At 35.7% G+C, this 72089-nt stretch overlaps 5 protein-coding genes across 5 annotated transcripts; all 5 read left to right on the top strand.

Annotated features, from left to right (window-relative positions):
* The first annotated feature begins 30589 nt into the window (after positions 1-30589).
* On the top strand, positions 30590-33154 carry LOC110943525. Its single transcript, XM_035989936.1, has 5 exons — positions 30590-30647; positions 30731-31169; positions 31285-32031; positions 32098-32162; positions 32280-33154. Exons 1-5 carry the CDS (start codon positions 30590-30592, stop codon positions 33152-33154), a joined length of 2184 nt encoding a protein of 727 aa, XP_035845829.1.
* A 5084-nt stretch (positions 33155-38238) lies between these two features.
* Positions 38239-40804, top strand: LOC118492136. Its single transcript, XM_035989935.1, has 6 exons — positions 38239-38296; positions 38380-38818; positions 38934-39494; positions 39747-39811; positions 39930-40145; positions 40212-40804. The coding sequence occupies exons 1-6, from the start codon at positions 38239-38241 to the stop codon at positions 40802-40804; spliced, it is 1932 nt and encodes a 643-aa protein (XP_035845828.1).
* Positions 40805-44775: 3971 nt separating this feature from the next.
* LOC110943524 (ATP-dependent DNA helicase RRM3-like) lies at positions 44776-46289 on the top strand. The gene is made up of 3 exons (XM_022185268.1): positions 44776-45097; positions 45142-45383; positions 45768-46289. The coding sequence occupies exons 1-3, from the start codon at positions 44776-44778 to the stop codon at positions 46287-46289; spliced, it is 1086 nt and encodes a 361-aa protein (XP_022040960.1).
* A 22311-nt stretch (positions 46290-68600) lies between these two features.
* On the top strand, positions 68601-69275 carry LOC110943523. Its single transcript, XM_022185267.1, has 2 exons — positions 68601-68852; positions 69057-69275. Exons 1-2 carry the CDS (start codon positions 68601-68603, stop codon positions 69273-69275), a joined length of 471 nt encoding a protein of 156 aa, XP_022040959.1.
* A 51-nt stretch (positions 69276-69326) lies between these two features.
* LOC118492135 lies at positions 69327-69847 on the top strand. The gene is made up of 2 exons (XM_035989934.1): positions 69327-69380; positions 69452-69847. The coding sequence occupies exons 1-2, from the start codon at positions 69327-69329 to the stop codon at positions 69845-69847; spliced, it is 450 nt and encodes a 149-aa protein (XP_035845827.1).
* Positions 69848-72089: the final 2242 nt, after the last annotated feature.

Raw genomic sequence — 72089 nt, 5'->3', positions numbered from 1 at the left:
TTCCTTGGAACGCATGCACCTTTTGCGTGACAAACTTCGTCAATTAACCAAGCGATCCTCTGTGGCTGAGTTTGGTCGCAAATTCAAAGTAATTTGTGATCAACTTTCGGCTATTGGACATCCGGTGAGCGACATGGATAAAACTCATTGGTTTCTCTGTGGTCTTGGTGCCATGTTTGAGAGTTGGTCCACCGCTATTCGCACCACTCGTGGTCCTCTTTGCTTTCGTGACCTACTCACCAAGGCGGAGAGTCAAGAACAATTCTTGCGTACCCTTCATCCGCCTATTCCTGCTCCCATGGCCTTTGTTTCACACCAAAACCGATCACATGGTCCCTCCAACAACCGATCCAGATATGGCTCCTCTGGATCTGGATCGTTCTCTCGAAATCAGTCCCAACCCAACACCTCAAAAAACCCACTTAGGCCTCCTCACTGCCAACTTTGTCGCACGAATAGCCATTACGCAAACAAGTGTCCCAAACTCTCCTCTTTTGTAACCGCTGCTTCGGGACATGAGGATCTTGCTAGAGCTTTTCCTGCTCAATGTCGTTTTTCTGGTGAGGAACCTGACTGGACTGCGGACACTGGCACAGATCTTCATATGACAGAAGACACCGGTAACCTTCAATCCCTTTCTCCTTACACTGGTTCCTCTTCCGTTTTCTTTGGTAATGGGCATTCGCTTCCTATCACTCATAAAGGACATGTTAAAATCAATGATTGCGTCTCCTTAATGACGTTTTGGTTGTTCCTAAAATAACCAGAAATTTACTTTCCGTTAGCAAGTTGACTAAAGATTATCCTGTTGATGTACTTTTCTCAGACACATTTTTTCTTATTCAGGACCAGAAAACAAGCCAACCTCTCACTCAAGGTCGGTGTGCAAACGGTCTCTACATACTTCGGGATAAATCTTCGGCTTTTTTTGCTTCCATTTCTTTGAATAAAACTTTGTTTGAGTTGTGGCACAATTATTTGGGTCATGTTGCTTTTGATGTTATTTCTATTTTAAAGAAACATGGTTGTTTAACATTTACTTCTGTTTTGCTGAAACCTAATTTGTGTTCGCCTTGTCAACTTACTAAAGCCCGAATATTACCATTTGATCTAAATGAAAAACATGCTTCTTACCTCCTTGATCTTATTCATTGTGACTTATGGAGTCCATCTCCCATCCTAAGCTCGGATGGATATAAATATTATGTTGTGTTTGTAGACGATTTATTCACGATTCTCGTGGTTATATCCGCTTAAATTGAAAACGAATTTTACTCTACATTGCAAACTTTTTTGCGGCTTGTACAAACACAATTTTCACGAAAGGTAAAAGTCTTTCAAAGTGACGGTGGGACGGAATTTGTTAACCAGTATGTCCAAAAAAATTTGAGGACAATGGCACATTTCATCGTTTTTCTTGCTCGTACACCGCTCCGCAAAATGGTCATGCCGAACGAAAGCATCGCCATATAGTGGAAACGGGTTTAGCTATGTTATTCCATGCTCACGTCCCTGCCGTTCATTGGGTTGATGCATTTAGTACGGCTACATATATAATAAATCGGTTACCAACCAAAGTACTAAATGATAAATCTCCCTTTGAAATGCTTTTCTCTACTAAACCCGCTTACCACAAGCTTCGGGTTTTTGGATGTTGTGTTTATCCGTACCTACGTGATTATGCTCCTCACAAACTTGCACCCCGTAGCATCCCTTGTATTTTTATTGGGTATTCCTCGCAATACAAAGGCTACAAATGTTTTGACCCGGCATCTTCTCGTATGTACATAACATGCCATGCTCGTTTTGACGAGACCTTTTTCCCTTACACAAATAATTCTTCTTCTACAAACCTATCTGACCTTTTTCTATCCACTTTTCATGAACCTATCACCTTTAAAAACACTACCACCACCCCACCCAATCCTGCTCCTCCAATAAAACCTCCCAATACACCTATCCCACCATGTTCCTTATGCAAATCAACTCCTACTTCAAATCCACCAATCCATATTCATCCATCGCCCACCGTCCCTTCCTCCCCAACTTCACCTATTGAACCATCTTCACCTTCTGACCAAACTTTACCACCCTCACCTACTGAACCTGCTTAACATTCATCAGCCAACTCTCCTCCTCCTATATTCAATCCTACAACTTCAACATCCGCCCATCACATGGTTACCCGATCTAAAGTTGGCACATTTAAACCAAATCCTAAACGTTCGGCCTATCTTGCTCAAGCCATGCATTCATGCCTTCATACGGCTTTGTTATCTTCGGTTGATCCGAAAGGTTTCAAAAGCACATCCAAACATCCTCATTGGATGGATGCCATGACCACGGAGCTTCAAGCTCTTCAACGAAACCGAACGTGGTCTCTTATGCCGCGTCTCGCTGCCACTAATGTGGTTGGTTCGAAATAGGTGTATCGAACCAAGTACCATTCAGACGGCTCCTTAGACCGTTACAAGGCCCGTCTTGTTGCTCAAGGTTTCACTCAAATACCGAGCCTCGACTTTACTCATACCTTCAGCCCCGTTGTTAAAGCCTCCATCATACGCGTTGTTCTCTCTCTAGCCATTATTCATGGTTGGCCGCTACATCAACTTGATGTCAACAATGCCTTCAAAATGGTTCGCTCTCCGAAACAGTCTACATGGAGCAACCTTCGGGGTTCATTGATCCGAAATTACCGACTCATGTTTGTAAACTCAACAAAGCTCTATACGGTCTCAAACAAGCTCCCCGAGCTTGGTTTCAGCGTCTCAATTCTTTTCTCGTGTCATACGGTTTCTCTTGTAGGCGCGCGGATCCGTCACTCTTTGTTTTTCATCATGGTGACTCTCTAATGTACCTTCTTGTATACGTCGATGATCTCATTCTTACGGGTAACAAATCATCTCTTCTTACTATGTTTACAAGTCGATTACATCAAGAGTTTGCCATTAAGGATCTTCTCTCTTTGAACTATTTCCTTGGTCTCGAAGTTGTTCAATCCAACTCCACTCTTTTCCTCACACAAACCAAATACACCAACAACATTCTCACTCAAGCTAGTTTGAACCATGCTAAACCTGTCCCAACTCCTTTGTCGACCACTAACACCTTCACTTCTGATGGTCCTCCCTACTCCGATCCTACCCATTACCGTTCCTTAGTCGGCGCTCTTCAATACCTCACAATCACTAGATCGGACCTCGCATATGCCGTAAACCAAGCTTGTCAACACCTTCATGCTCCGACCAAACATCATTTCCAATTGGCTAAACGGATCTTTCGCTTTGTTAAGGGCACTATTTCTCATGGTCTTCTGTTCACTCGTCCTAAGTCATCAACTATATTGGGGTATTCTGATGCGGATTGGGCGCGATGCATTGAAACTCGGAGGTGAACATACGGTTATTCTATTTTTTTAGGCGGCAACCTTGTATCATGGAGTGTAAAGAAACAACCAAAGGTTTCCAGAACGAGCTGTGAGTCAGAGTATCGTGCAATGGCTAATGTCACGGCTGAGATTGTTTGGATAACTCATCTTTTGAAGGAACTTCATGCTTTACCTGCTTCACGTCCAACTCGCTTATGTGACAATCGAAGTGCATTATTCAGGTCTTAAAATCCGGTGTCTCATAAAAGAGCAAAGCATATTGATTTAGACTACCATTTTGTTCGAGAGCTAGTTCTGTCAGGGAAGCTACACACTAAGCTCGTTCCTACCAAGCTTCAAGTCGCGGACATTTTCACTAAGAGTTTACCACGTCCACGGTTCGAACATTTTCGAGACCTGCTTCGTGTATGTCCACTGCATGTGCGCTTGCGGGGGAATAAAAGCTAATATTAGAATTACAACTATCATGCCTATAATATCTCCCTCATTTATGTATAGTCAAAATATTGTTATTAGCTTTCCTATTTATTGTAATGTAATTTGGTATATATAATCAATACATTCCTCTCTCAATATTCAAGAGAGAGTTTTTTTTTTTTTTTTCATTGTTACAATAAGTTAATTCTATTCTATAAATTAATATAAGAAAATCATTGTATTAGTTGTGTGATTCAATTAATATGAGTCGCTTTTACAAAAGAGAAAAAGGCTAAAAAGAACAAGGAGCGTTCAACATCAATTCACCGACTGCAGAAATTGTTGGACCGAGAATGAACAAATTACCACCACATAAGATGAAAGATCCATTTGCTATTAATAAATAATATCGTGTGGCCATATAATGGTCAAGGAATATCAACATATCATGATTATATAACTTGGTATGCAATCATATATGGGTTTTTATGACCCTTGCGTAAAATGTATGGGTCGTATTTTGGTGCCTTCCTACAAATCACACGAAAACAAGACTTTGTATAGAAGCCACCCTTACGTGTGTGTAGAGTTTTATTATATGACATTAAATTATTGCAAGAATAAATATGATAAACATGAAACGTTTAAATTTCTTTTATCAATTAAATTATTGCAAGAATAAATATGATAAACATGAAACGTTTAAATTTCTTTTATCAATGATTATTTTTTAAATTGTGTACTTGTATACAAATATAAATGTGTGTGTTTACGTATATAAAACCTATCACACCAATTTCTTCATATGTTTATAAATTTATAAATGGTTACCTACACATGCATTAGTTATCTTTAGGTAATAGGTTATATACATAAATGGAAGTTGTTCATGTTTGTTTTTCTTAGAATAGGCAAATAAACATTGCATTGCGTTTCATTCATTTTTCTTTTATAAAGAACCTTTAGACTAAAAAAATTAAATAATTTATTTTTATTATACGTGTTCTCACAATATTTAGTGTTATGTATAAATGTAATCATGAGGGTGGAAGGGGTGTTGGCTAATTCGCTAATAAAAGGGTTGAAAGGCGTTGGAATGAGTTAGCAATATATAATTGGTTGGGTTTAATGGGTTCAAGCGGGGGTGCCCCCTTCGACCCTTATATGTGTGTGTATATATATATATATATATATAACTATTATTTACATTAAAAAATAAAAAACCTAGGTTACACGTGACGTCATTTTAGATCCCTTCCATTTATATGTTCTCGCCTAAACCATTCTAACCCATTATTTTAGACAACTAAATTAATTCTATAATTCAATATCATAATAAATGTATGTTTCATAATTATTTAATATTTGATTAATATCAAGATAAAACATAAATATTTCTTATGTTTTTTAAATCATAAATGAACTTTAGATTCAAATTGAAATTTTCTTTCACAAAATTTAATAAAATTAAGTCATCTGTTAAATGTGGTCTCTAAAATCTAACAATAAGTTATTAACATATAATATATTTATTTATTTTATTTTTTTTAATGACTGATCCCGTATAATACACGAAAATCTAACCTAGTATATATCATAAAGAACCCCAAGTAGTTAGGGAATTACGGAATCCCTTTGGGTTATTAGATTACCCGGTTAAAACTTTGTGTATTTTTTCACAGGTTGAATAAATGTAATTTCATATAAAAAATAACATATCTTTAAAAAATCATGTGTATTACACGAGTTGAATAATTGTAATTTTATATCTTAATTAAATAATAAAAAAGTTATTGAACCTCATGTATTGTACAAGTTGAATAAATGTAATTTTATATACTAAATAATAAAAAACAAAATATATCTTTAAAAACCATATGTATTACCACAGGTAGAATAAATGTAATTTTGTATATTGAATAATAAATCTTTAAAAAAAGACTCGTATATTACATGGGTTGAATAAATCTAATTTCATATATCAAATAATATTGTTATATACAATTCGATTTATAAATTAAGTAATAAAATCGATATAATATTTTTTTAATTAATGAAAATAAAAATACATTAATACAAAGTTTGGTTTTCGTGATAAATAATTTGGTTTATTTGACAAGTATCTTAAATTAACAATTTAAATTTATGGATAATATTTTATTAGAAAAGTATAAGAATTCTATTCGACATTCAAAATAGAGAAACCAAATTTTTAAAAATCTTTGGTTATTAATGATTGATTTTAATGATGGCCTACATAACAAAAAAAGGAAAAAAAAAATCTTATGATGAAATCATCTTGGCTAATTACGGATGTATTTTCATATGTATAATATTAAACTTTTATCTTGAATCAAAATGATTGATATGTATCATGTTTATTTGAATTTGATAAATTAAATAGGGATAATGGGGAAAAAATATTTCAGGCGAGAAAACAAAAAATAGCTAGCTTGAATGAATGACACGTATCCTCTGCAAGTTTTTTTTATTATATATTAAAGATTATAGATATAGATTTTGTGACAATAAATAAAAAATGACAATGTTGAAAGCTAAGTATAGCGGATTACATTTTCAATATTACAACAACAATCAATCTCACAACAACAAAATATAAAGATAAATAGTCCGATTTTCAAAATCGTTATTAGACCAATGATCTGAAAACCTTCTAAAATATCTATCTTAGTATGTTGAATATTTCTTCTAATTAAGGTTATCTAAAAAGCTCATGGCTCGGAACTCGTTTGAAGCTCGTTTGGATTTAGCTCGAAAAAAGCTCGCTCGATATGGCTCCGTTTGAAACTGATGAGCTGAGCCGAGCTGGCTCGGTAAAAAAGTGAGCTTAGCTCGGCTCGGCTCGTAACAAGCCGAATTGGCTCGGTTGGCTCGCTTGGTAGCTCGGCTCGGATTATTTTACTTTTATTTTAATACACATTATAATATATTACAAAAAATTGAGTCTTATTTACATATTTTACGAGTGTAATTTGATATCTATGACAGATTTGAAGATTGATCACCGTGCTAATGAACTTATATTGTTTTCGTTGAAATTTAAAACTTATTTTGTGTTCTTTTATTTGATTTTGGCTTGTAACATATTAGGTTGAACTTAATTTAAATATGTTCTTTTGAACTATTAAATAATATAGTAGACTACTAAATTATGAGAGTTATGTATTTATTTTTCTTTTTAATATCGAGCCAAACCAAACCGAGCCGAGCCAGCTCGGTTTAAAACCAAATCGAGCTCGAGCTTAGATTTTTAGCTTGGTTTCAAATCTGAGCCGAACCAAACCAACTCGGTTTATAATCAAGCCGAGCCCGAGCTTGCCCTGGCTTGACTCGATTCGGTTCATGAACAACCCTACTTCGAATTGATATCAACCACTATGTAAATATATTCGTTTTAGTCAAAATATTCTAATTCATATCAACCACTATGTAAATATATTGGTTTTAGTCAAAATATAGAACAATAAATGAAGCAAACTACATATTACATATTAAAACACATACAAATATTGAACACTTTTTAAAACGTAGTATATACCTATTAACTTTCTTTTGAAATACATACATTATAGATCTTACATAAATAACCAAGCAATTTTCTATTTGGTTGTCCCACAATGGGAAATAGGCCATGCCGTGTGTACGGACCCATCGAAGCATATGCTGTTAGGTAAAGGGTCATAAATTGTTAACCTTTGTAATGGGCCCTTAGACCAGCCCATAGTTACGTCACTATAATTGAAACCCAGTAGGCCCTGAACAAGCTTCATTTACTTTATAGGTCAAACTTCTATTGAAATTTAAGAAAATAATAATTAAAACTAGAATCTGCCCTCGCATTGCGAGGGGTTGCGTAACGCAACGTAACAAATCGAAATGCTAACGATAAGACGTAGATTAACAGTTGATCGTACCTTTGTACCATAATACAAAACAAAATTTACAATCAATGCTTGTTTTTATCAACACACTACACCCTAATGTATTTTATTCACACCACTTGCACTTTCAGATCGTCCACGTATCGCGTCGATGGACACTTGAAGCTCAGCTTGTTCCGTACGAATGACACCAACTCTTTCCGCCAACTCGTTCAGTTTTCCGTTATACGACGATCAGATTCAACATCTTCAAGTATCCTTTGTAGCCTTGTGAAAATCTCAAAATTGTCATTAGAAGCAAACATGCTAAAAAACAAATTTAGATAACAAAATAACCATTAGATAACAAAATAACCATATAAACAATACAAAGCATATGAAAAATTCATTATAACGATCAACGTTAGTGCAACTAGAACCCAATTCCAAGCTACTATAGCCAGCAAAGCGACAACCACAACGCATTCATCATTGCCTCCCATCTCTAAAGTCTGAATACATACAAGAAACTATAAAAGAGGAAACAGATCATTAGTCGCAAGGCTGTGAGACGCAACAAGTTGTAAAAGCCGCTAGGCGCTCCCTAGTCAGATTTGAGAGTTTCTGGGAAGTACTCGGCTAGGCGGAGATTACTCAAGGAGTAATTGGCCTAGGCGATCAGTACCCGAGTCTCGGCAGCCTACCTTGTAACAAGTACTCGGGAAGTATCCGGAGCCTAGGCGGGACTTTTACAACCATGGCGACAACACTCGGTTACTTAATTTAAGTTGTCACAGTTGTCTTGCATTAAAAATTCACCTCATCATATTGTATACAGAACATTCGGTCCCACAACTTATATACATGTTAATTTGTAAGTTAATCTTGCAAGACACAAAGAAGCAAAAGAGCAAGACGTATAACACCTCAACCTCACAAATAGTTACAAACAATCATATATATCTCAACTGTACGCACAAATAAACTAAACAATAACATCTACAACACCTCAATGCCACAGAGTTTGGTAAATCAAACACAATTTCTAAACAAATTTACAACATGTACAATCCAACATTGCAATAATCTCTTACGTAGTTGCCTTTATACCCATATAATGTACAAATTATACAACACAAAGTACAACAAATTAATGCATAAAAACCCAATATGCAACACGCACAACACATTATTGTAAAATTCACTTTCAAACTAACATAAACATAATGATTTGGAATGTAATGTCTACAACAAAGCAATCCATGCTCATATACCCAAATACTGTACAAAAAGTAAACATCACAACCATAGCCCAAAAAACGCACAGAAAAAACCCATATGAAGTAAAACTTTGCAGCTCAGATTTTCGCAATGGTTGCAGCTAACGTTGTCGTGCCCAATGACGAAAAGACATCATAGCTGATATAGACTGGATATGGGTTAGATTTCAGCCATGGCTACAACCTAGGGTACAAATTCAGTGACTTGGAACAAATGCCAACTACAAAAAAAATCCGGTAGGTTTTATACTCACAAAAGGTACAAAGTATAAACCACAGAGTACAACTATAAACGGCAGGAATAACCCATATTGCAAGATGTGCAACACATCATAGTTTACAACAAACCAAGACACACTCATATACCCAAATACCATCCGAATAGTAAACATCACAATAACAACACCAAACGCATAGGAAAAACTCGTACGAATCATAGCTTTGTGGCTCCTATTTCAGCCATGGTTGCAACCAATGTTGTTGTGCCCAATGAAGAAGTGAATCATAGCTGATATACACAGTTTGTGGCTCAGATTTTAGCCATCTGCAACCTAGGTTGTCACGTCAAATGATGAAACAACATCATAACCAATATAGACACGAAATGCTTTAAACTTTCAGATGACCATATCATCATCTTTGCAAACCACACGGGTCTCTTGGATGAAGTTGTAGCCATCTTCATAGAGACCCAAAAATGAAAAACCCACCAATCAAACAAACAATACCACCCACACAAAACACCAAAATCAAAACAATAACCACAACACGACAAACTACACCAGCATCACCATCAAAGTAAGAAATAGTGACCATCACAAAAGACCTAAACCGTCATCAACATCAACAAACCAAACAAAATTTGAACAAAAATCAATGCATGCCTAAGGTTTCTCGGATGAGAGCATTCATCGTCACCGAAAGCCTGAAACAGCCAAACTACAATCACCGTAATCATCATCAACAAAACAAAACAAACCACAACCAAACAAAGATCATCCCACAAATATCACCGACCAAGAAACCAAACGACGACTAAACAAAGACTATCCCACAAAATCTCTAAAATCAACACATGTAAAGAGGTTTTTCTAGTGAGACAATAGTCACCCTCATCAAAGCTTAAAGAATAAAATTTACTAGAATACAACATGAATGTAAACATGGAAACCCAAACGATTATATCGGCGACAAAAATAGTTTAAAGAGGCAGCGACGAAGCGCCGGGGAACCGACAGAGGTGAAAAACGGATATGTTTCGGCTTGGAACAAATGCGAGTTTTATATCCACCAAGGTACATACTATCAAACACACAATAAAACAACAAACAACAAACAACAAGATAAAGCCATTAAGCTTAAATGTACAACCCACCATTGCACAATCAACTTAGAAACTAACACACACACACACACACACACACACACACATATATATATATATATATAATGAGTTCATTTAGATTTTATACCCAAACATGATACAAAACTAGAAGTATAAAGTCTCAACTTTCAACTTTTAAAACTCAAACCATGAAAGTAAGATATGTACCAAACCAAAACTATTTGTGTAATCAAGTCGAAAGTTTATAAAATATGAGTTAATATCCATGGGAGGATCTTAGTTGGGCCCTCTCTGTTTTTTTGTTACAAGGGGGACCCCTGTTTTTTCGTTTCGAAGTGTAAGTTTTACCGAAAACTTTATATGTATAATCAGGGCTGCAAATGAACCAAACGAACACGAACACAACCTTGTTCGTGTTCGTTTGTTAAGGAAATAATATGTTTACGAAGTGTTCATGAACACTATCGAAGGAGATTTTTTGTTCGAGTTCGTATGTGTTTGTTCGTAGCACAAATGAACGTTCATGAACACAAATGGACAAAAATGAAGGCAAACAAAGACAAATAAGCATTCATGCACATAAACGAACACAAACCACCCCTATTTTGTAATGAGAATGACGAAGAACGCGAGAGCGGGAACGACATTTGTTAACTAGGGTTTCCAGCAAGTAAGGTGTAACACTAATTCGTAATACATTAAATTTAATAAGTTTATTAGTCGGAATTTTAAAGTACTTAAATAAAAGAGTTAAATGCCATTTTAGTCCCTGTGGTTTGGGCCATTTGCTAGTTTAATCCAAAGGTTTTATTTTTCTCCTGTGGGTCCAAAAAGGTTTCACCGTTGCCATTTTAGTCCGCTGGGTTAACTTCATCCATTTTTTCTGTTAACGAGAAGGACAATTCGGTCATTTTATAATTGCCCTTCTAATTAGCAGAATTACATATAAAATGACCGAATTGTCATTCTCGTTAACAGAAAAAATGGATGAAGTTAACCAAGTGGACTAAAATGGCAACGGTGAAACCTTTTTGGACCCACAGGCGAAAAATGAAACCTTTGGACTAAACTGGCAAAATTGCCCAAACCACAGAGACTAAAATGGCGTTTAACTCTAAATAAAAAATACAAACCATAATAAACTATCGAACACAAACGAAAGCGTTACCAAACGTTCACAAACATGAATGAACGAACGTAGCCCTTGTTTATGTTCGTTCGTTTAACTAAACGAACTTCCATCCGAACGGTTCACAAATTGTTCGTTGAACGTTTGATTCGTTTACAACCCTCTATATGTATTGCAGGCCCGGCTTTGTGGGCTGGGCAGCCCGGGCAGACGCCAAGGCCCAAAAGGTTTATAGGGCCCAACAAAAATTTAGGGTCAAGATTTTTAAATGAGCACTGTTATCTTAAATGTTTAATAAATGACTTTAGTAACAAAAATGAAGCTAGTTCAATGGTTAAGATACTCAAATTTGAAAACCAAGGTCATGAGTTCTAAACCCTTCCTTTACATTTTTATTTCCTAAACAATTTTCAGTTAATCCCATGCATTTTTTATTTCCTAAACTGTTTTGAACTATCAATTCACTTAATTAATTGACTCTTCGATCTTGTTAACAAGATGATTATATGATTAATTAGTTAAAGTTTTGGGTTATAATCTTGAGGTCATGAGTTCAAACCCCATGATTAGCATGTCGTATTGTGGTTTCTTGATATATATTTGATGAGTTTATATTATACCATTTTTTTTGTTTTACCCGGGGTCCAAATTTTTTTATCATTCTCGGAGACGACCTGATGTATTGCTTAGTGTATTAATATTCAAATTGCTTAGTGTATTAATATTCAAACTTCACCCTAGTGCTCAATTCTATGTTTGTAGTTTTTTAGAGTTTTATTCATGGGGTTTATAGAGTTTAAGACAGAGATTAGACAACACTTTTTAAAAATTAAAAATAACTGAATTTAAAAGAATTTAAATTATACATAATGGTGTCCTGTTATTTAAATTGGGGAAAGTTCTTGTACAAATAATCTTAACATACTAAACATACAAATTGAAGGAAAACTCAAAAAGATAAGGTGGCATTTTTGTAATTATCAATAACTATCAAAGTTACTCTACAAATATACCTAAAAAACCTAACCCCCCCCCCCAAAAAAAAAAAAAAAATTAAACCCCCTCCCCCCAAGCTAAAATGCTAAAAACTAAACCCCCAAAAAACCTAAAAAAAAAAAAAACACACAAAATTATTTTATTTTATTTTTTTAACATTTTTTATTAAAAAATCGCTACTTCTAGTAGCGGCAATTTTTTTTTTTTTTGCTAACAAAATGTAGCGATTTTTTTATAAAAAATATTAAAAAAAATGTGTTTTTTAGGTATTTTTGGTTGAGTTCACATTTGTATAGTAAATTTGATAGTTGGTGGTAATTACAAAAATGTCACCTTATCTTTTTGAGTTTTCCTTCAATTTGTATGTTTAATATGTTAAAATTATTTGTATTTGATCTTTTGCCTATTTAAATTATCAGGTATGAGACCTAGATATATTTGATTTTAAATGGTTAAGTCGCACAACTTCTGATCTTACTTCAATACACCAATATATTCACCATAAGAATTAAACTCCCAGGCAAAAAATAAAATAAAATAAAATAAAATACACACCTTCATATTTCGTTCAAAAAATCTGGCCACCAGTCAAAGAAGGAAGTTACTACACGTGGGGTTGAATTTTAGCTGGCATTCGAAGTGGCCAATTGCCATTATTGTGTCAATCAATTATTTTTATTTTTTATTCATTGCGTCCATTTCACATTTGATGGCTTTATTTGTCTACTCGGAGTCGGGGAAGGAAACCATAAAATATTTGTATATAAATACTTACGAGAAAAAAGCTATTTTTGTTATGAATTATTGTATATTTATTGTGTGACTATCTACTTGTGTTATGACTCTCCATATACTTAACTCCCATCTTGTAAGCCTATAAATAGAGGCATATGTAATCCCTTTTAGACATCAATAAGAATTAGTTCTTCAATTCTTCTTTCTATCTTTCTCTCTATGATCTTCTACAATTCTTGTTTACATACATCATATATTGGTTGCTATTAGGCCATTGTTTTGTAACACGTTATCAACACGAGTTGCTTTTGATGATGGATCACATTATCATAAGGTATGTCATTAATTTGTTATTGTTATCATCTTAAATCTCTCAAAGAATCCATATTATAATTCATACAATTTTGGATAGATTGAGATTTATATAACTAATATTGTTGTGTTTTTGAATCTAAGTAAACGAGCTTAAAGAAATGCTACAAAATTTTAGAATGTAGAAACTGCTTCATATGAGTCGACCGTCCAATTGATTTGTCACGTTCAGTTTTTCGTTGGTTTACTTCAATGGGTCGATGCCAATCTTATGTTTGGTTTTGTTGTTGAGATATCATAATCAAATAATCCGTTAAAAAGTGTTTAATTTCATCTCATATTGTAGTTCATAACTTTTGGGTATACCACTTTGCATTGTCTTTATTATTGTGTTATTTTGACCAGTTTGATATGATGTGGGTTTCTTTACAACCATGAATATTTATTGTTTGATCGGTTTAAAACCCACTCGAATTTCTTTTAAGTTTTCTCATTGGGAAAATGAAAAAGTTTCCATTAGTATTATTAAATTAGAAGATGATAAGTTTCCATTAGTATTATTAAATTAGAAGATGAAAAGTTACCATTAGTATTATTAAATTGGATTTATCACAACATATAAATGAATATTTATTATCTTAGTTTTTTTAATTGTAGTATTAATATGAAAAGTTTCAATGAATGGTTTCAACTATTTAATTTTATTATATTATTTAATGAATCTTGCTTTATGTCTATATAATTAAGTTATTTATGTATGGCATATAACTCAGTATTTTTGTTCTCAAGATATACTTTATCTTGCTTAAGCTTAATTACTTTATACTTTTAATTATGGGATAAGGACTTGCTATCAAGCTAAGCATCGTATTTATTTATTGTATACAAAATTAAATCAGTATATTATTTTAAAGGTCTTTGCTATTAGATAAACATGGAGTTGTATTCTCATACATATATTAGTTTCTATCTTATGTTTAGACAAAATATGTAACTGTAGAAAATTATTGTTAATCTATTTGTCTTGTTTGTACATTAATAACACATGCCTTAAATGATAAGAATGATCAAACCATATAAACATATTCTAAGTCGATATTAGCTTTTATTACATGTAAAGCGCATTTTTTCAAATTGTTGATTCATGAACCAAAACTATTTTGTAACATGTGTTAACTGAATTGCATAATATTTCAATATCAACTAAATCAACTAAGAAGTTTATAAATGTGCATGATATTATCACATATTATTTGGTGTAACTAGTAGGTTTCTTTATTTCGTATTGAATATACTTTATAGATGTTTCTATTTTTTAATGTGAGAGCAACAAATATTATTATAAGATATGCATGTGATTGGTTATGCCATGATAGGTTAATACATAATTTATATATTTTGCTTGAATGTGATGACATATTATTATTTCATAAGGTTTTATTATAACCTTGTTTTATTTGATGACATGTTATAATGTTATGTATTACTTGATTTAACTTTGTAATATATGTTATATATTGTTAGTATGTAGATATTTTTTTTTGGATAAATTAAGCAAATGAAAAACCAAAATTTGTGATTTATCATTACTCTCATAAAATATTATAAATATGTTCACGTATGACATTCAACGTGTGTCATACTCTCTGAAAGGTCGTCATATGTTGACCAATAAATCTTATACAAGTCGGTAATGTAAGTTTTTCTCAAATTATATATTAATGAGAAAAGAAGATTGTTTTTAAGGAAAAACAAGATAAAGTTTTCCATTGGTCACACATTAGATATACTCTTTAAGTAGCAATATCAAATGAAAAGTTTGAAATGATTTCATATAATGAAAAGCTATGAAACATTTTTTTTTGGCTTTCATTCGTTCTTCGAAGTGAGTGTGACTACATATTGATTATTGTGATCATGGATGTAACTGAAAAATGGTATGATGATCAGATTAATAATGAAATCGATTATAAAACGTGTAATGATGGTCATGCTAATAACAAGATAGACCACCAAAAGAGGCGAATAAAGAGAGTGATCATATGAGAATAAAGTGTTGAAAGTTTGAGTTGCTAATACGATGTTGTCTCATATTTTATATGTTTAGTATACAAACAATGTGCACATAAAACATAGTGCAAGTAATACATATATGATCATATGCTCATAAAGTAGCAATATTATTAAAGAATATTCATGGTTATTACCAGAATAAAAGTTGTGTGGAGCTATCCATTCCCTAAAGTGAATGTAATGATATAACGATCAGTGAAAGGTCATAATCATGTAATAACTAAGGAAATTGTAATAATGCCACCATGAATGTTCTATGATTATTCCTTGAATAAAATGTGATGATATAATAATTAGTGCAAAGATCGTGATCATGGTAATTGAGGAATGATGCTCATGTAATGAGATCAACCATGTTTATATTGCGATGACTATAAATTGATCGTTATAAAGGTCATGATCATGGTAAATGAGGAAACTGTAATGAACCTCAACCATGTTTATATCGACCACAAGAAGTGGCAATATAAGGGAGTGATTATACAAGAATAAAATATGGAAAACATGTTATAATATGACTGATTGAAATAATAATTGTTATTCTCTTGTATTTTTTATTTGTGTATTAAACAAACACGAGTGCAACTAAAAGCATATATGATGATCACAAACCCGAAGTTATGGTTCATAATCATTTAATGATTGGCATGACCGGTTAGACCATACCGAGTCTAGATGATGTGAAAAATATCAAAGAACTAAAAGATTCTTCATGGTACTTACACATGCAATATTTGCTCTCAAGGGAAGTTAATGATATACCAACTAAAATATAGTTTAGATCCCTAAATATTTTGGAAATAATAAGGGAATATGTGTATCCTGACATGATACCATTTAGTATTCTGAAATCGATGCGTCGTCTAAATGGTTATCAAATCCACAACCTGAAGCTTGTGTGATTGTGGCTTAGCTAATGTGATAGCAAGCATGTTAATCCAGATTAGTATATTTATTTGATAATAGTGAATTTGATTCCCAAGTTATTAACGATCATGAATAAGTGTTATTGTTGAGATGATCACTAAACGTCTACTATTGGTTACAAAGCCAATGATCATGAGAGGAGCAAAAGTTCATTTAGGTACATGTAATTTTATATATAGTACCATCAATTCACATCAAGCCAATAAGTTATAGTTCTCCCCATACAGTTGGTTTTTGGTCAGGAACCAAAGATGTCTCATCAAAGATTTTGGTTGTGCGATACATATTGAAACTCATCCACCACACCGCACAAAGATGGGACTTATAAAAAGTTTGAGAATATGTTGGGTATAAATAATCGTCTATGATTAAATACTTAAAGCCATTAGTGAGAAAAATTCGTTTATGGCTCATTGGTTTTCACTTTAATAATTGAATGTTCCCAACATTAGGGGGAGATAACAAGCAGTTGGAAAGTGAAAAGTGAAATGAATTATCATGTCATCTTGATCCTCAGACTATAAACTATGAACTAGAAGTTTAAAGTGTAATTCATTTACTAATAGTAAAGAACAAATTACCAAACAAGTTCACTGACCTAAATAGAGTGACTAAGTAAGTCACATAATCAACTGCTTATGCTCCAATTATATTTGTGTCCCAAGAGGACATAATATATTTTTGTAATGAGTCTATTGCACGCCTAAAGCGTGGTAGACTAGTTGATTCCAATAATAAAATTCCTTGAAAATTGGAGCAAGTAATTAAGATGGTCAAGTCGAGGTTATAGTAATAAGATCTCCTGAAGAAATAATAGACATGATGGTTCAAGAAGAACCTCAGGTACCTGAAAATAAAGAGATCTCGCCAAGTTGTATCATGTCTAATATATATATGGAATCGAAATAAAAATCGACGTCGTTATACTTTTGTATATATTGTAGCGCTTAAAATGATTAAATGATGAGGATCAAGATTTAAGATCTGCCTATGAATGAATATTAAGAAATGATTGGCCAAAATAGAAAGACGCAAATAAGGCAGAGTTTAGTTCTCTAATGAAATGGAAAGTTTCTGGACCAACAGTCCATACAACTGAAGTTATAAAATATGTTCGATACAAAAGTGTCTTTTACGCGAATCATGTGAAAATCAAATTAAGTGATATAAGTCAAAATTGGTGGCACAAGAATTTTCACAAATACTTATGACTGATTATGAGAAAACGTATTCTTCAGTGGTGGATGCATTGACTTTCCAATATATTATTAGTCTGGTAATATATAAAAGAGAATTGACACACGTCTTATGAATGTTATGTATCACTTGATACTAAGTCATATAAAATAAGTTATCGAGAATATTATGATTATTATATAAATTCAGATCTGAATACATATACATGTTGTATATGTTATTGAATTGAATATAATTGGAACTCCCCATGAGTATCCTAAAGCATTTGAGTGCTTAAGAGGTTAATTGAAACACCTTATAGATGTAATTATAGTGCACCAACACTCCAATAAACATACATAGAAAATGTGTACCTAGTTATTATGGCATCTCAATGTACACTGTGTACAAACATGGTACAATATGAATTTTGGAGATAAAAGCAAGTGTTCTTGATATTTTTGCATATGATATAGATATCTATGTGTTAAAAGCGCAAGTTTATATAGCAAAACTTCTAAGAGTGAAAGCACATGCATATTTGGATAAGATGGAAAGAATTCCCTCATGGATTAATAATGCTAGAAGCATTAATGATGTCAAAACCTCAAGAACGTACTATATCAAGTTCATAGAACATGTATGGACTAAAATAGTTAGATCGAGTGTTATACAACTCGAGATATTTGCATAAAGAGGGATATATGTTTGATTAAATTAGCCATGTTTTATCGACGTTCTACTTTTAAAAGTTCACTATAATCGCAGTTTACAGTGATGATGTCTAGGCATCATCGAGAGAAATTGTCGAGCTTTTAGAGGGAGAATTTTTGAATGACCTTGGCACGGTCTAATTATTTTTGAACTGTAGTTCGCATATATATGTAATTATATTTTACCAATCCCCCAAGTACATCTAGAAGATGATGTTTGGATATTTTAGTATGGACATAGTTGAACCTTAAAGTATGTTAAAGGTTGTTAAGTCATTTGTTATAAGAAATGCCTATCATCATCTCCTACCAAAGTTGAGATTCTCATTCTAGAAGTACCATCGTTAAATGCATAAGTGCATTAATATGTTTTGCTAGCTATGTATGGTTATAATATCTTTCACTTGACCATATTGTCATGATATAACCTTTGTCAAGCGAAGAGACATTGAAATGAGTTCAAAGAAATATTTCAGGTATAAATGATATTTGATTATATTCTACTAACCCATCAAAACAAGTTTGGTTAGTCTTGTAGTTGCAGGAATGTAACAAAACACAGTCGTGGACATATGATATTTTTTTGGAAGAAGGCACCTAAAGTCTCGTTAGAAGATTATACAACATTGCTCAACATAAAGGATTGCACACTAAGGGATCAAGCGACAAATCATTCGCTACAAAAGCTTTATTCGACTTTCAAGGAAGATGGACACACATCACTTAAAGGATACATGTTAAAATGAGGGGGAGACTTACTCAAGTTGCACTCTTTTTCCCTTGACTAAGTTTTGTCCCATTGGGTTTTCTTAGTAAGGTTTTTAATGAGGCAACACACCTGATCCAAAAGTATCAGGGGGAGAAAATATGCGCTGCACTCTTTTTTCCTTAGCTATGGTTTTATCCCCTGGGTTTTCCTAGCGAGGTTTTTAACGAGGCAGCATCACCAAGCGTATTATAAGAATAATATATTATTTTGTCACGTGGATAGTCAAGGGGGAGTGTTATGAATTATTGTATATTTATTGTGTGACTATCCACTTGTGTTATGACTCTCCATATACTTAACTCCCATCTTGTAAGCCTATAAATAGAGGCATATGTAATCCCTTTTAGACATCAATAAGAATAAGTTCTTTAATTCTTCTTTCTATCTTTCTCTCTATGATCTTCTACAATTCTTCTTTACATACATCATATATTGGTTGCTATTAGGCCATTGTTTTGTAACAATTTTCATAATCTTGTTATATAAATTATGATATTTTATCAATATTAAATTATTAATACACTAAGCAATCATTACAAAACAATTTAAAAGTATCTATACTTTTTATAAAAGGAGAAATCCAAGTGACATAAGAAAAGCTGATGTGTCAGTAAGAGAGCATGTCCAACAATACTTTTCTTATGTCATCCGCGATGAGGTGGCAGCGATAGAGAAAGCATAGTGACATCATAATTCAAAGATCTGCCATCCAAACCACTGCCCCAATTTTTATTTTCAAAGGTTTGGCCCACATTCAATTATGAAACCGCTGATGTTCATTGAAATTTCAAACCACTGATGCTCATTAAAATGGGAGGCTAATTTGAAATTTAAAACTTCATAGGGATATGTAATTTGCATTTACTGTCATCAGAGCTTTAATTCTTCTCTCTCTCAAATATAAATTCAAACCCAAATCCAAAGTCGATCATAATTTCAAAAACTCATTTCAATCTCTCTTGCTACTCTCTCTCAACTCTCTATCTCTAAGACTGTAGATACAGAGAAGAGGATGAAGACGACAGAGGCGTTGCATTTATCATCGATTTGAATGGTAGTTTAAAAATAGATATTTTTTGATTTTTCTTTTTATCACAAACTGAAGGTTTGTATGCTAAATGTTCTTCAAGTAGATCTTGCTGGATTTCTTATTTGGTGTTGAAGTCTTGAGTTCGTTGGCCGAGCTTCCGAATGTGATCAAGGTTATAAAATGGATCTCAACTTTATTGATGAAGAGGTAATGTCTGCTTGTGTTTAAAATAAATCATGATTCTATGAAATTTGATTGATATGTTTGTAGCTTTTGATTTTGTCCATGATTTGTTATTGTTTATTCAGATGCTTGTATTGGTGTACCATGTGATTACGAGTAGATTGTTTTTGATATGTTTATAAAAAGGAGAAATCCCAATGCAAATTAGAAAACCTGGTGATGTCTGTTTATTCATCATGGTTAATATCGATTTGAATATTATGCAGACGAACGGTAGTTTAAAAATAGATATGTTTTGATTTTTTTTTCTTATTATCATGAACTGAAAGTTTGGATGCTAAATGTTCTTCAGGTAGATCTTGCTGGATTTGTTATTTGGTGTTGAAGTCTTGAGTTCGTTGGCCAACCTTCCGAATGTGATCAAGGTTATTAAATGGATCTCAACTTTATTGATGAAGAGGTAATGTCTGTTTGTGTTTAAAATAAATCATGATTCTATGAAATTTGATTGATATGTTTGTAGCTTTTGATTTTGTCTTTGATTTGTTATTGTTTATTCAGATGCTTGCGTTGGTTGACCATGTGATTACGAGTAGATTGATTTTGATATGTTTGTAAAAAGGAGAAATCCCAATGCAAATTAGAAAACCTGGAGATGTCTGTTTATTCATCATGGTTAATATCGATTTGAATATTATGCAGACGAACGGTAGTTTAAAAATAGATATGTTTTGATTTTTTTTTTCTTTTTATCATGAACTAAAAGTTTGGATGCTAAATGTTCTTCAGGTAGATCTTGCTGGATTTGTTATTTGGTGTTGAAGTCTTGAGTTCGTTGGCCAACCTTCCAAATGTGATCAAGGTTATAAAATGATTTTATGAAATTTGTTTGATATGTTTGTAGCTTTTGATTTTGTCTTTGATTTGTTATTGTTTATTCAGATGCTTGCATTGGTGTACCATGTGATTACGAGTAGATTGATTTTGATATGTTTGTAAAAAGGAGAAATCCCAATGCAAGTTAGAAAACCTGGTGATGTCTGTTTATTTATCATGGTTAATATCGATTTGAATATTATGCAGACGAACGGTAGTTTAAAAATAGATATGTTTTGATTTTTTTTCTTTTTATCATGAACTGAAAGTTTGGATGCTAAATGTTCTTTAGGTAGATCTTGCTGGATTTGTTATTTGGTGTTGAAGTCTTGAGTTCGTTGGCCAACCTTCCGAATGTGATCAAGGTTATAAAATGATTTTATGAAATTTGTTTGATATGTTTGTAGCTTTTGATTTTGTCTTTGATTTGTTATTGTTTATTGTTTATTCCGATGCTTGCATTGGTGTATGAGAGCTGTTAAAGAGGAAGCACTTATGTACCTAAGGCCTGATCAACCAAAGGAAAACCACTGCTCAGTAACAGCAGTTGTCCAGTACCTACAGCGGATTATGTGACATCTGTGCTTGTGTAATCATTTTTCAAACTCTGAACAATACAATATTAATTAAACAATGTATTTTGATCCCAATGTTTGTCATTTATGTTTGATTTTTGGCACATGTTGATTTTTGATTGATTTTGAACTCTATATCACTTTCTAGGAAGTTATACGCGAACTGGTGCGTAATCACGATCAGTTTAACGCGACAAACACTCTGGAACAGCAACATAAACTTAACATACCTTAAATAACCTTTATATAACTTAGAAATAAGTTTTAAAGGCTTTGGTATGGCAAAAACAAGTTTGTTCGCTCACAGGGATTATTTGCATCAACTTGCAAAAGTATGCCTTTTCGTAAGGCAACGTACAGTCCGGAACTTGATAATAAGTTAAACATACCATATATAACCTAAACATGGCATAGAAATAAGCTTTGATAGGTTCGGTGTGCGAAAACATGCTTATATGATCTTACAGGGACTAAAAGTGTCAAAAACGGCGTAAGTTTGCATTTTCGCGCATATCTTACGTTCTGGCCACATCTGGACATCCAAAAAAATTTTTGTACACACTAAAATATTTTTATTTTAGTGATCGGCATGCAAAAATTCCATTCGTTTCGCAATTTGGATCGTTTTCGCGCCCGTTACGATTTCCGTCGTAATTAGCCGAACAACGCAACGGCCAAACGAACCAACACCCGGCATATTTTTGAGCATGTTTCATGTTCTCCATACTTTAACTTCATTATGGAGCTTCAAAATGGGCTTGACGGGTGTTAGAAGTGCCAATACGCGACGAAACAAGCTCAGGGGCCAAAACTGCCATTTTGTGAAACTTGCTGATCTGCAGCAAGGACCTTACGGACCGTAAGGGTCCCCTTGCGGACCGTAAAGCATGCCCAGTGACCAGAAACATGAAATCAGCTGCTGTTTTGTAAGATCATGCCCTTGTATGCAATTTCCATGTTTTGGGGAACAAGTTAACACCTCTCCAAGGCTTCTCTTCTGCTTGTAACAATTGTATGGCTAGGATTTCTTGCTTCTTGGCCACACAAACACTTGTGATGATCTTGTTCATCCTCCACAACTATAAATAGCATGCTCCATCAACTCATTTCCTTGCTCATTTCCTTCTCTTCTTTTCTCTAATCTGATTTGGGAGCATTCTCATCTGATTGGAAGCTTATTTTCTTTGTAGAAAAGATAGCAAGGACCCTTAGTGAGCATTCTTTCATTCTTTTATTGCTTACTAGTTTAAAAAGTCAAACAGTGTTTGACTTTCAGTTTGACCAGTCAATGGTCAACGCGAAGTTCGGTTGAACTTTGCAACGTGATTGTAATCACGATGGTTATAATCCTTAGTGATTATACCTATTGATTACCACGTTAACTAGGTGTAGTGACGAGTCAAAGTTTTGGTCAAAATGCGTTTTAGCATGCATTTTGAAACAGAACTACTTTTAGGTATCAAAACACTTTGTTTTGATACCAAATCAGTAGGTTAAACATGTTTTGACATGTTTAACTCGTCACTATTAGTTAGTGCTTGTTTAGGGTCGTAAGTTAAGCGGTCTAAACAACCGCTTACACTTTCGAACCCGACCCGTTTGGTCAACCATTAGGATCTGACCAAGCTTGATTAGTGATCATAGTTGTACAGGGAATAACCTCTGAGGTTATACCTTATGATCACATAGGATTGGTTAGTCATTTGCTAGTTAGCTTGTATGCCCATAGGAAATGACCAAAATGCCCTTTTGAAGCATAAATCCGTATTTTGACTATGTGAACATATTTTTGACATGTAAAATGAATTAGTAACATGTTTAGGGATAATTGGGCATGTAAGACTTGGCATAGTACATAGATAACCATCCGAACATAGTTTTACGCTAACGACGCCTTATAGTAGCTTATGTTATCATAATGTGTCAAAACGGGTCAAAAGCACTTAGTTAGACTTTCCAATCAGAATGTAAGGTCTATTAAATCATACCATATGAGTTCAAATACTCATTTGATTTATAGAACATCATTCTATCCTATCTCCCGATTTAGGATCCGATTATTAACATAGTTACCTATACTAGGTGCCGGTTGATTCGTGATCCTTGGAGCCTTATTTGGTCTTATTCTCAAGACTATTAGGCAATCCCAAGTGAGTACATAGTTCCCCTCTTTTACCCTTTTCAAATACTTTGGGGTGATACACATATACATACGTGTTACTTTCGTGCATTTCATGCTTTTATGACATAAACATGCTAGTTTCACCTAGTACATATCTAGTACATGTTTTCAATTATGTTTTGATATGTATGTTAAGCATGCTAGCACATTGATTTATTACACATTTGTTGCATATATTTACTTAGCATATGTACACATTGTTTTACATGACATTTCTGCTATGTATGTTTACTGAGCATGCTAGCACATTGTTCTACATGAACATTTCTACTATGTTTGTTTACTTAGCATACTAGTACATGGTTTTCATAGCATGCTTACATTGGTTATGACATTTGGTGTGTTTAATCGGGACAATAATACATTCATTAACATTGATCACGCCGCTCGATAGTATGTAATGGTACCATAGGAATTGACAACTCCCGTTTCCGACTTCCTAGGTTTGTTTGGAACTTGGGAATGACAGAATCCAACTACATAACTTAGATAAACCTTTAATTTGTTTAAAGGTTTGTCGCCATAGTCGCAAGGCTTGAATGTATGCGATTAACATTACTGCATAAATGTTTGTAATCATAAAGCATTGTTTTCTGCAAAACATAACATTTGATTTAAACTTAGGTTTATTCAAAAACCTTGTTTTGTACATTTTTCCTATGGATGAGTAATTTCTAGTTATTCACCATACATGGCATTTGTTTCACATTGACATCATTACATAGTTTAAGTAGATGATTTCCTACTTGCTCTGCATTTCATTGGTTATACATGATACATGATACACATGACATTAAACATGGTTTATGCATGAACATTTCGACATTTAACATGACATTTTGGTTGGTTATTGATAAGTGACTTATGTAACGGGGCTATGTGTTATATGATAAAAGCATGGTGGATACGCCGTTGGTACTTCCTATATATAAGTGCTTTTATTATATTATACATTGCTGCATTATCTAAGCTACTTGGGCAAGACATGAAACATTTTTATACAAGAACATGACATTGTTTTACATAGTACACATTTTATACAAATTCACTTTTACTTGGTTATTCATTTAACCATGCATTGTCCTTTCATCATCATTGATTTTCATATCAATTTTCACATGATTTCATAAAACATTTTACAAGGTTCATGACTACATTTTGTTAAACACTTTACAAACCACAAGTCATGAATCCTGCATAAACAAAACCTATGTATCTCACAGGCATTTTTATGCTGACGTACCTATTTTTACATGTGTTTTCAGGTGCTAATGCATGATGTTGATTGTGCTTCACTTAGGCAGACTCGGGCCTTAGTGACTTAAAAGACTGTTAATTATGTTATTTTAGTTTGAACTCTAAGAAAATGTAAACATTAATCTTAATAATACATAACTTTAATTGCCATGGTTGTTGAAACAATAATTCTGTCGCATCACTCCCCGACGTTTCCGGCGCGGTTTGTTATTTTACGCGGTCGGGGTGTGACTGATTACATAAGAGAAGCTGATGTGTCAGCAGGAGAGCATGGTGACATCATAATTCAAATATATATAATCCAAACCACTGCCCCAATTTTTATTTTCAAAGGTCTGGTCCACATTCTATGAAACCGCTGATGTTCATTGAAATTTCAAACCATTGATGCTCATTAAAATGGGAGGGTAATTTGAAATTTAAAACTTCATAGGGATATGTAATTTGCATTTATGATCGACTTTGGATTTGGGTTTGAATTTATATTTGAGAGAGAGAAGAATTGAAGCGGTGGTTCAGTATCTACAGCGGATTCAACATCAGTATTTATGTATCAGTTTTTCTTGTGTAACAGTGTTTAGTGTATCGGTGTTTAGATTTTGTTACAGTTTGAATATTATTGTTATTATATTATCATCTGTTGATCGTGGTCTGTTAAAGCACTGCTCTTAAACATTATCTGTTGAACTGCATCATCTGTTAGTCCATAGGAGAGGTTCTCTTTGGCAGACCTTTGCTTGAACCGTCTCAGTATTTATCAGTAGATGTTCATCATGAGGCGTGTGTAAACAGATGTTTGAAATCCTCTGTTGAAGTGTATCACTGTTAAGTCACAGCAGATGTTAGCAATTTATACTGTGGAATGATCAGCGGATGTTATGTTTTGTAGACCTTTGTTTCAATAGCAGATGTTAGCTTTATGATACTTTTGTATTCATATCAGCAGCAAAGGTTGTTTTATCAGCAGAGGTTATTTGTTGTAACATTCTTTGTGTTTATTAGCAAAGGTTGTTTTATTAGTAGAGGTTATTTGCTATAACAGTGTTTGTGTTTATTAGCAAAGGTTGTGTTTATCAGCAGAGGTTATTTGCTATAACAGTCTTTGTGTTTAGCAGCAGATGTTGTTTGGAACAACAGACTTTGCTTGAATAGATTTTCTGTTTGACAGAGATTTTGGTTTGTCAGACTTTATCTAAATAGAGGTTGAGTGTATAAATTTACAGAATATAATTCAATATATAATTTATCATGAAGATCCAATTAAAATATATGGAGAACGGACAACAAAGGTTTAAGTTAATATAAATAATAAGACAAGCATACATGATTATAATTTAAATATTCGTAAGTTGTAAGTTTTCAAAATATAGAAGTTTGATACATCACCATTCCATAATTTATCTCAAATGAGATAATACCAACAACCACAACTATCTGTAGACTTTCTTTAAAATCAACTTGGCTTTTTCTTAAGAGTAGACAAATTTGCATCTCATATTTCTGTAGATACCATTGGGCTTAGTGAACTTCTTGGTGAATTGACAAGCCGCGTATCTAAATCCCTTCCCATGCTTCTCCCATCGAAAGTCAATTACAGTGTCAACTCCATTCAGATTTTCAACTGTCATCTTCAATGTTCTATGAATCTTTGATAAAGAAGCTACTTTCACATTCAGACGCTTAAAAATAAATATAAAATACCAATAATTAATAAGAAATACATAATGTATTTAAGTAAAGTAACAAAAATTACAGCTTAACTGTAACAAACATTTAACATCCAAAGAATGAGGAATAATATATTAACAGAATAAACTTACAAAATGTTTGCTGAAGTACCATACGATTTGTAAGGGGTATTCATCAGTATCAGCTTTATAATCTGAGACAGCGGCATCAAAATCTGCGTCGTCGATATCATCTGATGATTCATTCGATACAACATAATCACTATCAGAATCTGTGTCATTGGATTCTTCAACATCCGACTGGTGTTGCTGATCCTCGGTAATTTGAGGAACTTCCAAATTGGGTGAGGAAGTATCTTCTATCGGACTGTCATTGGATTTTGGTGCAACAATCTCACATCCATTCAAATCAAAGGCAGTAAGCAGAAAGATGTAATCCGCTGCGTATCTTAAAACAAGTACAATTCCTGTTTGCATACCCATGTAGTGTACAACCTTTTCTCATCCATCGGTTATAAAGTAACAATTCCGAAGAGGATCACGTTGAAGTAGTACATCAAAAGAGTCCCACTGATTCACATAGATCTTAAATGTCTCTTTAAGTTTACCAGCTCCAATACTGACGTTGACTAACTCTTTGGGTATTAGCTGAACAAAAACATATAAAATTATGAAATCAAACAAAGGTACAGTAAAATTAACAACTATATCATTAATTACTATAGTAACATTTAAGTATTGGATTAAAATACCAAAACTTACCAACACGTCTTTACAAACATCAGTAAAATTGTGGGAGAATGAATCCATACATCCAAACTTCCTCTCAAACGATATTGATGTGAACATAGAAATCATTGGAAGTTTTGTTGGATAATGATGAACTTTTTCAAAAGGTGTCAGTAGATATGTATTTGGTGCAGTTTTTTTAAATACCAACAGACATCCTTCTTTCAATGAAAGGTCAGAGACAACTGAGGACCATCAAGCAAAAGTTCCATTGTGTTTTGAAAATCGGTAATCCCATCTCATACCGTTTACACACTCTATAACGCCAACGTTACCAGGAACTTCTTTGAGTAAATGATTGTTTGCAAAGTTTTGTGGTATTATCTGTTGAGTTCAAGTATTTAAGTATTGGCAAATGTTATATGTGAATTAATTGTTAACAATAAAACTGTAGAAAATGGTTTTAATGTAATAATCTTACCAAGATTTTGGAATTAAGAGAATCCAAATATTTATAAAAAGACATCTTCCAAGATATTATGTTTCTGGTTAAAAATAAAAGAAAAAATGAGACAATGTATTTTATCAGATACTTCATTATTTATAAAGACTGTGATAACAAATGTGAACCAACAATGTTTAACATATCTATGTCATTCAGATAACGCATTTAATATTTATCGATTTATCTAAAGTATAACAATAAATAAAGATTCTTCTAAAAACTGTAGAATCGAGTACCACTCTCAATAACTTTTTTTGGATGCAAGTCAATAAATAAAAGATTTGTCATTTAATCATATTCTTTAATATCAAGTAAGAAAAACAACAAAATATACCTTATCGATTGCTTTCAAGAATCCAAATGTAACACCATATCGAACAAAACTTCAAATCAGAAACATTATAAAAAATAAAAAAGCTTGTAAAATTAAATTGATATATCATCTAAAACATGCAATACATTGAGAACAGTCTTCATAACAGTTGTTAATAATGTGCATATGAAACTAATGTATATACAAATTTTAATAAATATTATTATACCTTGATCGAAGTTGTCGATGATGTCAAAAGTAAGAAGAATTCAAGTGGAGTGATTCAATATTTCAAATGGACATCGGTGATTAAAACTTGAAGCACTTTTTATGAGATCAGACAAACAATTTTGTAAAGGGGATTTGGAGAGTCGTTAAAAAGGTAAAGTATGTTTCTATCTGCCTCTATGTAAAAAAGGTAAACCGCCATTGGGATAATAAATTACATTTTACCGCCATTGAGATAAGGAACTTACATTTTACCCCCTAATAATATAGCTTTATTTTTCAAATAACTCAAATCATTTTCAAATAATTCAAACCATTTTCAAAATACTTTGAAAGTCTTTTTCTTGAGTACTCAACAATCTTCTTCATTCAGATATTTGAAATTATGGCTACAGATAATAGAATTTCAAGTAAGTATGAACTGTTCTTTCAACCAAGTCAAAGTCAAGTCTGTGCTGAAGCAAGGAAAAAAAGGAAGCGTGTTCTGTAACAAAAGCGAAACAAGAGTGCTTTTCATCGTACATCGACATCCGATTCTGTTAAAAGGATTCCATTATTAAACACTCCAAGTGGTATGTCTTGTAGGTTTGTAAACAAAATTTTACAAGAAATATATATTTATATGTTATCTTTTGGGAATCTTTACCCATGTTTCGTATTTTACAAGTTTCAACAACCAATGTTGAGAGGAGGAATGTGTATCATTTTCCTGCTTATGCTACTCCAAATATTAGCAGTAATTTGTTTCACTCATCTTCGGAAGTAAAAGGTATACTTACTCCAGATATTTTTTGGTAATTTCAAATTTTTTTTACAATATGTTCAAAGTTCTTTCCTTGAGTGGTCAACTATCTTCTTCATTCAAGTATTTTAAATTATGGATATAGATAACACAATTTCAAGTAAGTATGAAGTTGACCTTCAAGCAAGTCAATGTCAAAGCTTGCTGAAGAAAGAGAAAAAAAGGAAGTATGTTCTTCAACAAAAGAGAAACAACAGAGGTTGTCATCCTGCATCAACATCCGATTCTGTTGAAAGGATTCCATTTTCAAATACTTCAAGTGGTATGTGTTATAGTTTTACAAACAAAATTTAAAAGAAATATGTATGTATATGTAATGTTTTTGGAATCCTTACATATGTTCTATTTTACAATTTTCAACCACCAATGTTGAGAGAATGAATGTGTATCATCTTCCTGTTTATGCTACTCCAAATATTAGTAGTAATTTGTTTCACTCATCGACACAAGTAAAAGGTATACTTACTGCAGATTTTTTTTGGTAATTTCAAATAATTTTCACAATACTTTCAAATTTCTTTTCTCGAGTTGTCAACAATCTTTTCCATTCAAGTATTTTAAAAATATGGATACAGATAACACAATTTCAAGTAAGTATGAAGTTGACCTTCAAGCAATTCAATGTCAAATGTGTGCTGAAGAAAGAGAAAAAAAGGAAGTATGTTCTTCAATAAAAGAGAAACAACAGAGGTTGTCATCCTGCATCAACATCTGATTCTGTTGAAAGGATTCCATTTTCAAATACTTCAAGTGGTATGTATTATAGTTTTGCAAACAAAATTTAAAAGAAATATGTATGTATATGTTATGTTTTTGGAATCCTTACATATGTTCTATTTTACAAGGTTCAACCAACAATGTCGAAAGAAGGAATGTCCATCACACTCCTTTTGGAAGTACTAAGCAAATATCCAATTTTGTTGAGAGGACTCCGTTATCAGATATTACAAATTGTATGTTTTTAATTTTATGAAACAAATGATTTGTTTAATCTTAGGTTTTATGAATTATTATATATATATATATATATCTTATTTTACAAGCTTCAATATAGGTGGAATATCTAAAATTGAATTACAAATGAGTGATGAGATGTTACCAGATTCTGTGGTTAGAAAGATTCATGGAATTTCTAAAGGTATAAGATACGAATGTAAATTCCTGTTAACTTTTCAATATGTAGAAAACTTATGTTGACTTATAAATTTACTAAGTCTGTAGATTATATTGATCATGGAGATGCCATCTTTGTGTGTTCTAAATGTGATGCAATGTTATGGGAAGATGAAATGCTTAGGGGAAATCAAAAACGTATCAAAACATCCTATTCTCTCTGTTGTTCAAATGGAGATGTTGAGCTACCACGACCGCCTACACCTCTTCCATTACTACGTCATTTATATAAAAGTCGTACCTCACAGTCTCGCAATTTCATGGATAATATTCGAGCATATAACATGATGTTTTCCTTCACATCTCTTGGTGGGAAGTTTGACAAAAGTTATCAGAGAGGTAAAGGTCCTTATGTATTTAGACTACAAGGTCAGAATTATCATCGAATGGGTAGTCTACTTCCAGACGATGGGGAAGAACCTAAATTCTCCCAGCTTTACATATATGATTCACAAAACGAAGTTGTAAATCGTCAAAAAGCAGTAAGGTAATTTCTTTATGATAATTGTGGCATTTAAGAATATATATTTTGCTTTTCAGTATATTTAGATTCATTATCATTTGAAATGAATGTAAATTTTAACATTTTATATTTATGGCAGTTCTCAAATAGAATGCAAAACTACAAGAAACAACCAGCTTGATAGTACAACCATAGAGGGTCTTAAAGATATGTTGGATTCTCGCAATCCTCTTGTCCAATCCTTCAGAATGGTAAGAGATTGTTTTCAAGAAAATGAGTTTCAAGATGTAAGCTTGAAGCTTATTGGAACAAGAGATAAGGATGGAAGAGTTCACAATTTGCCAACAGCATCAGAAATTGTGGCGTTAATACATGGTGATTTTGATGGAGCATTTGATAAACGGGACATTGTTGTTAGAAAGAAGTCTGGTGGTCTTCAAAGAATTAGTGAGCTTCATCCCTCTTATCTTGCTTTGCAATATCCACTTATTTTCCCATATGCGGAAGATGGTTATAGAGTTGGTATTAAACATAGAGGGATTGCGATTGATGATGGGGTACTTAGAACCAATCTTACAATTAGAGAATTCTTTTGTTATAAAATTCAAGATAGACAGAATCAGTTTTCATTGTTAGTTAATGCGAAAAAACTATTTCAACAATTTTTGGTTGATGGATACACGATGATAGAATCTGCCAGGTTGAATTATATAAGGACACAACAACCTAAACTTAGAGTACAAAATCTTAAGAACTTGAATGCTATTGTTGAAAGTGGAGAGAATAATGCCTCAAGTTGTGGTAAACCTATACTTTTACCTTCATCATTTACTGGTGGTTCTAGATATATGATGCAAAAGTACTTGGATGCTATGGCAATTTGCAAGTCTGTTGGATATCCCAATTTATTCATAACGGTGACTTGTAATCCAAACTGGTCTGAGATTTAAAGGTGTTTGCACGATAAAGCTCTTATTGCTGAAGACAGACCGGATATTATCTCTAGAATATTCAAGTGTAAATTGGATCATCTTATAAAAAGATTTCAAGAAACATAAATTCTTTGGTGATATACAAGCAGGTACCCTTTAGTTATATTTTTTACTTTGAACATCTAATTATATTATCTAACAGCCCACTATTCAAAAATTTCAGTTATGTATACAGTGGAATTTCAGAAGTGTGGACTCCCACATGCTCACATATGTTTGTTCTTGGGTGCTGAAAGCAAATTTCCAAATGCATCTGATATTGATCGTGTTATTACTGCTGAGATACCAGATAAAGAAAGAGATCCTGAATTATATGAGCTTGTCAAGCAATTTATGATTCATGGACCATGTGGTACAGGCATCCCACTTTATCCATGTATGGTTCAGCAAAAATGTTCTAAAAAGTTTCCCAAAAAATATGTAGATGAGACTTGTGTTGATTCTGAAGGATATCCTGTCTATCGTCGCCGTCAAACAAGTAATACGGTAGTAAAGAATGGTGTGACACTTGATAATAGATTTGTAGTTCCTTACAATGCTCTCCTGCTTAGAAAGTATCAGTGTTACGTTAACGTTGAATGGTGCAACCAGTCAGGTTCTATCAAATATTTGTTTAAATATATTAATAAGGAGCCTGATAGAGTCACTGCTTCTATTTTTCAAGCCAATAGCACCAAGAATAATACGGAACAGAATGTAGCTGTAGATGAGATAAAAGCATACCTTGATTGTAGATATATCTCTGCTTGTGAAGCTGCTTGGAGAATATTCATGTATGATATACATTATAGATATCCAGTTGTTGAAGTATTACCTTTTCATTGTGAAGATGGTCAGAGTATTGTGTATAACGATCATGATAATTTGTGTGATATTGTTACTGACCCAACTATGAAAATGACAATGTTTACAGAGTGGATGAATTGTAATAAAGTCGATGAATTTGCCAGGACATTGAGATATGTTCAGTTTCCGGGATATTATGTATGGAATGCTAAAAATCGCAAATGGAATTGAAGAAAGCATCCGTATGGATCAATTGGGAGGGTACATTATGTCCACCATCACTTGGTGATTGTTATTACCTAAGGATTTTACTGAATCATATTAAGGGACCAACTTGTTTTGAAGATATAAAAACAGTTATTGGGCAAGTTTTTCAAACATTTAAAGATGCATGTTTTGCATGGGGGCTGTTGGATGATGATAAAGAATATGTTAATGCTGTCAAAGAAGCTAGCACATGGTCAACCGGAGATTTCTTGAGGACCTTTTTGTAATGTTGTTGCTGTCAAATTCGATATCTCGTCTTGGTGTTTTTTGGTCAGAAACGAAGTCCCTGTTATGTGAAGACATTCTGTATCAGCAACGAAAGATAACTGGTATTGCAGGTAATGTTATTATTTTATTAAAGTTATATCTAATTACATTAAAATTAAGCAATAGCTCTGTTATTGGGAAAAAACTAATACTTTTTTTCAACATTTGTTTTAGATTTGGATCTTCAACAGGAATGTAACACCTCGAAATTTTGTGTCCAATAATGTGTTAACACGTGTCATGAGTTACACGTGGCATTAGATATTAAATAAAGGACTAAAGTTGACAAATCTTGAAAGTATGTAAATTCGAGGGTTATAAATGTCAACAAAGGGTAAATATACTGTATGGTAAACCTAAAACGATGCTCGTACCTTCAAACGAATAAATCATGGATCGTACGGAAGCGAAACGCGGAAGAAAGTGAGAGATTACAAGCTGCAGGGGTTAACTGTGTCAACATGTTTAATTATACCTCTGAGTGACCCTTTGACGAACCCGAGGCTTTGTAACAGTAAAATACGCTCACTATAATGTACTATATAAATTCCGCGAAGTTCCGTTTTGAAACGAGAAAATTATGATCAAATTCGTACGAGAGGGGTTAAAAGCGTCAACAATGAAAGTTAAGGCTTTCCGGATAATAATTAAACTAACTAGGGGCTTAACAGTATGGGTAAAAGGCACGAGGCCCTTAATTGTAATTAACCGAGGGCCAAATCGCAAAGTTACCCCTTCAAACCCGAAAGGTCAGGTTATTAATTACCGAAGATTTCGTTAATCATTACAAAAGATTTAAAAAGATTTAAAAACAACCCTTACGGACCGCAAAGGTCCTGCCTTACGGACCGTAAGGGGGTGAAAGATTTAGCTTGTCTCCGCCACAGGCTTACGGACCGCAAGGCCCAAGCCATACGGTTCGTAAGCGATGCCCAGCGACAGAAAGTTGGCTGTTGGCTGTTTAAAGCGGTAAAACATTAATGTATGGGTTTCCCAGAGGTATGGGCGACCCCTAATCAATCCCTAGCACTATAGGACACATGTTGATGATCAAGGAGCATGGGTAGACCTTGTTATGATGATCTTGATGATCTAAATTGCCTATATAAAGGCCTAATTGCACAACCAAGTTCCTCACACCTCCTCTTGCACCTCTGATCATCTCTGGAGCTCAATACTTCATTCTAAGCTTCACATTTTGTGCATAAAGCTTCTGTAAGTTTGTTCAACCCTTTGTGGTTTAGTTTTTGCTTAGTTTTAGCTTAAAAGTCAATCTGTCGTAACTAACGGTTGACTTAATGGTTAATCACAAATGGTCCAGTGATTTACCGAATCAAAGATAGTTATGTGTTGGTATTTATGTGGGTAATAAACCCCTAAAAGGGTTCCCTCTGATCACCACTCTAACTAGTTCAAATAACGAGTCAAACATGCTTAGAAAAAGTCAACAGAAAGCTATTTTGCGATTTTACATATAATCTGTAATGTGGATAGTATGCAACCTGTTTGAACACTCATAAAGCATAATAATAAGTATATTAACTTGTCTAAGCTCGTTTGATTCGGCCATTTGCTATATTGACCCGGTTCGGAGCCGAATGTCGCAAAAGTTTGACTTTTGCTTTGACTACAGTTCTGACCCGTTTTAGTGTAATATAGATATACCTTAGGACTCTCTTAGGACCAGGTCACATGATGGTATCACCCTCTGTGACCGGTTCGTCGTTTGTCCAAGTCTTTTACACATTTCCGTTAAATACTTAAACGTTGACCGTAACGCCCTTTATAAATTAAAACAAGAAGTTCGGACAGTAAAATTAACAACTATATCATTAATTACTATAGTAACATTTAAGTATTGGATTAAAATACCAAAACTTACCAACACGTCTTTACAAACATCAGTAAAATTGTGGGAGAATGAATCCATACATCCAAACTTCCTCTCAAACGATATTGATGTGAACATAGAAATCATTGGAAGTTTTGTTGGATAATGATGAACTTTTTCAAAAGGTGTCAGTAGATATGTATTTGGTGTAGTTTTTTTAAATACCAACAGACATCCTTCTTTCAATGAAAGGTCAGAGACAACTGAGGACCATCAAGCAAAAGTTCCATTGTGTTTTGAAAATCGGTAATCCCATCTCATACCGTTTACACACTCTATAACGCCAACGTTACCAGGAACTTCTTTGAGTAAATGATTGTTTGCAAAGTTTTGTGGTATTATCTGTTGAGTTCAAGTATTTAAGTATTGGCAAATGTTATATGTGAATTAATTGTTAACAATAAAACTGTAGAAAATGGTTTTAATGTAATAATCTTACCAAGATTTTGGAATTAAGAGAATCCAAATATTTATAAAAAGACATCTTCCAAGATATTATGTTTCTGGTTAAAAATAAAAGAAAAAATGAGACAATGTATTTTATCAGATACTTCATTATTTATAAAGACTGTGATAACAAATGTGAACCAACAATGTTTAACATATCTATGTCATTCAGATAACGCATTTAATATTTATCGATTTATCTAAAGTATAACAATAAATAAAGATTCTTCTAAAAACTGTAGAATCGAGTACCACTCTCAATAACTTTTTTTGGATGCAAGTCAATAAATAAAAGATTTGTCATTTAATCATATTCTTTAATATCAAGTAAGAAAAACAACAAAATATACCTTATCGATTGCTTTCAAGAATCCAAATGTAACACCATATCGAACAAAACTTCAAATCAGAAACATTATAAAAAATAAAAAAGCTTGTAAAATTAAATTGATATATCATCTAAAACATGCAATACATTGAGAACAGTCTTCATAACAGTTGTTAATAATGTGCATATGAAACTAATGTATATACAAATTTTAATAAATATTATTATACCTTGATCGAAGTTGTCGATGATGTCAAAAGTAAGAAGAATTCAAGTGGAGTGATTCAATATTTCAAATGGACATCGGTGATTAAAACTTGAAGCACTTTTTATGAGATCAGACAAACAATTTTGTAAAGGGGATTTGGAGAGTCGTTAAAAAGGTAAAGTATGTTTCTATCTGCCTCTATGTAAAAAAGGTAAACCGCCATTGGGATAATAAATTACATTTTACCGCCATTGAGATAAGGAACTTACATTTTACCCCCTAATAATATAGCTTTATTTTTCAAATAACTCAAATCATTTTCAAATAATTCAAACCATTTTCAAAATACTTTGAAAGTCTTTTTCTTGAGTACTCAACAATCTTCTTCATTCAGATATTTGAAATTATGGCTACAGATAATAGAATTTCAAGTAAGTATGAACTGTTCTTTCAACCAAGTCAAAGTCAAGTCTGTGCTGAAGCAAGGAAAAAAAGGAAGCGTGTTCTGTAACAAAAGCGAAACAAGAGTGCTTTTCATCGTACATCGACATCCGATTCTGTTAAAAGGATTCCATTATTAAACACTCCAAGTGGTATGTCTTGTAGGTTTGTAAACAAAATTTTACAAGAAATATATATTTATATGTTATCTTTTGGGAATCTTTACCCATGTTTCGTATTTTACAAGTTTCAACAACCAATGTTGAGAGGAGGAATGTGTATCATTTTCCTGCTTATGCTACTCCAAATATTAGCAGTAATTTGTTTCACTCATCTTCGGAAGTAAAAGGTATACTTACTCCAGATATTTTTTGGTAATTTCAAATTTTTTTTACAATATGTTCAAAGTTCTTTCCTTGAGTGGTCAACTATCTTCTTCATTCAAGTATTTTAAATTATGGATATAGATAACACAATTTCAAGTAAGTATGAAGTTGACCTTCAAGCAAGTCAATGTCAAAGCTTGCTGAAGAAAGAGAAAAAAAGGAAGTATGTTCTTCAACAAAAGAGAAACAACAGAGGTTGTCATCCTGCATCAACATCCGATTCTGTTGAAAGGATTCCATTTTCAAATACTTCAAGTGGTATGTGTTATAGTTTTACAAACAAAATTTAAAAGAAATATGTATGTATATGTAATGTTTTTGGAATCCTTACATATGTTCTATTTTACAATTTTCAACCACCAATGTTGAGAGAATGAATGTGTATCATCTTCCTGTTTATGCTACTCCAAATATTAGTAGTAATTTGTTTCACTCATCGACACAAGTAAAAGGTATACTTACTGCAGATTTTTTTTGGTAATTTCAAATAATTTTCACAATACTTTCAAATTTCTTTTCTCGAGTTGTCAACAATCTTTTCCATTCAAGTATTTTAAAAATATGGATACAGATAACACAATTTCAAGTAAGTATGAAGTTGACCTTCAAGCAATTCAATGTCAAATGTGTGCTGAAGAAAGAGAAAAAAAGGAAGTATGTTCTTCAATAAAAGAGAAACAACAGAGGTTGTCATCCTGCATCAACATCTGATTCTGTTGAAAGGATTCCATTTTCAAATACTTCAAGTGGTATGTATTATAGTTTTGCAAACAAAATTTAAAAGAAATATGTATGTATATGTTATGTTTTTGGAATCCTTACATATGTTCTATTTTACAAGGTTCAACCAACAATGTCGAAAGAAGGAATGTCCATCACACTCCTTTTGGAAGTACTAAGCAAATATCCAATTTTGTTGAGAGGACTCCGTTATCAGATATTACAAATTGTATGTTTTTAATTTTATGAAACAAATGATTTGTTTAATCTTAGGTTTTATGAATTATTATATATATATATATATATATATCTTATTTTACAAGCTTCAATATAGGTGGAATATCTAAAATTGAATTACAAATGAGTGATGAGATGTTACCAGATTCTGTGGTTAGAAAGATTCATGGAATTTCTAAAGGTATAAGATACGAATGTAAATTCCTGTTAACTTTTCAATATGTAGAAAACTTATGTTGACTTATAAATTTACTAAGTCTGTAGATTATATTGATCATGGAGATGCCATCTTTGTGTGTTCTAAATGTGATGCAATGTTATGGGAAGATGAAATGCTTAGGGGAAATCAAAAACGTATCAAAACATCCTATTCTCTCTATTGTTCAAATGGAGATGTTGAGCTACCACGACCGCCTACACCTCTTCCATTACTACGTCATTTATATAAAAGTCGTACCTCACAGTCTCGCAATTTCATGGATAATATTCGAGCATATAACATGATGTTTTCCTTCACATCTCTTGGTGGGAAGTTTGACAAAAGTTATCAGAGAGGTAAAGGTCCTTATGTATTTAGACTACAAGGTCAGAATTATCATCGAATGGGTAGTCTACTTCCAGACGATGGGGAAGAACCTAAATTCTCCCAGCTTTACATATATGATTCACAAAACGAAGTTGTAAATCGTCAAAAAGCAGTAAGGTAATTTCTTTATGATAATTGTGGCATTTAAGAATATATATTTTGCTTTTCAGTATATTTAGATTCATTATCATTTGAAATGAATGTAAATTTTAACATTTTATATTTATGGCAGTTCTCAAATAGAATGCAAAACTACAAGAAACAACCAGCTTGATAGTACAACCATAGAGGGTCTTAAAGATATGTTGGATTCTCGCAATCCTCTTGTCCAATCCTTCAGAATGGTAAGAGATTGTTTTCAAGAAAATGAGTTTCAAGATGTAAGCTTGAAGCTTATTGGAACAAGAGATAAGGATGGAAGAGTTCACAATTTGCCAACAGCATCAGAAATTGTGGCGTTAATACATGGTGATTTTGATGGAGCATTTGATAAACGGGACATTGTTGTTAGAAAGAAGTCTGGTGGTCTTCAAAGAATTAGTGAGCTTCAACCCTCTTATCTTGCTTTGCAATATCCACTTATTTTCCCATATGCGGAAGATGGTTATAGAGTTGGTATTAAACATAGAGGGATTGCGATTGATGATGGGGTACTTAGAACCAATCTTACAATTAGAGAATTCTTTTGTTATAAAATTCAAGATAGACAGAATCAGTTTTCATTGTTAGTTAATGCGAAAAAACTATTTCAACAATTTTTGGTTGATGGATACACGATGATAGAATCTGCCAGGTTGAATTATATAAGGACACAACAACCTAAACTTAGAGTATAAAATCTTAAGAACTTGAATGCTATTGTTGAAAGTGGAGAGAATAATGCCTCAAGTTGTGGTAAACCTATACTTTTACCTTCATCATTTACTGGTGGTTCTAGATATATGATGCAAAAGTACTTGGATGCTATGGCAATTTGCAAGTCTGTTGGATATCCCAATTTATTCATAACGGTGACTTGTAATCCAAACTGGTCTGAGATTTAAAGGTGTTTGCACGATAAAGCTCTTATTGCTGAAGACAGACCGGATATTATCTCTAGAATATTCAAGTGTAAATTGGATCATCTTATAAAAAGATTTCAAGAAACATAAATTCTTTGGTGATATACAAGCAGGTACCCTTTAGTTATATTTTTTACTTTGAACATCTAATTATATTTATCTAACAGCCCACTATTCAAAAATTTCAGTTATGTATACAGTGGAATTTCAGAAGTGTGGACTCCCACATGCTCACATATGTTTGTTCTTGGGTGCTGAAAGCAAATTTCCAAATGCATCTGATATTGATCGTGTTATTACTGCTGAGATACCAGATAAAGAAAGAGATCCTGAATTATATGAGCTTGTCAAGCAATTTATGATTCATGGACCATGTGGTACAGGCAACCCACTTTATCCATGTATGGTTCAGCAAAAATGTTCTTAAAAGTTTCCCAAAAAATATGTAGATGAGACTTGTGTTGATTCTGAAGGATATCCTGTCTATCGTCGCCGTCAAACAAGTAATACGGTAGTAAAGAATGGTGTGACACTTGATAATAGATTTGTAGTTCCTTACAATGCTCTCCTGCTCAGAAAGTATCAGTGTTACGTTAACGTTGAATGGTGCAACCAGTCAGGTTCTATCAAATATTTGTTTAAATATATTAATAAGGAGCCTGATAGAGTCACTGCTTCTATTTTTCAAGCCAATAGCACCAAGAATAATACGGAACAGAATGTAGCTGTAGATGAGATAAAAGCATACCTTGATTGTAGATATATCTCTGCTTGTGAAGCTGCTTGGAGAATATTCATGTATGATATACATTATAGATATCCAGTTGTTGAAGTATTACCTTTTCATTGTGAAGATGGTCAGAGTATTGTGTATAACGATCATGATAATTTGTGTGATATTGTTACTGATCCAACTATGAAAATGACAATGTTTACAGAGTGGATGAATTGTAATAAAGTCGATGAATTTGCCAGGACATTGAGATATGTTCAGTTTCCGGGATATTATGTATGGAATGCTAAAAATCGCAAATGGAATTGAAGAAAGCATCCGTATGGATCAATTGGGAGGGTACATTATGTCCACCATCACTTGGTGATTGTTATTACCTAAGGATTTTACTGAATCATATTAAGGGACCAACTTGTTTTGAAGATATAAAAACAGTTATTGGGCAAGTTTTTCAAACATTTAAAGATGCATGTTTTGCATGGGGGCTGTTGGATGATGATAAAGAATATGTTAATGCTGTCAAAGAAGCTAGCACATGGTCAACCGGAGATTTCTTGAGGACCTTTTTGTAATGTTGTTGCTGTCAAATTCGATATCTCGTCTTGGTGTTTTTTGGTCAGAAACGAAGTCCCTGTTATGTGAAGACATTCTGTATCAGCAACGAAAGATAACTGGTATTGCAGGTAATGTTATTATTTTATTAAAGTTATATCTAATTACATTAAAATTAAGCAATAGCTCTGTTATTGGGAAAAAACTAATACTTTTTTTCAACATTTGTTTTAGATTTGGATCTTCAACAGGAATGTAACACCTCGAAATTTTGTGTCCAATAATGTGTTAACACGTGTCATGAGTTACACGTGGCATTAGATATTAAATAAAGGACTAAAGTTGACAAATCTTGAAAGTATGTAAATTCGAGGGTTATAAATGTCAACAAAGGGTAAATATACTGTATGGTAAACCTAAAACGATGCTCGTACCTTCAAACGAATAAATCATGGATCGTACGGAAGCGAAACGCGGAAGAAAGTGAGAGATTACAAGCTGCAGGGGTTAACTGTGTCAACATGTTTAATTATACCTCTGAGTGACCCTTTGACGAACCCGAGGCTTTGTAACAGTAAAATACGCTCACTATAATGTACTATATAAATTCCGCAAAGTTCCGTTTTGAAACGAGAAAATTATGATCAAATTCGTATGAGAGGGGTTAAAAGCGTCAACAATGAAAGTTAAGGCTTTCCGGATAATAATTAAACTAACCAGGGGCTTAACAGTATGGGTAAAAGGCACGAGGCCCTTAATTGTAATTAACCGAGGGCCAAATCGCAAAGTTACCCCTTCAAACCCGAAAGGTCAGGTTATTAATTACCGAAGATTTCGTTAATCATTACAAAAGATTTAAAAAGATTTAAAAACAACCCTTACGGACCGCAAAGGTCCTGCCTTACGGACCGTAAGGGGGTGAAAGATTTAGCTTGTCTCCGCCACAGGCTTACGGACCGCAAGGCCCAAGCCATACGGTTCGTAAGCGATGCCCATCGACAGAAAGTTGGCTGTTGGCTGTTTAAAGCGGTAAAACATTAATGTATGGGTTTCCCAGAGGTATGGGCGACCCCTAATCAATCCCTAGCACTATAGGACACATGTTGATGATCAAGGAGCATGGGTAGACCTTGTTGTGATGATCTTGATGATCTAAATTGCCTATATAAAGGCCTAATTGCACAACCAAGTTCCTCACACCTCCTCTTGCACCTCTGATCATCTCTGGAGCTCAATACTTCATTCTAAGCTTCACATTTTGTGCATAAAGCTTCTGTAAGTTTGTTCAACCCTTTGTGGTTTAGTTTTTGCTTAGTTTTAGCTTAAAAGTCAATCTGTCGTAACTAACGGTTGACTTAATGGTTAATCACAAATGGTCCAGTGATTTACCGAATCAAAGATAGTTATGTGTTGGTATTTATGTGGGTAATAAACCCCTAAAAGGGTTCCCTCTGATCACCACTCTAACTAGTTCAAATAACGAGTCAAACATGCTTAGAAAAAGTCAACAGAAAGCTATTTTGCGATTTTACATATAATCTGTAATGTGGATAGTATGCAACCTGTTTGAACACTCATAAAGCATAATAATAAGTATATTAACTTGTCTAAGCTCGTTTGATTCGGCCATTTGCTATATTGACCCGGTTCGGAGCCGAATGTCGCAAAAGTTTGACTTTTGCTTTGACTACAGTTCTGACCCGTTTTAGTGTAATATAGATATACCTTAGGACTCTCTTAGGACCAGGTCACATGATGGTATCACCCTCTGTGACCGGTTCGTCGTTTGTCCAAGTCTTTTACACATTTCCGTTAAATACTTAAACGTTGACCGTAACACCCTTTATAAATTAAAACAAGAAGTTCGGACATGTGAAAGGATCATGACCTTGGTTACTGATCTCTAAGCATGTCCCTAAAATATCACGTCAATCCGAGGTCCAGAATATGAGTTATGCTAATTAGCGCAATTTGCGAAACCTTAGTAATTAAATAGCGCAATTAGCATAACGCCTATCTAATCCCGGATTTCGACACCAAACCTTTTACTCACTGATGTAAAATAATATTTTGGGATTTTTAAAGATTTTTAATTATTTTTAACCTGCTCATAACCTGCGGTTATGGCAACGGTTCGGTAAATACCGAATATGCCCTTTTCGGCCATAACTTGAGTTCTATAAGGTCTTTTGACCCGATTCCAGTTGCTATTGATTATAAATAATAAATAAAGTATTTTGAACTTTATAAACTGATCGGGAAACTCAGATTTCCTGTAGAACTCAGAAACCTCTTTTATAATCTTTAAAAAGACCGAAATACCCCTACGGGGCATAAAATGAACTTAAACTCGTTACGGGCATCACGGAAGGTATCCTACTGATACCACAACCTCTTTAAGGCATATTGACTTAGGAAACAAGTGTAGGACTCTTACGGTTATCTGTTGCGCCTATTGCGCACGGTTCGGCTTATGTAACTAGTTTACATAAATTAGCCGATACGGGTCAAACCATATTATTTTGACCCCTAAATCCAGAGTGTGAATATTAAACCCATATAAAACAAGCCTTCAAACTTGTTGGGTCAGAATCACATTCCATTCCTGGTTTTCGCCTTTCACGCGATTAAACCGTATCTATCATTTGAAACTGACCGGTCTAGGCTACGGCTAATATAAAGACCCGTTAGGATTCTAATAAGTTATTTTAAAACCTTCGTTCCAGAATAGGAGCCCAGTAAAAGATATCTGTGATTTAATCAATTAAGGACTGTACTTGCAAAGGTAAATACTTTTAACTTATTTTCCGTATTACGGGCTTGGGTTACGGTATCTAAAATACCGCTTGGTCGGGCAATTGACCCCAACTCATTTGTAGTTGGGTATTATCAATGTGACCCGTTTAAAAACTTGTTTTGTTGGCTTAACGCCTTTGGGGGATTAATGACCATGTCCCGGATATCCTTGGCATCATTTTACGAAATGGCCACGACCTCGACATCCGGGTGTAGGCGTGCACCCGGCATTATGTCTATGGCTATAAAAGTATAGCCGTTGGTTACCCGCCACGGTGTTATATGCTATGTGGTGTGTCTATTAAACTTTAACCCGGCACGACCCGGGCGACCGAACGCATAGCAAACATGTAATTCTTTACAAGATTTAATTATAAATTATCCCAAGTTATAAAAGAGTTTGTGCCTTGTGCATTCAAATCAATTTTAATAAACATTTTACAAAAGTGTCGGTTGAATGTATTTACCAGTGTAAACTGACGTATTTTCCCAAAAAGATTAACTGCAAGTACTAAACGTAATCGGCTGGCTATAGCTCCTTAGCATCTTAAAGAGTCTCGCAAGCTTTTGATGCCTTGTCTGTTGAACAATACTTTTTATTATTTTGATCCCCCTGTGGATACCATTCGACTAATTGTGATACATTCGATATTACAATCAATGGTTGAATTATATTTATCGTTATGCTTCCGCTGTGCATTCATATAATTGTGTGGTTTGACTATATTGTTGCCAACTACGTCACGGTAATCCCCCACCGGGCCCACCGATGATACACGTGGAAATCGGGGTGTGACAAGGAAGAACTTGAAAATATCTGTCTATCTGAAATTGAAAAGTTGCTACTTACCAATGGAAGTACAGTGAGAAATTTTGATGATATGCCAAGTGTTCCGGACAATTATGTTTCATCGTTGAACAATCGATTGATAATGAAAGAATTATCGTATGACAGACTAGCTCTTCAAAGGGAACATGATCGTTATGTAAAGTGTTTAACTGCCGAACAGGAAAGGATATATAAAATTGTTATGGAAGCGATTGAAAAATGTGATGGAGGTGTGTTTTTTGTATATGGTTATGGTGGAACTGGAAAGACGTTTCTTTGGAAGACATTCTCAGCTGCATTACGATCAAAAGGTGAAGTTTTATTGAATGTTGCATCCAGTGGAATTGCTTCACTTTTGCTGGATGGTGGTAGAACTGCTCATTCAAGGTTTGTAATTCCAATCAACATCAATGAGAATTCAATATGTTCGATAGAGCCTAATACTGAGTTAGTGCTTTAAATAAAAAAGCAACATTGATTATTTGGGATGAAGCACCTATGACTCACAAGCATTGTTTCGAGGCTCTTGATAAAACAATGAAAGACATATCACGTTCCAGTCAACTGAACATGCAATCGAAGCCGTTTGGGGGAAAGGTCATTCTATTTGGTGGTGATTTTAGACAAATTCTTCCGGTCATCCCTAAAGGTACCAGAACAATGATAGTCAATGCTTCTTTGAATTCTTCTTATATATGGCGGCACTGTAAAGTACTAAAGCTAACTGAGAACATGAGATTAAGAATTGGTTGTCAGGAAGCAAATTTGAAAGAAATAAAGGAATTTGGAGAATGGATTTTAAAGCTTGGTGATGGTCTGCTTGGTGAAGAAAATGATGGTGAGATTGATATTGAAATACCAGATGATTTACTTATTCATGACCAAGTCAATCCTATTTCTTCTCTCATTTCATATATATATCCGGACATGAATAAGTTTTTGTGGGATTTAACGTATTTCCAACAAAGAGCGATTCTTGCTCCAACTAATGAAGTAGTGGATTCAATAAATAAAGAGTTGTTAGAGAGTCTGCCCGGTGAAGAAAAGGTTTATTTTAGTTCAGATAGTTTATGCCAATCGGAGGAAGAATCAGAGCTTAATATGGCGTTGTTTTCTCCTGATGTGTTAGTCAATCTTCGTTTATCTGGTTTACCTAATCATAAATTAGTACTGAAAGTTGGTGCTCCGGTGATGTTACTCAGAAACATTGATCAGGCAAATGGATTGTGTAATGGTACACGTTTACAAATCACGAAGCTCGGAAAAGTTGTGATTGAAGCAAAAATTATCACAGGGACTAATATAGGTCATCATACTTTGATTTCAAGACTGAAGATGACACCTTCAGATAAAAGAATACCAGTTAAGATTTCTCGAAGACAATTCCCACTTTCACTGTGTTTTGCTATGACAATAAATAAAAGTCAAGGACAATCATTGGAGCGTTTTGGTTTATATCTTCCACGTCCAGTGTTTAGTCATGCCCAGCTCTATGTTGCTGCTGTATCTAGAGTAAAAAGTAGGAAGGGATTGAAAATTTTAATTTATGATAAAGATAAACGAGTCTGTACAACCACTAATAATGTGGTTTACAAGGAAGTTTTACAAAATCTATAATGATACTAAACATCTGTCAACCTGGCAACGTCTGTTGGGTATAATGGAGGAACTGTTGTTAGGAAATGTTTGTTGGAAAGCAATACAACTTTTTGAAAGCATCTGATACTTGCTCTGCATTAAGCTTATCCTGAGAACACATGTTGTTAATAACATTATTCTCTTAATATCTGTTTACTAACCTTTGTAATTTCTGTTGACTGGCCTTTTTAACTTGGGTCGACTAACATCTGATAGTTACTATCTATTTAATCATCTGGCAAGCTCTCTTGGAGATAATCGATGACAGTTCTTAGTAAAGTCTGTTGGAAAGCAACAGAAGTTTTTAACAGTTAATAGACAACAGTGGTTTGCTATCCACATAATGGAATTGATGTTGAATAAACCTATTGACCATTAGTGCATATCAATTTTATAAGTCTGCACTAATTATTTTTTTACTCTCTGTAATTCTAAATGAGATGTTGACCAAAAGTCTAACAGATGTTTACCAAAAGTAAAACAGTTGTTGACCAAAAATCAAACAGATGTTGACCAACAGTTAAACAGATGTTAACCAAAAGTCAAACAGATTTTGAACCACTAAGAATCATAGTTTTGCCAACAGTGGTTTGACTTTGGTCAAACAGACTTTTTGAAAACAGTGGTTTCACTTTAAGCAATGATCAATGGAATTGGTCAACTTTATTTGCAAAAATTGGTTTTAACTTTATTTGAATTTAAATTACAAGTACCGTATATTTCTCATTCTTATTGCAAGAATTGTCTTCGATCTAAAGTTAATAAAATATAGTATGTCAGATGGTTTTGAAAACAGTGGTTTCACTTTAAGATATCCATCTGGTAAGCTCTGTTGGAGATAATGGATAACATTTTTTAGGAAAGTCTGTTGGAAAGCAACTGAAGTTTTTAACAGTTAATAGACAACAGTAGTTTGCTATCAAATAATAATAATGGAATTGCTATTGATTAAACCTATTGACCATTAGTGTATATCTATTTTATAAGTCTGCACTAATTATTGTTTTACTCTCTGTCAATATGGGCTATGCATAGTTTTCTAAGAAACGACCTGTGTTTGCCCACGAGTCTTACCGCTAGTATAACTATAATAATTGTATAACACACTTGACACATGTTTGTACGCAGTATTTGACACATGTACATGTAACTGAGTGCAAGTTATTTTTTTTTGAATGGCCAACTAAATCACCGGATAAGCATCCTGTAATGCCCTCAATCGAGTAAATGCATCTCCTTCTCCATAACGGTCAGAGTTGGATGCATATACGAGCCACCAGTTCTGGGAAAAACCCGCCCGCCCGAAGGCACACTGCGGTAAAACTCGATTCGACTCGGTTTCGAACTGGCGACCTCTAGAGAGGCCTAGTTCTAAACTTAATTGCCACCACCAATGTTCTTTAAAGTGATGCTAGTAGGAGTTGAATTTGTATAAAAAATTATTCTTATTAAAAAGTTTTAAAAATGTTACTAACTTATGCATGGGCCATGATATCACGGACTATATACTTCTTTTCATGGGCGGTTCCTAGTGTCCCTTGGCCCATCGTCATGTGAGTGCAAGATTTCAATGCGACTTGGCTCAGTTAATCCAGTCAGTCATTTCAACATTATTATTATTATTATTATTATTATTATTATTATTATTATTATTATTATTATTATTAATATTAATAATATTATCAATTGACAAACACCACTTTGCTACAGTGGTGTTGTCAATTTTTTTTCCTTTTTTTTTTCCTTTTTTTTTGGCTTTTTTCTTTTTTACTTTACCCTTTAATTTTCAGCATTGACTCTTATAACCCCTTAACTTTCTAAATACTTTTTAATCAAGTTTTACGTCTTTATTTTTATTTACTTGTCGATATAAATTTAAGTTGATTTACATTTCGACATGATTTTTTTTGTGTTTATTTACGATTTTGCCCCCCAGTATAAAATTCGTTTTAATATTTTTTTAGAAGACTATGGTAGTGTTTTGTTTTAACTGTTTGGCTCGATTTAATTTTTATCCGTCATGCCAAGCGGTAGTTTTTCCATCGTTTTATTTTTTTTTTGCACAAATATGGTAGTATTTTGTTTTACTTTGTTTACTCAATGTAATTTTTTTTTGAGATCATGTTATGAGTAGTATGTACAAGTAACTAAAACACAGACGTACATGCTATGAGAAAGAAATATTCGGCTTAATGCCCCGCAACGCGGGCGGGCAAAACCTAGTTAACAACAATTCTTATTATTCAAACGCCAAACTTTTATTCTTAAATAATTTTATATTTGTATATTGTAGAATTTAAACCCTTTTGAATAGAGGAAAGACACTTTAACATCTTACAATGTCCCTTGAAAACACATAAATAACATCTGTCATTAGTTAACTAAGTTATTAAAACTCAAACATCTCTTTGAATATATTTAAATGATAAATATAAAAAAAACATAGTTTTTTATTATTTTATAATTATTATTATTATAAAATATATTATTATTATTATTATTATTATTATTATTATTATTATTATTGTTATTGTTATTATTATTATAAATTCTTGTGATTTGTGATAATTGTTATAGACACTTTGATTCTTGTTTTTTTTCATATCTCGCTGATCTTTTATAACTATACATAATTAGAGTTTACTTGTTTCTTCTAAAGTGGAAATTTGTAATTCAGTTATTTAATTCATTTTGAGTGAACAAATGTTTAGTCATTTGTTTTCAAAGTTAAAAAAGTCTGGGAAAAAAAACAAACAACAGTTTTGTAATCTACTATAGAAGTAGAGATCGTGGTGTGTATGATGTTGTTTGTGAGGTTGTTTGTGAGGTTAAGTCGCTGGTTGTTAATGTACTTGGTGAACTGAACGTTTTATGTGCTTACAAAGTTTTATTGCCACAATTTCATGATAATATGTGTTAGCTCCTAGGCCTTATTAACATGGTCGAAATATAAAACTAAGGGCGGGTGTTAAAAATAATATTGTTATAGAATCAGTTTTATATTTTATAAATATTTTTGTATATGGTTTCTAATATTTTTGTTTGTTTTTGTGATGGGCTCGAGATTGTCTAAAAGTGCTGGGCTAAATCTTTGGAGCAGTTATTGGGCTTATCAGTTGCGAAAGGGAGTAGATGGGCTTAGGGTATCGGTCTGCTATATTAAAGTGTTAGATATAGAAGATTGTCAAGAATGGTCCGTTAGGTTCTCTCGTTTTTTCCAGCAGTCTCTTTCACAGTTCGCTTTAGCGTTTGAGCGAATATTGTTTTGTTAACCTGTTAGATCGAGAGCTGTGTGAGAATAGGTCATCTTGTTGGTGATCGATTTGTGAGCTGTGAGTTTGTTGAGAGTTTTACTTTGGTTTGATTAGATCTATCTTTGTAAAAATGTTCAGATTCGTTTGATTTTGTAAAGAGACCATTGTTTTTGACATAAATAACTGATAACAGCTTGCAAGATGATCATTAGTGGAACCAAAGGAGAGATGGACTCACTGACTCTTCGACCCGTAGGATTCATTGTAATTTACAATATGATAAGTGTGTATTATAGTAAACCGTATCTTAAACCTTTGAATTGTCGCTGATATTTAGAGAATCAAACATGATTTTATATTTAGGAAAACAGTAAAGTTATTTAGAGACAAGCATAAGTTTTCTTGCTTATAAATCACAAAAGGTTTTTGAAGGAAAATAAGATTTTTTTTGTATACAATTATATATTGACCCTCCAACTCTGACTGTGAGGTCTACTCCAGTCATGGGCGGCTCTTTAGGTGTGCGGGGAGTACTTCCGCACAAGGCCCGTTTTTTCGAGGGGCACGGGATTTTTTTTAAAAAAATTCGATATATATATGTTATTGAAAAACAAAAATTGTACACACATAACAAATCCAATATAGAGACCCATTATCAAAAGATTTGTATTTTTTATAATTTACCTAACTTAATAATAGGTTTATTGGGCCCAATCCAATACTAAATTTTTGTCATTTTTGCAATTAGGTTGTTTATCGTTAAAGCATATGGGCCCATTTTTCGAGCTCGAACAGGGTATGTGAATTCTCAGAGACGCCACTGACTCCAGTCATTGCTTCCTACTAGGAGTCTAGGAACATGATTTTTGGGTTCGAATTCAGATTCATGTAAAATTTTAGGGTTCAGATAGGGTTGGATCCGTTAACCCGTGAACACGACCCGTTTAGCATCCCTACTTCCTAGTTAAATCAATGGTTACAATTCTTGGGACCAACCATCTGTCATAACAAGAAGTCATCACACGTGAGTTTGATATTTATTTATGAAAGAAGCACGAATCTTAGTTGGCGTTATTGAGACGACTTGTGTAATTATTGAGGTAGGTAAACATCTCAATGTAATAGAAAAACAGTGACTCATATATCATTAAAACTACTCTATGTAGGTTCGACAGTATATAAACATTTTCATAACAAATTCTAGGTCATTTATACACTATTAAAGTTACGCAATAAGTTTTTTTACACCAAAACAAAAGATATAAGAAAGAGTAAAAAATTGTGAATGTACTGTAGTGAAATGTACCATTTAATGAAGAGTATGCTTACTTTATATGAGTTTATTTCATTTCATTGCTAAATGGTGTGAAAATATGACATTTTGACACCACCCTAAACATGTGATTTTAATGATATTTAGCCTATTGGTGATATTCTTAATTTGATCATAGTTTGATTTTGGAAAACGAGTCTTATATAATCTAGTGTTCACTTATTAATTACAAGCATGTTTCAATGACTAATTACCCTAGCCAAACAGATTTCGTGTTACCAATGATCTTTTGGCTTCTAGTGGTTAAAGGGGAGGTGGGAAGCTTTGCTTCTCTTGGGGGTCCTGGGTTCAAATTCCACGCAAAGGGAATTTTAATATTAACTTGGTGATACTAACTAACATACTAACTACTAACCCGGTTAGTGACATCTTAACCATACGCCATAAAAAACACATTTCGTGTTCAAATGTTAATATTTTTTTTTTAATAACTTTGTAAGAAAATAACATATTAGCTATCATACGGTTTGTACAAAAGCCCTTATTTATGGCCATATGGGCTTGGTTTTTCAGTCCAGTCTTTATCAGCCCGTTACTACTAACTAGCATTGTTCCAAATAGAGGTGCACAGAAAACCCGTATCCGAAACCGGACCTTTGAAAAAAACCCGGAACCGTTTATTTTTGTATCCGGGTATCCCAACCCTACCCGTAGGGTATGGATAAGATATACATTTTGAACTCAATACTTGTACCCGAAACCGTACCCGCTTTATACCCGAAAATACTCGGAACCAGTTTTACCCTAAACCCAATACCAGTTTTTTAATACCCGATATAATACCCGAATTTTTAAAGTATATTTTTATGTTTACTTTACAACTTTATAATTATTATTTTTAAATGCATATTATATAGCAAATAATTTGTATTTAAGTGAATTTATGTTATTGTTTTAATTAATTATTTTTACAAATTACAAAACAAGTTTAATTTTTAAACTTTTGTAGCCAGCACAAGGATTATATTTCCATAACAACAAAAATCTCCCTTAGCAAGAAACTACAGGAAGGCAACATAAACGAATTTGCTTTTGTGTAAATAGTAATAAAAAAATAAAAATAAAAAAAAAAACTTTTTTTTTAAATCCGGGTATTAATATCTGACCCATACCCGTTATACCCAAATCCGATCATACCCTATCCGGATACATGAGTTATGGTTTTTCTTCTCCATACCCGTACCCGAACCCAAACCCGAACCCTACCCGGTTTCTCTTAATACCCAATTTTCCAATACCCGATCATACCCAGACCCGGTTCCATACCCGAAACCGGGTATAAAAAAACCTGATGTGTGCACCTGTAGTTCCAAATATCCCAACATAGCCAGGTAGACTCTTAGGGTCCTTATGATTGGGTTACAAACTGATTATTGAAATTCAAGTTAAATCGTAACCATTTAAAACCAAACCAAATTACAAATTTGGTTATCAGCTTGGTTTTCACTCGAAAGCGAATTGGATCTCTGGCATAATGGTTATTTAAGTTTTGTTATTTAACCCAATTATCCAATCTTATATAGCCAAACAATTGAGTTAACTGCCATTTTCGTCCCTGTAGTTTGGTCACTTTGGCCATTTCAGTCCATTTTTCAAAAATGCGCCATTTTCCTCCCCGACGTTCTGGAAAGGTGCCATTTCAGTCCAAAAATCATAACCCAGTTAAGTCAGTTAGTAAACAAGGACTGATTGTGTAAATTTGTAACATAAAGGACTGATTGTGTAAATTTGTAACACCACCACCACTAGCCCTGCCACCACCACCACTCCGCTGCCACCACCACCACCACCGCCACCACCGCCACCACCGCCACCACAGCCACCACAGCCGGGAATGATGTCCGATGATGACAACAATGGTGTCCGATGATGACAGCAATGGTGACCGATGATGGTATGATGGTAATTATGATGAATGACGGGAATGATGTCCGATGATGACAACAATGGTGACCGGAGTTGCAGGTTAGCCGGAGATGAGAAGGGTGGTCGGAGAATGGTGCTACGGTGGTGAAAGTGATCGACGGCGAGGTGTGCGATGGAGATATCTGACCGGGAACGTACATGCTCCTATTTGAATGACTTATTAAAAAATGCTCACATGATATTGCAGAGCTCCGACGACATGTAATCAGGATCGTTGATTACATCTATTAATTAACAAATTATTGCATTAGTTCTTGCAATTGTTATTAATAATTACAACTGTTTATAAAGTAGAGCCTTATCTTTAGTGAATTGAACTCCAAACAAATGTAATCAACGATTCTAACCGGCTGCAATAAACTTCGTTCAAGACCAATTCTCAAATCCCCGCCACTTACGAAGCTTACTGCATATGCACGGAATAATTAATAAGTCATTCAAATAGGAGCATGTACGTTCCCGGTCAGATATCATGTGAGCTGCAATAATTAGTTAATCAACAGTTGCAAGAACTAATCCGACGACATGTAATCTGGCGGTGGTGGCGGTGGTGGCTGTGGTGGCGGCGGTGGTGGTGGTGGCAGCGGAGTGGTGGTGGTGGCAGGGCTAGTGGTGGTGGTGTTACAAATTTACACAATCAGTCCTTTATGTTACAAATTTACACAATCAGTCCTTGTTTACTAACTGACTTAACTGGGTTATGATTTTTGGACTGAAATGGCACTTTTCCAGAACGTCGGGGAGGAAAATGGCGCATTTTTTAAAAATGGACTGAAATGGCCAAAGTGACCAAACCATAGGGACGAAAATGGCAGTTAACTCCAAACAATTTAATAACAAATAATGTTATAAAAATGAAAAAAAAAAAACTGAAAAAAATTGGTTTATTCGGTCCGAACAGTAACACAAACCGAATTTGGATTTGGTTTTCGATTTGGTTTATAACTTCCTCACTTTGCTTTATTTTTGTTTTCGAGCAAAAACAATTCAAAATGAATAACCCGAAATTCGAACCAAAGAATACTCTTAGGGGCTGTTTGGCAACATCTGAATAGTTAAGTGTTGAACCAGTAAGAGGTCTGAATCATTAAGTGCTGAACCAGTAAGAGGTCTAAACCATTTAGAGCCCGTATAATGATTAACCGTTCAGAGGCAAATATCTGACCAATTCAGATTAGTGGTCTTAACCATTCAGACTCTGTATAAATCTTAACCATTCAGAGGCAAATGTCTAAACCATTTAGACATCTGCTCGTGAAACAAATCATTAAGTGCTGAACCAGTAAGATGTCTGAACCATTATTCCATTAAGAGCCTCATTAAGAGGTAAACAAACAGCGCGTTACACAGTAAACCTTTAGCTGTTTAGAAATTGCCATTCATATTACATTTTTGTTTAGTGATTATTGATTATTCATCATCTTTGGTTCTATAAATGATTCGTGGTTCAACTGGGAAAAATGAATCAAAAGTCAAAACCGATATCTAAAAAATATTTTTTAGTTATGCCATGAATTATTTATAAACGAATACCGATATCTAAAAACAATGCTATAAATCTAAAAAAATGATATGAACAATATAATAAAGTATAAAAACGAATAAAAAGGAGGACATGAATTTAAAATTGGCAAGTAAGTTAAGAACATCGAATATAATTGAGAGTTTATGATTGTAGTTGGTGATTTAATATAATTATTAATCCAATTAATACAAGGGAAGAACGTGGGAAACATGCATCGTCATGTTGTTTGCTTACAGTTTGACCATTGTTCTTCACGTGCCATTCACTAAAAGTCTAAAACCCTATCTTTAACTATTATCTTTTTAATTTCGCTTTGGTAAAAATGTAAATTCTCATACCACCCGTAGTGGGGAATCTTTGTCGGATTTTTTCTAAAAAAACGCCCCCCTCTCCTCGCCCAATTACCGTCTTGGGCGTTTTTTTTCAAAAAAAAGCACAAAGCGTTATTTTTTCCACGCCAGTGTTCAAGAATTTTAGCCAATGACCGTTGGCAACGGTCAGCTAACGGCTAGTTTTGTTTTTTATTTACTTTTTTAATTTAACTTATATATATATATATATATATATATATATATATATATATATATATATATATATATAGGGAGCCGCTAGAATGAGAACCACCTCGAGTTGTAAGAACCGCGAGAACTACACCCCACAGAGCGCCGTTCGCCGCGATTTTTTTTTTACAAGTAGATGTGTGCATTATAAACACGGCCGTAAAAAATCACGGCGAACGGCGCTCCGTGGGGTGTACTTTTTTACACCCCAAGTTTGGTGAAAAAAAAAAAGAAAAAAGAAAAAAAATTAAAAAACACCAAACTTGAGGTGTAAAAAAGTACACCCCACGGAGCGCCGTTCGCCGTGATTTTTTACGGCCGTGTTTATAATGCACACATCTACTTGTAAAAAAAAAATCGCGGCGAACGGCGCTCCGTGGGGTGTAGTTCTCGCGGTTCTTACAACTCGGGGTGGTTCTCATTCTAGCAGCCCCCTATATATATATATATATATATATATATATATATATATATATATATATATATATATATATATATATATATATATATATATATATATATATATTTCGTTGCAGGGTTTGTTATAAAACTGTGTTAAGTAGTAGCAATACTATACCATTGTCAGCGACCACCAACACCGGAAAAGCTCGTAAAAACAAAATAAAAAAAAGGGAAAAAAATAACGCCGAGCGAAAAGCAGACGTTAAATCTTTGAATCACGCACGCTCGTTGCTGAGAAATTAAACCGAAATGTAAAACACAGAAAAAAATAACTAAGTCCATCCAGGACCCGCATGTTAGACGAACTTGTCAAACGCAGAAAAATAGATGTGACGCGACGGGCCTTTCAAACGGTAAAAAATACGAAAAAATGTTGAACCCCACACGCACGTTGCGGTGCGTTAACTCACAAAATTTAGAACGAAACGAAAAACTTGGGAAAGATGAAAAGTATGGCGGACCAAAATTAAAAATAAAAAAGAGTTAGGATTAAATTGCAAAAGATGAAAAACGTTGGGTTAAAAGTAAAAAAACAAAAGGTCTAAATTGCAAAATTGAAGTTATTATTTAATTTTAGATAAAGATAAGAATAAAAATAGGTGATATCTATATATTGGTTATTAATTAATTAATTAATATTAAAAGAAATTTATTAAACAAATATATATAAAATATATGATGTTGAAGGAGAAAATGCCATGTGTCATTATTTGGAGTCTTTTATTATAAGTTAGATATTAGATATTAGATATATATATACCAACCTTCACCCATTTTATACAAACCAAAATCAAAAACCTTCACTTATAACATCAAACAACAAATCTTTTACACCCCATTTTATATAAAAAATGATTCCCCAATCTCCTCGTCGTCCATTGCAAATTTTTATTACAGAGAGTTTTTAGCGGATGAGGGTGACTCGACCGATGGCGAAAGCGAAGACAAAAATTAAGACGAGTAGTACTATGTGTTTATGTTTTATTATTTATGTAATTTGAAAATTAAGACGAAAATTAATAAATATTATTTGTTTTAGTTTGAAAAAAATAATTGGGTAATGATTGTTTTGGGCATTATTGGGGCATTATCCCACTACACCTCAGGGCCGTCTCCGAAAATTACAAAAAAAAAAAAAAAAAAAATTGGCCATGTTCGAGATAAAAAATGTAGGCCATATTCGCAAATTTTCATATAATATAAACTTATCAATCATTCAGTCAAATATATAAATACTAAAAACCCATAATACTATGATAATTGTTATGAAATAGATAAAACAAATTAACAAAAATAGTGTAGTAAAAATGATCAAATTATCAAACCTACTTGCTAAGCAAACAATGTGGTTCTTCATCTACGTTCACATCTTCTTCACCCACATTATCGTCACTCAAGTTAGAACTAGAATTTTGAGTTTCTTTTTGAAAAAAGACTTGTGTATTCGGTTTTGTTTTACTTTGCCCGCCTTTCTTTTCTCTTCCTCTAGCTTCCTCTTCTTACATTTTTGATGGCTGGATAGATCTTTGTATTTAGGAACGGGAGGCATAATTTCTAAATATTAACAAAAAACATTCATTCAATCACATCAAGTTTTATAGTATATGAAATCAGAGTCACACATATTAATATATTATGAAATCAAAAACATATGGCATCAAAAACATATGAAATCAAAACGCCAAAAACATATGATCGACGTTTTGTTTCCAGTATCCCTCGTCCCAATTCCCTGTGCGATATACTAGACTGCCTGTGATAGTGCGACGTTTTGTTCCTTTCCCTGATCTAGCAGGCCCTTATTTTTGTTTAGAATAGTCACTTGGGCTTGTTAATTGAGCCGTTTTTTAACTTTTAAACATGCCTTTAGTTAAAAAAAACTTTGGGTCTTTTAGCAGGCCCTTATCTATACAAACATCCAGGATTTTTTTTAAATATATATATATATATATATATATATATATATTATTTTAAAAATTTTTCGAGTCCTATATTGATTTGGGCCCTGATCACAGGCACCTCCTGTACCCCTTGATAGACGGCCCTGCTACACCTCTTTTAACATAATGCCCAATAATGCCCTAGTGCTGACTGGACTGCCACATAACGTAAAACATCCAAGGATGAAGGCATTATTTAGGTGTACTGAAGAAACACGAAACTAATTTTAGAGTTAATTAGTTTGGTTTATGTTTCAAACATAAGGGTTAATCTTTCTTAAACTTTCCTGAGCTTCGATTTGATCCGTTCTTCCTGCAAAATAGAAACACCGTTAGCTCGTTAAGAGGGGAATATGGGGGTTTCCCTCTTAACCAGACTCCGGCGTGAGAATAAGTATCTGCTTTGAGGAAATAAGTGTGTGTTAAGAGTGAGAGTAGAGAGTCTAGAATGTTTAACCTGTGCATGAAGGTCTATATTTATATCCGGATATGTGTAAGAGGAGATGAGCTGATGGGCCTTGGGCCGGAAGGTGACAACTAGGGAATATCCTCTTTGTCTCACTGGTCTCGACCGTTAGTGTCTTCTAGAAGATCTCCGGTGCTGGCGTACCGTGATTGGAGCCACGTGTCCTAGTTGTCGGCCTTGTTGTCCCTCTGCCATCAGCAGATAAGTGGAGATCATGGGGCAGTTGTCGTCGACCCCTGATTGGTGCCACGTAGGCGTCCTTGTGTACTCACTGTCTCCTGCACGTCAGACGATCATGGAGCACGATAGAGCACGGCCTGGAGGACGCCGATTGGCTTATTCTTCTGCCACTTGTACCTTCTGTACTTTCTAAAGTGGCTGAAGGCTCTTATTCAGAACACTAAGTGTGCAAACTGATGCTATCTGTTGTTCGGACCTCGTGCGGGATCAGGATCTGCTTAATCAGCCCGGGCGGGTCTACAAGATTGATCAGCTTGGTGAGTAAGGAGTATGGTCCAGCATGTGACCTGGATGGTCTGCGCGGCTTTTTGGGACCATACCCCTTCAAGTCCCCCCAGTCCAGTACTGCACCATGTGCGAAGTAAATGGTTGGAGCTCTGGACTTAGAGCAAAAGAAAGTGCTATCTTAGAGAAATGCTTGCTGGATCTTGGTAGACCGCGCGCGTGTAAGTGTTTGTCACTTATTATGGCGCGACTACCAAATTAGCCTGTTGGTATTTTTTGCTTTTGAATGTAAGCGCACAGGCTCATTGGTTAATCATGGATGCTGCGCAGCCTTGGTAACTTCTGCATGAAGTTTGTAGTAACTTTGAGCGGGAAAAACCTCGAATTTTGAATTCTGACAGGTTGGTACGAAATGTCGTCGACAACGACGTTTGAGTTGACTACTGACACGACCATCATCATGCTGTCACTAACGGTTCAGCTTTCCGTCAGGCGAGTGAGGCCCACGCGCGCGTGGTAACCGTCGCTCCGAGAATCCCGCCTTACGTTGCAGCTGCTGATTGGCTACGCGCGCGGTGAATCCGACACGTTTACCCATCGCATTAAATGCGATGAGTATAAATAGTCGACGAGAGGAGAGAAGAATTCACAAACCCTTCTTTGCTTTCTCTTATTCTCTCTCAAGTATTCAAGATTTCTTCAAATCTTCAACTATTCCACAGCAGATCTTCAAGTTTTTCTTGAACATTCTTTAAGTTTCTGAGTAGATCTTCATATATTTAAGTGTTCTCATGGCTGAAGAAGAGACTCAAGTTCAAGAGGGTCCCCTCCCTGTTCTTAAATGGGATCAGGGACTGTTCGAGCAAATAATCAGGGGATTCCGGTTTCCACCGGAATGGGACGCACAATATCCCCGGCAAGGTCTGACTGCCGTCGACGCACTGCCGGGATATATTACCCTGTTTAAAGACTTCTTCTTGCAAGGTAACTTCCGACTTCCGGCCACTGAGTTCAAGGCACACATACTCCATTACTATGGGTTTCATATATCGCAAATGAGTCCACCCGGCATGGTGAGGGTGAGACACTTTGAGTTTTTTTGCCTATCTCATGGTATAGAGCCCACAGTGGAGAAGATTAGGGTATTTTATCAGTTGATTCGGAATATAGGGTTTTACTCTTTCGGCAACAGGGGTTCTGCCAAGAAGATTCTTCTAAATCCCCCCAAGAGCTTTCATGATTGGAAGAAGAAGTTCTTCTTCATCTGAGAAGAAGTCATACCGATCGCGATGATCTTCTGCAAGCCGGATACAATTGAGAAGGAGGAACTGCCAATACCCAAGGGAGCCGACTAGTACTTGAAGTTCACTACAACGCCAAATCGGATCTTTAGGGAAAATGTCCTGGCTGCGGCGCAGATGAGTGACAAGTGGCCGTAAACCAGCAACGAAGTACCCATTCTGAAGTTTCAGGATAGAGGTATGTTGTTTCTTTGTTTTTACCTTCCTTTGTTATTTACCTACGCTTAACTGCTGAACTTGGTCGCAAAGGCGCATCTTTACCAAGCTGCTTTCCCCACCATTGGATGGGTCTATGGGTGTGCGCCTACTAGAATCAGGGGAGCCTTATTGGTATGAGCGGATTAAAGGCCATTTTCTTTATCCTCCTGCTGGAGCTTTCTCCAATCCTCCCACTGCAACCGAAGGTGTGCATCTACCCAACCCTCGGCCCTTGCGTGCTGTGACTTCCGCTGGGAAAGAGATTCTTTATCTTTCCAGCGAGGAGTCTGTAGGGTCTTCAAATGGGGAGCTAAGTTCCTGGTCTAACATCGTTACAGGTGTGTTGCGCGAACTTGGCATAGATCCGGAGGAGGAGAAGAAGAAACCAAACAAGAAGAAGAAGGTGATCACTATTGATGCTGAACTGACCAGCAAGAAGGGCGGGAATAGCCGCGCGACTACTGGTGCTTCTAAGAAAGGTACTCTTCGATTTCGGCAGAGTAACCTTGAAGATTACATTGTTGCAAGTGATTCACTTATAAGTGAGAAGAAAGGTACTCCCGTATAGGTGAGAAGAAGACCAGCGCTGCTGGTTCAAAAAGCTCAGGAAGCGCGGGCTCAAGGAACCCAGATGCTGGCGCTATTCCTTCTTCAATCGCGCTGGATGAAGAGGAGGAAGAAGAGGAGCAAGAGGAAGAGCATGCCCTCAAGTTAGTGAGCAGGAAGAGGAGTAGGGAGGAAACTGCTGCTGGGATCAAAGCAGTGCAAAAGGCTGGGGGAGCCCTAGTGATAGGAAAACAGAGCAATCTGCGCTCTTTATACAAGTTCTCTCCAGGTTAGTGGAGGATTTTAATACTTGTTCTCTTTTTGCAGCAACTTTTCTAACACTTGATTTTTACAGAGGCCCAAAAGAAGCCCCTGAGAAAACTAATGGTATTGAGTTGAAAGAGCCGGCGCCGAAGAAGACCAAGTTTATAATCAAGCCTCTCAGATCTGCTGAACTGGAGGTTGAGAAAGAGAGAGAGAAGGAAAAAGAAAAAAAGAAAGAAAAAGAGAGGGAGAAAGAAACTACTGATGCTGCCGTTGCCACCCAGCATGATGTGGCGCGGGACCTGGAGGTCACGCATATAACTGGGCTTGATCAGCCCTTTAAAGAGAAGGAGAAGGAGAAGGGAACTACTCAGTACAAGGAACCTGAGGTTGTTAAACCAACGCAGTCTACGCAGCCTGATGCCCCCACTCATACTGTGCAAGTGACCTCTGCTGCTGGGGGATCAGCTGCCATAGTGCATAAAGAAACTACCACTGCTGCAGGTGGTGCAAGTGCTGGAGGTAGTGGGCGCGGGGGCGCGGCTGGTGTTGCAGGAGGATCGATGCCACAAGCTCCTTGATGTGTGTAAAATGCAACATATAAAACACATCAATTAAGGCATAAAACTAACCCTTTTTTAGTACTAATGTTGGAAAAAGAGTGTTTTTGTCTTCCTTTTGTATTTTCAAGATGAAATGAGCTCAAAATCACAAAAGAAACAAAAGACCACTAATTCTACCATAAATACAAGAAAAGGAACAAAAGTAGACTGCCCGGACCCTCAACGGCATCTCCCAAGGCAAAAGAGAAGAAACAGAGTCTGAACACGCCCCGTGTCCAGCGAACACGGGGGGCGTGCCCAGGAAGCAGCAGAAAAAACAAACTAGTAGAAGCTTCCATTGCCCACCACGGGGCCGTGTCCAGCGAGCACGGGGGCGTGGTGAAAGTACAGCAGGCGCATTAATTGTAATTCGCAATTACAATTAATGAGGAGAGAGAGTGTCAGGCGGGCACGGGGCCGTGTCCAGCGGACACGGGGCCGTGTCCAGCCTTCTGTTCAGCCTATAAATAGAGGAGCTTGGCTTCATTCTCTCTCATCCCTTGGCACACCACCTCTCTCACACCTCATCCACCACCCACCACCACCATAACACCATCATCCACCACCATCATCCATTGTCCATCGTAGAGTGTGTGAGTCGTCTCGGGATCCAAGATTGATCGTAAGAGTTCTTGACAATCAAGGCCATGTTTGCCTAAGTCTCTTACATCACTTGGTGAAGACAAGTGTTTAGTATAATACTTTTTATTTTTAATCTTTTGCACTTTTTATTTGGTTTTGTATTAATGACTTTAATAACTAGTTACTTATGTTGAAGGTGATCTTTCCTTATCGTTTGTCCGTGGTGTCTTGGCATTATTTTACTGTCTATATAAAATAAAAGATTTTCACCATTCATATCTCCACGGTCTATATGGAGGTATGTTGGCTACCTGGTCGGGGGTTAAGGGAACGGTTTGGTAAGGGTCTTGCCCTTGTTCAGCGTTTAGAGGTCCTGCTTGGGACCTGGGTCAAATTTAGTAGGATCTCCTTCAATGCCCATAGGTATTGGATGGCGGGGATCCAAACTCTTTGACCCCCTCATAAGTTAACTACTATTAATACTATAACCCGGCTATTTAGGACTGTATCCCTGCTGACTCAGACTACTTAGCCGAGGGTAACGTCACCGCCAGAAGCGGGGCCTACCACAATTTGCATTAATAACTTAATTCATTATCTTTCAATAATCCGACCCTTTAGGATTGTATCCTTGCTGACTCAAACTACTGGGTTGAGGGTAACGTCGCCTTCAAAAGAGGGGCCTACTACAATAACTAAGATAATCTCTTAAACAAGTGCAAAAGTGCGAAAATAATCAAAGGTTATACTAATATACGTGTTGGATCCAAGTGATTCATCTTGTCTATCTGTTTTTATTTTATTTTTATTTTCAGCATTTAGTTAGTTTTTATTTTTCTTAGTTTAAAACATTTTTCTAACTTTTTGATTTGATTAGACGTTGAGGATAAACCGGTATTAAAAGCTCTTGTGTCCTTGGACGACCTCGGTATCTTACCAACACTATACTACGTCCACGATGGGTGCACTTGCCCATATGTGTGTTTAGTGTTAGTGAATATCGTGTTTTATAAATTTAAAACTTGGCTAAAAGTGTAAAAAGGGCTTAAATATACATCAAAAAATATATACACACTGACACGCATCAAGTTTTTGGCGCCGCTGCCGGGGACACAAGGATTTTAAGAAAGTTAGGAATCAACGGCTTAATCATATTTTTATTTTTCTTTAATTTTTTAGGATTTTTTCTTAGATTTTTAGCTTCTGCAGAGCTCAACACGGGGCCGTGCCTGCTGAACACGCCCCGTGCTCAATCATTGGAACTGGCAATCCTGTTTTAAGTCAGACAGTAGGCTGAACACGGGGCCGTGTCCACTCAACACGCCCCCGTGCCCAAGATTCAGTTACTGAAAACAGAACCGTTAGATCCCGGCGGTTGGTAATTTCTGACACAAACATGAGTGATAGTAATTCTTTTTACTTTCGGCACTCTTATGGTTTGTGGTGTCGAATATGTGGAGGCGAACATGAGGAATTAAAATGTTTCTTCCTCACTTATAGGCCCCACTATATAGACCCACCGATTCCTTGTAACCTTAAGAGGGGCGAAAGTAAAAATAAGCACTATTTCTCCCTCGAATGCGCCCAGCCAGATATTCTAGGAGAAATGCTCCTTGACGAGCTATTTCAACTAGAAGAACTACTTCTCAATTGGTCAAAAGAACTTAGGAAGGATTTTTTAGATCCATCCCAAGATGATGACCATGAGGAAATGTTGGAACCGCATTCTGACAACCTCGTTGCTCCCGAAAATACCTTCTTACCTAGAAAAGACGCGGACGATAGTCGTCCCTGTGTCGATTGTGCCGTGAAGGACTCCCCATCGACTTCGTTCGATGCATACATAGACCTGAGCGATTCGGCATACACCTTCTTTAACGAGAGCCCGGGAAAGGGTTGGACTTGTCCACCTAGAATGAAAATAGGAATTACCCTCACCGACAACCTCTTGCGTTCTCACCTTAGTATAGGACAATTAAGGTATCTTAGGCACTTTGGGGTTGTTCCAACAAGTCAAGAGCCACCCGATATAGATTAGCTCCTTAGTAAGAAACAAAACTCCATAAAACAGCCTACCGACACGGGGCCGTGCCCGGTCAACACGCCCCCGTGTTCACTCAGAAGATTCTCTGCTGATTCTGTCAGAATACGGACAAAATGTGTCAGGATTTTCTCTGCACACGGGGCCGTGTCCAGCGGACACGGGGCCGTGTCCAGTGTGCTGTCGTTTTCTTTAAATGCAGCCTGAATTCTGCTCATTTTTGACCACTTCACCAAGCAGAGATTCCTGGGATCTTCATATATACCATCCTAGGTAAGTGCTAAAAGAAGGTTCCTAAGGACCATCTTGTCTTTTCCACTTTTGTTCATTTCTCCTTCTTCCAAAAAATTTTTCAAACCTTACCTCCATGGAAGCTTGGAAACCCATGATTCCAACCTTCTATGAAAGGTTTGTAGGAATTTTTGCCACGAATTCTTGTCTAAAGTTAGTTCTATAACTTTGTTTTAAATTATCTAAGCTTAAAACACAATAAAAGTGTATTAAAATAATTTAAAAACCTGGAGCCGTTAGGCAAAAATCCTGCAGATAGCTGAACACGGGGCCGTGCTCACTGAGCACGGGGCCGTGTTCGAGGTACTGTTTTGCAAAATTTTAGTTATCTTCGGATTATTTCGCAGAAAATGGCCAGCAGAACAGCGGAACATCTTCAAGAAATAACCGAAATGGAAGGAGGTCGTCTACGGCAGAGGATTCCCTAGTAAACTACGTTTACGCTTTGAGGGAAGCCATAGACGAGATGACGGGAGTAGAAGAAGCTTTGGTGGATCGTATTAATCATCTGACGGTAGGTTTGGAGGGTTGCCTACGGGAAGTAAATCTCCTGCACCAGAGATTGAACCTTCTCGCTTCCCCGCCTTTGGTCCCGGTGATAACCCAAAGGGCGTGGAATGTAGTACCCGAGGTTATCATTCCAGCAGAATGGCACGCCATGCACCAAGTACCTCAACCGAGGGTGGTGCAAGGAATCCCGGTGAGCGTTCCTCCTCGAGACACCGAAGAGAATGATGCTACCTTTTACCTCCCTAGGGAGATAGAAGAATGGCTTTGAATGACAACCAAGGAGCCATCGGCTAAAAAGAGTTACTACAACGGGAAGCTATTCCCGAAATTTTCTTAAATAAGTGGAACTCTTATGATAACCTTATGTATCCCCTAGTTATTTAGCTAACTTAGTGTAATGTCTCTCTATGATTTGCAATGTTATGATTTATGATTGATGGTTGTTTTGAGAATAAAACACACTCATGGTGGTAATGGATGAAAAAGGGAACGAGAAAAAATGGAACCATGCACGAAGAACAGAGCAACCCGACAAAAATCTCCATCACAGAAGGCTCAACACGGGCCGTGCCCAACCAACACGGCTCCGTGCTGAGCCCCTGCAGAAAAATCACCCAGTTCAGGTAACTGGACACGGGCCGTGTTCAGCGGACACGCCTCCGTGTCCAGGCTTCTGTTTCAATTCTGTAATTTTTGTTACTGGCACTTGACCACGGGGCCGTGCCCGGTGAACACGGGGCCGTGTCCAGGATGCCAGTAACAAAAATCTTTGCTTTTTAACATACTTTTATGCATTCTAATCAACCAAAAATATTATTTTTGGACACATTGAGGACAATGTGTAATTTAAGTGTGGGGGGGATGCTAAAATCTTGAAATTTTGCAAAATCCTAAACACAAGCCTTACACAAAACTCTATTGGAACCGCTAAACACCCCAAATTTTTTCAAAAACTTTTTCATTTTTTTTTATTTACTTGTCTTAGTTTAAGTTGGGAATAACAAGTTCTAAAAAGGTTATATTTTTACAAGTTTACAACCGATAGCGTCGTGATAAAAAAGGAACCAACATAAGAAAATTATGAAACGACATAACAAGTCTAGTTTAAAATTCGATTATATATGCTTGGTCACATTAAAAACCCATTCCCACAAAAGTGAGTTTTGAGCCTTTATTGAGCATAAAAATACACATATTTAGATTAAATGCTCATTTTTCGTTTCTTGTGTGAATAGCCGCTCGGTCCTTACAAATCTAGAACTTGCCACGACGATACATTCCCGGTCCTTACCAACTTAAACCCAAGTAAGTAAATGATGGAGGCATTAGGACTAACTATTTTTTTTTTTCAAAACCATTATTTTTCATTTTTTTTACCTACCCAAAATCCCCCTAGAAAACCCCTTTGAGCCTAAACCTTTCATTTCATTACCCCAAAAACCATTTTTACCCACCAAAAAACCTTTTTCATTTTTCTTTCACCTTTTATTTTAGTAACAAGCTCGGTTTTTCGTCAACTTGCCCTTTCAAGTGACATAAAAAAAAAAATGATGATGAAGTCAAAAACAAACAAAAGCTACAAAAGCTTGTTTGGAGAAATACTTCAAAAATAATAGGTCACTAAAAACAAGGTATTTTACGAAAACCGACACTTGTTACGATTTTCGCCCTTTTTACTAACCACTAACCAACCACCCACCTTTAAACCCAAGCCTTCACCCAAAAAGTCCTCTTGATATTTACAAAGGTAAAAAGTTAAAAAGGAGGAGGATTGATTGCTTGGCAAGCCTATGGAAAGACGTAAGTTCCGTGCCGCTCTCGAGTGATTCACTAAAATATACACCTTCGGCCGAGTGTTGAGTGATCTCCCGTGAGGAATGTGAACTTGTATATAAATGGAATTTTAATAAGGCATGCTATGCCCAAATAAGTAATTTATCTTATGAAAAGTTCAAAATAAATCATAACGAATGGGATTGTAAATAAATAAAAATAAAGCCTACAAAAACCTTGGATTCCCGACACTCTAGGACAAGCTAAAAACTTCTCTTCTACCTATTCCATTTGGGAGTGTAAGCCACATTTAAAGAGTTTTGCTTGAGGACAAGCAAAAGTTCAAGTGTGGGGGTATTTGATGTGTGTAAAACGCAACATATAAAACACATCAATTAAGGCATAAAACTAACCCTTTTTTAGTACTAATGTTGGAAAAAGAGTGTTTTTGTCTTCCTTTTGTATTTTCAGGATGAAATGAGCTCAAAATCACAAAAGAAGCAAAAAGACCACTAATTCTACCATAAATACAAGAAAAGGAACAAAAGTAGACTGCCCGGACCCTCAACGGCATCTCCCAAGGCAAAAGAGAAGAAACAGAGTCTGAACACGCCCCGTGTCCAGCGAACACGGGGGCGTGCCCAGGAAGCAGCAGAAAAGACAAACCAGTAGAAGCTTCCATTGCCCACCACGGGGCCGTGTCCAGCGAGCACGGGGGCGTGGTGAAAGTACAGCAGACGCATTAATTGTAATTCGCAATTACAATTAATGAGGAGAGAGAGTGTCAGGCGGGCACGGGGCCGTGTCCAGCGGACACGGGGCCGTGTCCAGCCTTCTGTTCAGCCTATAAATAGAGGAGCTTGGCTTCATTCTCTCTCATCCCTTGGCACACCACCTCTCTCACACCTCATCCACCACCCACCACCACCATAACACCATCATCCACCACCATCATCCATTGTCCATCGTAGAGTGTGTGAGTCGTCTCGGGATCCAAGATTGATCGTAAGAGTTCTTGACAATCAAGGCCATGTTTGCCTAAGTCTCTTACATCACTTGGTGAAGACAAGTGTTTAGTATAATACTTTTTATTTTTAATCTTTTGCACTTTTTATTTGGTTTTGTATTAATGACTTTAATAACTAGTTACTTATGTTGAAGGTGATCTTTCCTTATCGTTTGTCCGTGGTGTCTTGGCATTATTTTACTGTCTATATAAAATAAAAGATTTTCACCATTCATATCTCCACGGTCTATATGGAGGTATGTTGGCTACCTGGTCGGGGGTTAAGGGAACGGTTTGGTAAGGGTCTTGCCCTTGTTCAGCGTTTAGAGGTCCTGCTTGGGACCTGGGTCAAATTTAGTTGGATCTCCTTCAATGCCCATAGGTATTGGATGGCGGGGATCCAAACTCTTTGACCCCCTCATAAGTTAACTACTATTAATACTATAACCCGGCTATTTAGGACTGTATCCCTGCTGACTCAGACTACTTAGCCGAGGGTAACGTCACCGCCAGAAGCGGGGCCTACCACAATTTGCATTAATAACTTATTTCATTATCTTTCAATAATCCGACCCTTTAGGATTGTATCCTTGCTGACTCAAACTACTGGGTTGAGGGTAACGTCGCCTTCAAAAGAGGGGCCTACTACAATAACTAAGATAATCTCTTAAACTAAGTGCAAAAGTGCGAAAATAATCAAAGGTTATACTAATACACGTGTCGGATCCAAGTGATTCATCTTGTCTATCTGTTTTTATTTTATTTTTATTTTCAGCATTTAGTTAGTTTTTATTTTTCTTAGTTTAAAACATTTTTCTAACTTTTTGATTTGATTAGACGTTGAGGATAAACCGGTATTAAAAGCTCTTGTGTCCTTGGACGACCTCGGTATCTTACCAACACTATACTACGTCCACGATGGGTGCACTTGCCCATATGTGTGTTTAGTGTTAGTGAATATCGTGTTTTATAAATTTAAAACTTGGCTAAAAGTGTAAAAAGGGCTTAAATATACATCAAAAAATATATACACACTGACACGCATCACTCCTATAGGTCCTAAGGATACCTTAGGAGATATTTATTACAAGACTTACACTAAGGAAGCTCCCGGTGATGCTCCCCACCATCCTCCATGGGGCTTAAAGCAGAAGGACACGTTCCTGGAGTTTGCTCCTTGTCGTGATTGGTACTTGAACTCGTTCCCTCCCGGTGAAGTTAATAGGCAGAGAGCGCGGACCCACGATGGGTTGTATCATGCCTACGTTGTTGGAGAGGCCAACACCCGTGGTGCTAACCACCAAATTATGTGCGAGTGGCGTACAATGGTTAGAGAGCGGGGTGATTGGGAAAAGTACCGTGAAGAGTGCGTTTACTGAGGAGAAGGCCGCCTTCGAAGCGGAGAAAAAATCTGAGGAATGGGGCCGCGAGGGCTTAAGGAGCAAACTTCGTGCTGCTGAGGAGTTCTTATCGAAAGAGCGGGCTGAATGGAAAGAGGTGTGCAAGAAGGATAATCAGCGTATGTATTCTCCTCGCTCCAAGATTACCGACCTTGAAGCTCAGATTGCTACATTAAAAAGAAGGTTGAGGACGTTGAAGCGGACAAGAAGCATGTTGAGGTTCAACGAACTTAACCCTTTTCTCATTATGTTGTTTTGTACTTGTCAAAATATTACTAAGTCGTTATCTCATCCTTTGTAGGACGAGTTAAAGGCGCAGGTGGCCAGCAAGGATAAAGACTTAAATGCCAAGGATGTGGAGATTGCGGAGTTAAAGCGTCGATTGCATGAGCAAACTGACAAGAATGAGTCATTGGAGATTGATCTTGAGGCTGAGAGGGTGAAGGCTGCTACCGCCGAGGAGGCCAAACAGAGGGCCGACGAGGCCAAACAGAGGGCCGACGAGGCGCGAGATTATTAGCACCTCTGCCCTTAACTGGCTCAGAACAATTATGCCGTAGCTCAAGCAATCATGGACACGCTAGTTTCCGACTCCGAATGGATGCGCAATAGAGGAGTAGTTGCAGTGAGTTTCTCCTCTTTTACCTTAGGTTTTATTTACTGTTCCTTTGTTCTTATCCATTATCCTTTTTGCAGATTGCTAACTCTATTTTGAACGCATTTGAGATGGATACGGCTGTTGCCATGTTCATAGATGCTTCACGTGCTGTTGGGCATCGCGGGGGTTATCTGGAATGTGCTCATCACGTGGAAGAGGCCTTTGGTCAAGAGTTTGATACCAGTCATTGCTCTGTGACCGATCAGGCTGATGCTGTGTTAGCTCGCGCTGAAGAAGTCTACGACCATCTTTCACTGCCAGTTATGGATTTGGTCACCGAGGCGTTAAAGCATGATGCTTGGAGCGCGCGGCTAAAGGGTATCCTTGACCCTCCAGAGATTGTGGAGTTATCGGATAAAGAAGAGGTAGCCGGCGGAGATGGCGATGGCGATGGAGATGGATATGGTGATGGTGATGGTGATGGCCATGAATAGATAATGTTTGACGACTTTATGCCTTGTAATTTCTATTTTTGACTTTTTATGTAATCATTGCGCTGGCGCACTTTTTGGAATATGACATTATGTTTGCTTTCTATTTGTCAAGTTACAATTTTTGCATTATTGTTAAAAACTTTGGTTAAATTAGCTCGAATAAATGTACGTGTGGCTCGTGTATGAGTGTTATTACCCGGTCTCGCACAATACTCGCGGAGGACCTTGGAGGCATAACTCAAGAGCTCGAAATTTACTGAAGTGTTTTCGTGCTAATCAAAAGTTTAACATGCATTTTTAACGTAGAAGTCATGAGGATAAAAACATAAGGCATAGCCAATGCTTGCATTCATTAGCTTAGAAACAGGCGCGAGGCCCACATACATCACTGAAATAGAAAAGGGGGCGTATAGCCGACATAGGTAATTTAAAAGGCGTGTGGCCAACATAAGTAGATAAAAGGCGCATGGCCAACATAACTAAGTGGAAAGGTGCATGGCCAAGGGTGTTCACATGTAGCATTTGCGCAGTTGTTGCGCGTTCCACGTGCGCGGGATGATGTGTCCATCCAGGGTGCGCAGTTTGTATGCCCCTTTTCCTAGCACTTCATGTATTAAGTATGGGCCTTCCCACTTAGGTGCTAGTTTTCCGGGGCGTTAAGCATTGGAAGCTTCATTATCTCTGAAAACGTATTCCCCTTGAGTGTAGGTATAAATGCGTACTCTTGCATTGTAGTACCTCTCCACCTGCGTTTTATACTTGGCCTCTTTGATTCGCGTTATTTCGCGCCTCTCTTCGAGCAGGTCCAAGTCTAAACGACACTCCGCCTCATTATCAACTTTGTTGATTGCTGACAAGCGCAGCGAGGGGAGGCCTATCTCAGCTGGGATAACCGCCTCTGAGTCGTAGACCAGGCTGAAAGGGGTTTCGCCAGTGCTTGTTTTTGGCATGGTTCGATGAGCCCACAGGATGCTAGGAAGCTCATCTACCCAGCCTCTTCTCTTGGTGCCCAGGCGGGCCTTTATCCCTTCAACGATACTTTTGTTGACACTTTCTACTTGATCGTTGCCCTGAGTGTGCGCAACAAAAGAGAAAGTGTGCTCGATATTCATCTCTTTCATCCATTCTTGAAGGTCTTCAGAAGCAAAATTGGTGCCATTATCGATTACAATCTTGATTGGGAGACCAAATCTGCAAATTATGTGTTCCCATATGAATTTGTGCACCATCATTGCCATAGTTGAAGCGAGGGCTTTGGCCTCCACCCATTTGGTGAAATAATCGACGACAACAATTATAAACTTCACTGCTCCAGGAGCTTCAGGGAAAGGTCCCACCATATCGATCCCCCACTACTGGAAGGGCCAAGCAGTGGACTAAGGGATGAGATTATTCTTCGGGCGCAGGGTTTTTGGAGCGTGCCTTTGACAGGAGTCGCATTTACGCAATTCCTTCAGAGCGTCAACATGCATCCCTGGCCAATAATAACCAGCGTTCAATATCTTTGCTACGACCATGCGCGGGCCCACATGAATGCCGCAGATGCCTTCATGAATCTCCCCGATCAGGTAATTTGCATCTTGAGGGTCCACATGGCCTTAAAAAGGATCTTCTGTATAGGATTCCTCCATTCATCTCATAGAACAGCGCTTTGTTTTGTATCTTTCTGGCCTCTGCCTTGTTTTCAGGGAGGGTCCCTTCTTGAAGATATTGAATGACAGGGGTCATCCACGATGGTGGCCCTATCTCAACTACATTAACTTGACGCAAAAAAACATATGGGTTTTTTAAGACTTCGATTCTTACATCTTTGGCGAGATGTTGGAAAGCCATTGAAGCAAGCTTGCTTAGTGCGTCTGCTGGTTTGTTCTCTGATCGATTGATATGCACTACCTTGTATGACTTGAACTGTTGAAGCTACTCTTTCGCTTGCTCTAAATACAAGGCCATAACTTCACCCTTTGCATCATAATACCCATTAATTTGACTCTCGATCAGGAGAGAGTCGACATGTGCTTGCAAGTTTCGTGCTCCCATCTTGATGGCCAAGGGCAAGCCTGCCAAAAACGCTTCATATTTCTGCCTCATTGTTGGTGTTTTTGAAGTCCAACTTGATGGCATAGGTGAACTCATGTTTCTCTGGGCTAATAAGGCGCAACCCAGCTCCTGCGTCGTCTTCGTTCGAGGCTCCATCAGTGTATAGCAACCATAGTTCATCTGGTGTGTTTTTTATGGGAGTATC

Source organism: Helianthus annuus, chromosome 5, assembly GCF_002127325.2.
Source record: "Helianthus annuus cultivar XRQ/B chromosome 5, HanXRQr2.0-SUNRISE, whole genome shotgun sequence".
NCBI lineage: Eukaryota > Viridiplantae > Streptophyta > Magnoliopsida > Asterales > Asteraceae > Helianthus > Helianthus annuus.
This window is presented reverse-complemented; position numbering and strand designations above follow the sequence as displayed.

Excerpts from the sequence above, each read along its gene's own strand:
- LOC118492135 (XM_035989934.1), top strand. The coding sequence starts at position 69,327 with ATGGACACGCTAGTTTCCGACTCCGAATGGATGCGCAATAGAGGAGTA. Across the intron at positions 69,381-69,451 it reads GCAATAGAGGAGTAGTTGCA|ATTGCTAACTCTATTTTGAA; the intron begins GTGAGTTTCTCC and ends TCCTTTTTGCAG.
- LOC110943525 (XM_035989936.1), top strand. The coding sequence starts at position 30,590 with ATGAGTGATGAGATGTTACCAGATTCTGTGGTTAGAAAGATTCATGGA. Across the intron at positions 32,032-32,097 it reads GATGCTATGGCAATTTGCAA|GTGTTTGCACGATAAAGCTC; the intron begins GTCTGTTGGATA and ends TGAGATTTAAAG. Across the intron at positions 32,163-32,279 it reads TATCTCTAGAATATTCAAGT|CCCACTATTCAAAAATTTCA; the intron begins GTAAATTGGATC and ends ATTATCTAACAG.
- LOC110943524 (XM_022185268.1), top strand. The coding sequence starts at position 44,776 with ATGAAAGAATTATCGTATGACAGACTAGCTCTTCAAAGGGAACATGAT. Across the intron at positions 45,098-45,141 it reads CATCAATGAGAATTCAATAT|CAACATTGATTATTTGGGAT; the intron begins GTTCGATAGAGC and ends TAAATAAAAAAG. Across the intron at positions 45,384-45,767 it reads ATATATGGCGGCACTGTAAA|CTTAATATGGCGTTGTTTTC; the intron begins GTACTAAAGCTA and ends GAAGAATCAGAG.
- LOC118492136 (XM_035989935.1), top strand. The coding sequence starts at position 38,239 with ATGAGTGATGAGATGTTACCAGATTCTGTGGTTAGAAAGATTCATGGA. Across the intron at positions 38,297-38,379 it reads GATTCATGGAATTTCTAAAG|ATTATATTGATCATGGAGAT; the intron begins GTATAAGATACG and ends CTAAGTCTGTAG. Across the intron at positions 39,812-39,929 it reads TATCTCTAGAATATTCAAGT|CCCACTATTCAAAAATTTCA; the intron begins GTAAATTGGATC and ends TTTATCTAACAG.
- LOC110943523 (XM_022185267.1), top strand. The coding sequence starts at position 68,601 with ATGGGTTGTATCATGCCTACGTTGTTGGAGAGGCCAACACCCGTGGTG. Across the intron at positions 68,853-69,056 it reads AGCGGGCTGAATGGAAAGAG|GACGAGTTAAAGGCGCAGGT; the intron begins GTGTGCAAGAAG and ends CATCCTTTGTAG.